The following is a 72,089-nucleotide window of genomic DNA, read 5'->3' as shown; positions in this document are numbered from 1 at the left end:
TTCTGGCATAACTTAATTACATGTTATACACAAGGAGGAAAAAGAGGAAGAAGTAGAGGAAGTGGCGGAGGAAGAGGAAGAAGAGGAGGAAGAGAAAGAGGAGTAGGAGAAGATGGTGAAGGAGAAGAAGGAGGAGGAGTAGGAGAAGAAAAACCTTGAAACAGCACCAGAATAAGCTAGCCCACACCACTGTACTTTATTCGAGGCAATGTCAATTCAACTCAGTAAACACATTAAGCACATATTATGATATACAAGGCACTGTGCCAGGCACTGGGGATGCATGGATGACCCAAGATACAGCGTCTGCCCTCGAGGAGAGTACAATGTAAAGATGGGATGGGGAAACATATTACTACAATACAAGTTAAAATATGTTAAGTACTTAGATAAGGTCAAATAGTTTGGCACAAAAGATCTGAAAAGGGGAAGAATACTTGTACCCAGAGCATTGATTCTTAACCTTTATTGTATCCTGGACCTCTTTGACAATTCTGACAGTCTGGTGAAGACTATGAAGAACCCTTCTCAAAACAACGTTTTAAAAGCATAAAACAAAATATGAAAGATTACAAAGGAAACCAATCATAATGAAATACAGTTATCAAAAAGCATTTTAAAAACAAGTTCACAGATCCCAGGTTAAAAACTCCTGAGACAAATTAAGAAATAAAGAGTTCATAGAGAAATTATCTAAATAGTATCTTGAAGAAGATAATGACAGCCTGAATGAAACTGTTCTCTCCAGGCTCAAGATTGCCGGAGCATCTCCAAAATGACTTGATGTCCTAAGCTCTCTTCTCTGGCAATTATCTACCTAGTCCTGAGCTCCTGGCTTCAAAACTTAACTTAGATCCCAAGGGGTTTCCTGTGTTGACAGGGTTAGATATAATTCAATTCAACAAACATATATTAAGAGTTTGGTATAAGGGTGGGGATCCTGTGGCCTCAAGGCCATATGTGGTCCTCTAGATCCTCAAGTGTGACTGTTTGATTGAAAGAGATCAAATCCCCTTACTAAAAGGATTTGTTCTGAAAAACCTGGACTCAGTCAAAAGGCCTCACCCAAGGACCTAGAAGGCCACATGTGGCCTCGAGGCCGCAGGTTCCCCACCCCTGGACTCTAGGATGTATAAGACACTGTGTTTGGTGCTTGGGATAGGAAGGCATAAAAATGAAATAGTCCCCACCTTAAAGTGTTTAAGTTTTGTTTGTTTTTTGAGGGATGAACTTAAAAGAAAGAGATGATGGATATATTGTTAAGGTAAGTCTCTGCCAAATCTGCATTTATAATGCTTTGTATGCAGAGAAGTAAATACAAAATCTACACCAATTTCAGAAGGGAGATAGCACTAATAACCAGGTAGGGGTGAGGGGGAATCAGGGAAAGTCTCATTTAGGAGGGGCAGCTAGGGGGTGAAGTGGATAGAACACCGGCCCTGGAGTCAGAAGACCTGAGTTCAAATCCAGTCTCAGATCAGACACTTGACACTTACTAGCTGTGTGACCCTGGGCAAGTCACTTAACCCCAATTACCTCAAAAAAAAAAGTCTCATTTAGGAATTACCACTTGAGTTGTGCTGTGAAGGAGACTCAGGTTTTCAAGAGTCAGAGGTGAGGAGGGGTACATTCCAGGCATGGGGGCCTCATCCATTCTGCCTGATATCCCTTTCTGATACATTAAAGATCCCAGACATGCAAAAGTATAAGCTTCAGTGTGATTATACATATACTCAGAAATGCAGTAAGGAAAATGGGGAAAAAAGGAGGAGATACCTCACTTTATCTGCAGGCAAATATATTCAACCTGCAAACAAGGACATATTTAAAATAAATTTCAGCTTTCAAGAGCTGACTCTCAGTGATACCCTCCTGCCTGAGTCATTCTCCGAGAGTCAAGTACTTCATCAGGTTTATTCATGCCCTCAGGCCACTGGGAACCATTCAGTGCACCACAGTCTTCCTACACTAAATGGTGCCCTCATGGCCTGCTGCTTCCATTCTCAATAGGTTAAAAAAAAAAAAACTAATGTCTTCCATCAGCCAATACATTAAGCATATCCATCTTCTTTCCTTCCCTATTCCCAGGGTCCCAGCTACCACCTGCATACACATACACACACACATACACACACACACATACCATGTTAACTGTACATGAACCTCTCTCTATGGATGAAGCAGTGGCAGCCACTATTTGCAGGGCCTTTCACCTCTGCCTCATTGGCTCTGTGCTGCTTTAAAATAAAAGGAGCTACCTCATTTGTGGTTATTTTCCTGTGCTCCTGCTCTGGCTGACAGTGCCCCCAAATCTCACACTTTGCTGTCAATTTGATTCTGTGCCTTACTGTATCTTGAAAGGGTTGTTTTCTGTCTTGCTCATTCCTGTTCCTTTTGATACCATTCATCCTATACCCATGTCCAGCCCCACTGAGACTCATGAATTGTTTCCCTACTCAATCAATAAATGAATTGGACTCCTTGAAGAAAATGAGCCAAGTAACCACAAAATAACTGCCTCTGACCCCTAAGCAGTGGCCTTTCTCTTACATTAGTCAATAGTTCTCATGTTCAAATGATAGCCAATTTCTTGATGAGACAAAGAAAATTCAAGCTTTCTTAATAAATTTTAAAAATTGGTGTTGTGATTTTGATGACCAACAGTAATATGGCAAGCTCAGACAGAATCACTATGCTCAGTCCGAAAAGCTTTAAGACTTTCCAGTCTGCCCAGGTATGTACCCATTATTCATTCCATTTCATCCCATTTCATTTATTACTTATATTTGATCTTCATTTGAAAGAAACTAGAAGATCAAATGAGTCCTTCATTCTTGAAGACACGAATCAGGGCTCATGAATCTTTGCAAGATCCACAGCGTCCTACACATAGTAGGTACTCAATAATTATTTATTGAATTGATTTGGATATGTCTAGTTCAAAGAAAACTGTGGTTGTAATACTTTAAGTTTTTAGAGTAGAATAACTCTGGCACTTATGCCTGTCATTGGAGTAAAGATATATTTCTAAAATGACTTTCAAGGGGGCAGCATAACATAGTGGAGAGAATGCCAGGCTTAAAGACAGGAAGACCTAGGTTGAAATCCAGCCTCTGACACATAAATAGGTGACCCTGGGCAATTCAGACAACTCCACAAGAGTTAAGCTGCATTTAGAGTCAGAGGATCTGGGTTCTAATCCTAGCTCTGCAACTTATTACTTATGTGACCTTAGAAAAGTCACTTTACCTCTTTGGGTCTCAGTTTCCCCATCTGTAAAATAGGAGGTAGGACTAGATAACTTTGAGGTTTCTTCCAAATAAGAACCTAAATAAGAACCTACATTCTCCCAGTCCATGATCCTATGATCTGCTCAGTCATGGAGCAATTGCGATCTGTTGATTTGAGGAATTCCATTTGCTGAACCAAAAACCATACAGATTATTCATGAATATACTGAATCTGTTTAACTATTCTATAAAATGATAATAGCTCAGATATATGCTACTTTATGGTTACAAAATGCTTTACATATTATCTCAATTCTCATGACAACTCTGTGACGTAGGTAGTTTTTATTATCCCCATTTTACATATAAGGAAATTGAGGTTCTGAGAGGTTTCATAGGATTTCAAACTGGAAGGAACCTTAGAGAGCATCTAATCCAACCCCTTCATTTGACAGGAAAAAAAAACTGAGTCCCAAAGAGCTGAAGTGATTTACCCATGGTCACACAGATGGTAATCAGCATAGTCATGATATAAAACCTAGTTTTTCTGAGCTCTATAATGTAAAATACAGCCTTTTTAATAGGATCATAGATTAAAAGCTAAAAAGACTTTGAGACTCTCATAAATGAGAAGAGAGGCCCAGAGAATTTTATTTTTATATTTGTATTACATAAAAATCTATTTTCTCCCCCTTCCACCTCCTCCCCATTAAAAAAGAAAGAAAAAGAAAACCTTTGTTTAAAAAAATATGCAAAATACCCTGAATTGGCTAAAAATATTTATCTCATTCTGTAATTGAGTCCATTATCTCTCTGTCAGGGGATGGGCAACATGCTTTATCATCAGTCCTCTGGCATCATGATTCATGACAGAGCTGATCAGAATCCATAGAAGTATAAATGACAGGTCTATAAAGGCTTAAAGGCCTTGCCCAGAATCACACAGTTCTTAAGTAACTAAAGCAAGATTCAAACCCAGATTCTCCTAAAGTCCAGGTTCTGTCTACCACATCATACTGCTTCTCTATTGCAGAAATTGTTTTAGCTGTAAGAGTTTTCTTGGTTTCTTTATGGTCTATGAATTAATGGTACCTATAGGGGGAAGCCATAAGTGTTGGCTCACAGGCAGCTCAGATGATTTTGTTGCCCAAAACAATCCAATCAATTTGTGAAACCAGCCCAATATCTTCAAATAGCTTTATTGGTTGCCTATCAGAATGTTGGGTTAGAAGTTGGCCACCTGGGAGGAAATGCATCGCAGGCTAATTCTGTCCTCAAAACCCAATAAAACTGCACTGCCCATGCTTTGAGGAGCTCATTTGGTCCGCTTAAGTCTTCATCACATTATAAGAATAATGTTACAAAAAGAAGATAGCAGAGTATTGGGCTAAAGATACAATGACCTAGAATAGAACCCTTCTTCAGATATTTACTAGCTGTGTGACCCTGGACAAGTCACTTAAACTCTCTCAGGTTCAGTTTCCCCATCTATAAAATGAGGTTGATAATAATAGTACCTATCACATAGGGTTAGTATGAAAAGGATTTTGCAAACCTTAAAGCACTATCTAAATGTCAGTATTTTTATTAATATCATTTTGTCCCCCTTCCTAAAAGGTGAAACCAGAGCACAAGTAGCTTAGTGCCACCTTACTGGGAATATAAAGACAAAAGTGAAACAGTCCCTGTTCTCAAGGAGCTTCCTGTAATCAAAAAAACATTTATTGAACTTCCATTTTGTACACGGTATAGAACAATATCAGGGGACCATGCCCATTCCAAAAACATTGAGCTAAAAATGGTTATGTTTCAAACACGAGACCAAAATGAGGCAAGGTTGAAATACCATTCTATTTTTGGTTGTGGTAAGTTTGGATTCTTCACTTTAAAAGCCTCCCTTTTGTTACACAGTTAAAACTGTAGGTTTTGTATCTGGGGAGCTTCAAGAGCCATAAATCTGTAACTAGCTCCATCGTGTGCTTAAAGGTCAGGCATCCTGGGAGAAGGGAAATTGGTAAGTCTTCTCTTTCAGTGTAGGGGGAAAAACTGTCAAAGTGAAGAGGAAAGCTTGAGTAGTTTCTAGGGAATGTGGAGTCAGATAGAGCTGCATGGCCACTTGTAATGGGGAGGGCTTGCCACCAGCTCAGAAGATAGTGGCAGCTGGCAGCTGGCAGCTGGCAGAGGCATTAAGGCAGAGGGAGACTTCCCAGGAAGTCCCACATGGAGCTGGAGACTCAGTTATTATATAAAGCATGACTTTCTAACCTAGGTCTGTGAATGGGACCAGAGATTAGAACAAGCTACTATACCATTAGCTAAATAAGTTATTTGTAGACTAATTTATGGTCTTTTTTCCATTTGGACAAAAAATGTCATTACTTCTTTTCACTTTGGCTGTGCCAAAAAAAATGGCTCCTCACAGACGATATGCCATTTTCCATCTCTTTGCTCTTCTCACTGCTGACTCTGAGAATTCTCAGCTTTCTTCAAAGCTCAGTTCAAACTTGACTTCCTACAAGAGGCCTTTACTGATCTCTTCTTCCCCTTAACTGTTTAGTGTACCTCCCCCCCAAAAAAAATTTGTCTTGACTTCACATGTATTTTGTGTAATTCATCTTTTGGACTCACAGAAATATGGACAGAGAGTGAGAGAGAGTGCCAGGGAAGTTGCCTGAAGGCTGGGAACCTTTTTGCCCACGCTCCTGGGGCTTTGGACTTGACTTGGGACAGCCTACCCCTATTGCCTCACACCTTAAGCGGGAAGAGATGTTTGGAAAGAAGAGCCACTGAAGGCCCTGCTAGTGTGAGCACAGTGATGGTCCAGATGATGTGGTTGATTTCAGCATGAACCATGGACTGTGCAAACTTTCCTTCACTGATCAAGTATCAGCAAGGAAAAAGTGGTAATTCTACCTAAATTAATTTACTTAGCATTCTAATCAAATTCCAAAAATTATTTTATACATTTAGAAAAAATAATAAGTATGAACAAGGAGAAAAGATGGAACTACCCAATTCCCTTCCCCTTCCCTCTCTCCAAGGTGAGGTGACTATTCTGAGTGTTATTTCCTGGCATCAGTAAGATTTGAATTCAAATTCAGCTTCAAGCACTTATTAGCTGTGTGACCCAGGGTAAGTCACTTAACATGCTTGCCTCAGTTTCCTCAACTATAAAATGGGGATAATAATATCACCTACTTCCAGGTTTGTTGTGAGGACCACATGAGATAATAATTGCAAAGCACAGTGCCTGGCACATAGCAAGTGTTATATAAGTGTCAGCATTTATGATTACTAGCTATTGCTAACTTACACAGATACACCTATCGCTTCCACCCATCCCTGCTAGGCTGTGAAAGGCCCTGGATGTTTCTCACATTTAAGCCTAAATTTATTGGCCAATAAATATCCAAGTATCTGATGTATAGGTTTATGATTAGGAGAGAGTGGAGATTCCCCTTTAAGAGACAAAAGACATATTTGTTTGCCTGAGCTGAACTGGTGGCTGAGCCAAGAATAGCAAAATGGGGAGAAGGGAAATGTTTGACATTCACAAGTCTTGCAAAAGTCCCCAACACCCCTAGATTCATTTCATTTTTAAAGCAGGCAGCCAACCGAAAACATCATGGGAAAAAAAGGCTACTACTTTTAATGAAATTGACTTAGAACGTTCCTACCATTTTTTTTTCAAAAAACCTAATCTCCATGGGAGAAGGTAAAAGTGAGAAAACTATACACATATAGCAGCAAAGCAGTGAAAAGTCAAGTACCCATGTGCTACTGGCAAAGCAATGCTATTACTGGCTAACCTCTCACAAACTCCCCCAGGTGGTGAAATTTGTTTATGCTTATATGTATACATTGGGCAAGTAGGTGGCACGATGGATAGAGCGCTGAGGAAAAAGTCAGGAAGGCTCAAGTTCCTGAGTTCAAATCTGTCCTTAAACTCTTACTAGCTGTGTGACCCTGGGCAAGTTACTTAACCCTGTTTGGCTCAGTTTCCTCATCTATAAAATGAGCTAGAGAAGGAAATGGCAAACACTCCAGTGTCTTTGTCAAGAAAACCCCAGATGAGGTCACAAAGAGTTGGACACAACTGAAATGACTGAACCACAACAACAACATGTGTGTATATATTGCTCCATTCATAGAATACAAGCTCTTTGAGGGCAGGAGTAGTTTCATTGCTGGCTTTGTATCCTCACAACCTACCATGACGCTTGACAGACACAGACAATTAAATACTTATTGATTGATTGAGTTCTGGGTGATTTTAATGAAGAAAAGTCTATTTTTTAAAAAATAGAATTTAACTAGCTGTGTGACCCTGGGCAAGTCACTTAACCTCGATTGCCTCACCAAAAAAAAATAGAATTTAGTGTTTTATATTCTTACTATGATCTGTAGCAAACTTACATATTTGGAAGCATAGTATAAAACAACGGGACAGTATTAGCCTATGAATCACAAGTCCTGGCTTTGCCACTAACCCACTGGCATGGTATTAGACAAGTCATTTTAACTCTCTGGGCCTCAATCTGGATCTGCTGAAGAAGTGGAGAATTATCTATCTCTCTACTTCTCTCTGTGTGTGTCTCTCCACCTCTGTCTCTGTCTCCCTCCCTCTCTCTCTCTTCCAATAGAAGAGCAGTTCATAATTTCTTGATGTCCCTTGATGATAATTTCATTCTTCTAAAAGTGGAAAACAAATAAGAGGAAATTCTATTAGAAGCCTGATTCTCACCAGCAAGGAAGAACTATTTGCTAAGGCTGAAATGGTAGAAGTGAGGAAAGGGCTAATGACCACACCATCTTAAAATTCATGATCAAGAAAAAGAGAAAATTCGGATTAGTCTGACATGTATCTAGATTCTGGGAGTACATGTTTCAAAGGGCTGAGAAAAGGAATATCATAGATTTAGAGTTGTAAGGGATCTTTAAATGGTATCATAGAGTCAAAGTTGATCTAACCTTCTCATTTGACAGATAAGGAAACTGAAACCCAGAAAGGTTAAGTGACTTGCCAACGTCATTCAGTTAGGAAGTATTTGAGGTAGAATTTGAACTCAAGTCCTCCTGACTACAAGTCTAACTCTCTATCCACAATACCATGCTGCCTTAAGAATATATAGGATTTCAAGGATTAAAATTCTGAAGGGGAAGTGAGCCCAATTCAAAAGAAACAAAGAGAAACAATTCAGATGAGGAAGGAAAAGAAGGGAGACTCATCTAATGAGAACTGATTGACCAAATCAGAAGATGAAAACTAAAGGAGATGATGGAGGATGACAACCAAAGGATGGCCCTGTTCTGTAAGAATAGTGTTAAGAGGGCAGAGGCTGGTCAAGAAAGCACAGGACAATAGATAGCATTTTCAGCTACATTGGGGAAAAGAACAGGATCAAAGAAAGGCTAGAAACATTGCACAAGTGGATAGGGTGATAACTGAAAACAGAGAGAGAAGGCAAAATGAATCAATTTTGTTTTGATTCCCTTTACTCTGCCAAGGAGAGTGACCTTTGAACTTGAAAAGACAGCAAAAACAGCTGGTTAACAGACAGCTGATTTCCAAAATCAGTAAGTATATAACAAGAGAGTGTCTATGGGTTCAACTTACCAACTCCACACGAACTATAGCCAAATGAATACAAGAAGCGGCAGCTTTGATTGGAATTCAGAGCCAATGACTCTAAAAGACTGTGGACAATTGGAGACATCCTACAGAACAGAAGATAAAAGTTATTACATTTTTTTAAAAGAAAGAAAATTGAGTCTGCCAACTATAAGCCAGTAATCTTGATCAATTCCTGAGGGGGGGGGGCGGGAAATAGCTAGACCGTACAGTAATTATTTTGACTGCTTAACAAATAGCTAATAAAAGGAAATTGTAATCACAAAGGAACAACAGGGCTTCATCAGGAACAGATTATGACAGATTAATCTCATTTCCTTTTATGACAAGAAATTCTATAGACAGAATTTACCTCAATTTTATCAAAGCATTTGGCAAAATCTCTTATGTTATTCTTGTGAACAAGATGGAGAGCCACGGCCTAACCCATAGTAAAATTAGGTAGATTCGGGATTGGATGAATGGACAAGTCCAAGGAGTAGTCATTAATGATTCAGTGTCAATTTGGAAGGATTCTCTAGTGGAGTTTCCCAGATGTCTATGCTCATTTAAACCATTTAATGTTTCTTTCTTTTTTTTTCTTTTTTTTTTTGGTGAGGCAATCAAGGTTAAGTGACTTGCCCAGGGACACACAGCTAGTGAGCATCATGTGTCTGAGGCCAAATTTGAACTCAGGTCCTCCTGACTCCAGGCCCGGTGCTCTATCCACTGTGATACCCAGCTCTCCTTATTTAATCTTTCTATCAGTGACTTAGATAAAGGTATAGATGGCACACTTATCAAATTTGCAGGTGACACAAAGCTGGGAAGAATAAGTAACAGTGAATGGCAGCCAGGATTCAAAAAGATCTCAACAGACCAAAACATTGGACCAACGCTAATGAGAAACAACTCAGTTGTAATAAATGTTAAAGTCTTGCCCTTGAGTTCAAAAAACCAACTTCCTAACAGGATTAAAAAAGCATAGCAGTTTTACTTAAAAAAAACCATCTGGAAGGTTCGGGGCTATTTGCTTTTTAGAACAATAAAGGCACACTAAAGTGTTGCTTAGTTCAATATTAGTCAACATATGATGTGGCAGACAAAAAAAAAAAAAGCTCATGTGGCCTTAACCTGCACTGGCTAAGGATTAAGAAAGTTATAGTCCCCCTGTACTCTGTCCTGGCAAGACTATCTCTGGATCACTCAATTCAACTCTGGGCATGACATTTTGTTGCTGTTCAGTCATTTTCAGTCAAGTCTGACTCTTAGTGATCCCTTTTGGGGTTTTCTTGGCAAAGATACTGGAGTGGTTTGCCATTTCCTTCTCCAGTTCATTTTACAGGTAAGGAAACTGAGGCAAACAGAGTTAAGTGACTCGCCCAGGGTCACACAGCTAGTAGGTATCTGAAGCCAGATTTGAACTCAAGAAGAGGAGTTTTCCCGTCTTCAGGCCCAGCACTCTGCGCACTATGGCACCACCTAGCTGCCCTAGTGACATTTTAGAAAGAACACTAATAAACCGGAGGGCACACAGGAAGGCAGTCAGTGTGGGCACATTTAACTTAGAGAAGACAAAAGGAGAACTTGATAGCATCTTGATACATCGGAAGAACCTCCGTATGGGAGAGAGAATAAGCTGCTCTGTTTAGGCCCCCTTGGTAGTTCTAGGAGTGGTGGAGAGAGGCTGCAAGGAGACAAGATTTAGGCTCCTCTCAGGAAAAACTTCCTAACAATTATCCAAAAGGGCAAGGGTTGCCTCAGGAGACAATCTATCCTCCTCTCCAAAGGTCTTTGAGCTAGATGACCCCTTGTTGGATATGCTATATAAATAACCGTTGTTCTAGTACAAATTGGTCTAGATGGCATCTGAGGTCTCTTCCAGATTCTGGTATGCTGTGAATTTGCTCCTCTGTAACATGAGCAGCTTCAGAGATCTCTAACATTGGTTTAATATCTAAATCCTATGATCCCGTGACATTTCAAGTCAAAAAGCATTTAGTATGTTTAAGGCACCATACAAAGCAGGAAGGGAGAAGACATGGTTCAGCACCTGGGGTCCTCTGTGTAGTCATAAAGGCTCAGAAAGACAACAGTTCAAATTCTAGCTCTGACACTAACTGTGTAGTTATGGGTAAACTACTTGTCTTCTCTGAGCCTCAGTTTCCTCATCTGTAAAAGGAAGAAATTGGACTGGATGATCCCTTAAATCTCTTTCAGCTCTAACTCTCTAATCCTATAGAGACTAACACAAGCTGTGCAAATAAATACCACATTGATAACCAAATCTGAGAAAAGAGGTTATAACCTAAAGGCTCCATCCATAGGGGAGAAAGTTCCCTCCTGCTCCTCTGCCCCTTTAATCCAAACCCTTCCCCACTCCCCACCCCCAAGAGATGACACTTAAATTTTAAGAATTATTATGGATATGCAAACTTAGAAATGATATGAGAACCAGAAAGGCAACAAAATCCGAAGAGCACATGTAAATTGAGAATCTAAGAATGGTTGGGTATGTATGTGGGAAAAAGTATTGATTTGCAGAGCGGGCACTATAGTGTGTCAGTGATTAACAAGGTTTAAAAAAAGTGAGAAAAAGCTCTCTTTCTGTCCCCTTTTCTATATGTCATGAAATTTGACAACCCCACTCCCAACAGAATAGAATAGAAAACCACCATTTGAATACAGCCCATTACTTCACTTTTTCTCCATTGACTTGGCATTGTTCTAGTGTTGCTTTCAGCAAGTACAATATAGCCCAGAGAGATTGTTGGGAAAATAGTCATCCTGGGCCCTGCTGAGCAATTCATGAAAATGTTCCTCCACTGAGTTTTACCAAAGCCCAGCTTTGTTTGGTTGTGTGCCATTATTGAAGAGATGACAGAAATCTGGCATGCTTCCTTTCCTCCTCAAATAGTCCTTCCTCTTGACTATTCATTTGCACAAAGGCCTGCCTCCCTGAGTCTCTGAGGAGGTGTCAGATGTGGCTAGCCTTCATGAAACATCAACCAGGGGCTCTCACTTTATGTTTCTCAGGCATATGAGTGGAGGTCATTTGGGCTATCAAAGAAATATTAGGTGTAGAGTCGTTCCTGTAGCTCTCTTTGGTTCATTAAGCCCCCTCTCTGAGAGCACATCTTCCATAGGGAATCTAATAGCCAGGTTCGGAGTCTCCATGGCTGGCATGGATTCCCATCCAGATTTCTGTATACTCTAAACCTACCCAGTCACCCTGTGTACTGTTATTTCCACCAGTGTAATTTGTACAGAAAATACATGTATCCATCACTAAATGGACAAAATTTGCTCTGAGAAAACTACCCATAAGGTCAAAAGCCATTATTTTTAAAAATCTTATTTCCACTCACTTTAATGATGAAAATTATGGAACATGCCTGGACCACTAACCAATTCATTTCCTTTTCACCCAAATATTCCCAAATCATATATCCTACCCTATATGTGAGAATGCCCTAGCACTTTGTCCTTGGCCCTTCTTACCTCTCTTGATACACGTTTTCTTAGTGATTTCATCAATTCTCATAGGTGTAATGATCATATCTATGCAGATGATTCCCAAACCTATATTTCCAGGCTTCATCTTTCTCCTTAACTTTAGTCCTTCATCACCAACTGTCTGCAGGACATTTCTATTTGGATGTCTTGTAGTCATCTCAAACTCAAAATGTCCAAAATGGAACCATCTTCTTTCAAAAGCCTACCTCTCTTCCTAAGTTCCCAATTTTTCAAAGGCAACACTACCCCTCCAATCCTCCTTGACTCTACAGTTCTCCTCACTCTATACGTCCAATCTATTGCCAAATTTCATTGGCTCTATCTGCCCAAAATCTTTTGCACCTATTTCCTTTTCTTCATCCACATAGCTATCACTTTAGTTGGAGCCCTTGTCATAATGTTTAGCATAATGGCACACATAATTCTCTCACTTGATCTACTGCAGTAGCCCTCTCATTGGCCTCCCTGCTTTTAGTTCTTTCCCCTCTCCAACCCATCTTCCACATAACTGCCAAATTGCTATTCCTAAAACATACATTTTGGACATCCAGGTGGTGCTGGGTTTGGAATCAGGAAGACTCATCATGAGTTCAAATCCAGTGTGACCCTCAGCAAGTTATTTAACCCTAGTTGCCTCAGTTTCCCCATCTATAAAATGCACTGGAGAAGGAAATGGCAAACCACTCTAGTATCTTTGCCAAGAAAACCCTCAGCCTGTCCCCAGTGCCTAGAATGCTTCTCCCTTCTCACTTCTACTTCTTAGAGTATTTAAGTCCCTTAAAAACTCAGTTTAGGTATAACTTCATACCCAAGGCCTTTCCTTAGCAACCTCTCTTTCCCTCTCCCCCCAATATCCCAACCCACCACCCAAATTACTTTGTGATTACTTTGCATATATTTGTTATTTACTTATCCGGGTATAGGCTTTGCTATCCCAATAGAATCGCTCCCTTGAGAGCAGAAATGGTTTTTCTTTTGTCTTTGTATCTCCAGAGATACACAGTACCTAACACATAGTAGATGCTTAATAAATGTTTGTTGAACCAAAAAAAAAAATTAACTTAATGAATAGAGAAGAAAAGATGGTGTGTGGGTGCTAAGGTGGCAGTCAAGTGACCATATTTTAATCTGAACTCCTTCATCATGCCCCAGATAATTACTCACCCAGGAAGATAACCACTTCAGTCCTGGAATCCATACCTACTAAGTACCCTCAGCCCCAGTGGCCCATCACTTTGATTGGATGGCTCTTCTCAGAATCTCTATGTAAGGTAGGCACCCAGTCCCATCTTCATACCCCCAAGGTAAGTACCTTGCTTCACCCACCCCACCCCCTTTTGAGCTTCTTTTTATATGTTATCTTACCCCATTAGAATTCTTGAGGGCAGAGACTGTCTACTCTCTGGTTTGTATTTGTTTTCCCAGAGCCTAGCACAGTGCTTGGCACATAGCAAGCATTTAATAAATGCTTGTTGACTTGACTTGATTTAATTTGATTTGATTTGATTTAGTCTACAGAATAAAGAACACTATGAAGGGGAGCAGTTCTAGAACAGAACTGCTTAATTAATGAATCACTTATAATGTTTTGTACCCCCACCTCCAGTTTCCTCTAAGAATATCAGAATATGTTTGGCTCATGTGTAAATATCTCCCAGAAAAGAAAGGGCCCTCAGCTACCAAGCAGGATAAAATAGTACAGAATAAGGGATAGCTTTTATTTAATCTAACATAAAAATTCAAAGGGCTTGCACACAAATACATGAACAATCAAGACAATGCCCTGTCCCTCTCTAGTGAACACCATCTCCTCCAGTAAAGCTGCTCCATATTTATAGCACCACCCTGGAGTTTGAGAGTTTCCACAAGACCAAACCCAATCTGCGTGAGTCCAGAGCTCTAGTAACGAGTCATGGAATAAATAAATTACCTAGAGAACTAGAGTTAGAGACCTGGAATTGCTGTATTCTAGTCCTTTCTCTACCATTAAGAATGTAACTTTGGATGAGTAATTTCATTTGTGTGGCCCTGGTTTCCCATCTATACAATTTAGATTCTGGATGATTTCTAAGGCTCCTTCCAACACTAATATTCCATGAATCTTTGAAAATTGACCTGAGAGCATGGCATACAGGCAAGAGCACTGAATTTTGAGTTCAGAGAACTTGGGTTAAAATTCTGGGTCTGTTTCAGTTTCCTCATAGAGAAAACAAGAGGAACTCAGATCAACAATATTGTTTCTAACATACAAGACATTTATCTGTCCTTTTAGCAAACAGAAAACTCAGGTGAAAGAATGAACATACTACCAGTTGCACATGCTTTTTTAAGCTGTTTCTATAACTGTTTTTAAAATTGTACATTGTGCTATTGCCATATATTTTGAATCCTCTCTTACATTCTGCTGTAAACATGACATGCTTTTTTTCTTATTTTGTATTTAAGTTCATAATATGTTTCTTTTTCTTTTCTTATTGTGTATTTAAATTTCAGTAATAAAAAATAAACAATTTAAAAAAGATTGTACATTATGTGGAGATTTACTTTAAGTATATTTGAGTGTTGGGATTTTCTATGGTGTGCCCCAAAAAAATTTCCCATGATAAAAAAACTAAGAGACACAAATAGCATAATATGAGAGCATTGGACTAGGTAGAAAAATATTTTAAGGCCCCTTCCAGACCTAGATCCCATGATTATTGTTGTTTAGTCAGGTGTTTTTTTTAAGTCATGTCTGACTCATTGTCACCCTATTTGAGGTTTTCTTAGCGAAGCTACTTGAGTGATTTTTCGTTTCCTTCTCCAGTTCATTTTATAGATAGGGAAACTGAGGCAAGAAGGGTTAAGTGACTTGCCCAGAGTCTCATATCTAGTAAGTGTCCGAGGCCTGATTTGAACTCAGGATTTCCTAACTCCAGGCCTCCACTCTATCCACTGTGCTACCTAGTTGCCCAGATCCCATGATCCTAAATATTAATTTCCATTATTAGAAGATCCTATGCTAGTAGAAGTAACAAGGGTTATACTTGGGTTCCTATAGATTAAATATATGGCAATGTATTTAGGTCCTTCCCTCTGTTCAGAATTGTTTCACAGTTAGTAAGGGGCAGATGGAGGAGAAGGGGCTAATTATAGGAAAACAGTCCATCTCCTAGCCCTAAACATGCCATGAATGCTGAAAAGCAAACTTAGAATCAAGAAGCAATTCTCTTGCCATTTAAATATAAGCAATGGAAAGTTTTACCAGGTCCCTAATGAAATCAACTGGGAGAAAAAGAAAGGAGAAAACAATGCTCTCCTCCAGGTTGGCTACTACAGTAGGGATTAGACTGTGCAAGATAGATAGAGAAATCCAACTTTTTCCAAGCCCTGAAGATGACCAAACTTTAAAAGGAAGCATTTTCCCTTAGGTGTTAATTAGGCCAGAAAAAAACACACATACACACACACAGAGGAGCTAAAATGGTAATCTCTTCCTTTTACAAGTAGGCTCCTTTGTTCCTTATTTTTAGAAGATGCAGAGGTCTGATTTAAAAACAGCAAGGTCTGGGGGTGGGGAAAGACCCCCCCCCCAAAAAAGGATATCTTTGTGGAAGTATAATGGAGGAACAGAGCCAAAGGATAGAATGATTTTAAGAACTATAGCAGGACTACCAGCTACTCATCATTTGTTCTTTCCATCAGAAGTCAGGCCAAATCAAGTTCAAATGATATATTCAATTGTAATATCCAGCTAAAGATATATAATAGGAGTTTTTAATCCTACTACTAGAAGCAAAGAAAAAAAACTAAGGAGGTAGCATGGTGAAATGGAAGGTGTATTCATTTGGAGTCATAGCATATGGATTTATATTCTGCCTCTGGTTGTTATTAACTGCAAGCTCAGGCAAGTCACTTTGCCTCAATGGGGCTTAGTTTCATCATTTGTAAAATAAAAGGATTGAGGCAGAACCAAGATGGTGCCATAACTGGAAGAAGTATAGCCAAACTCCCCAATACAATGTCTCCACAAAGATCTAGAAAATCAGGCCAAGACCTGATTGTGAAATCCAAAGGGAAAAAATCACATTGAGTCATATTTCCAATCCAAGTCAGGATAGGAAAAAAGAGAGGTCTATGGATGTTGGAAACTAGGTCTAACTAGTAGCATTCAGATAGAACATTTCAGTAGGTAGGAACTGAGATAGAACTGAAGATGTGCAAGAAGCCAGAGTATGAAGAGGTTCCTTACCCATATAGGAGGGTCCTGACTTTATGTGGGGTATAGGAACAGGTACCAACTGGAAGGTCTGTAATCCATTACCCACTTCTGGGTCACAGATACAAGATAGACTGAAGAAGGGATCTGCACTGCACCTAGGCACAGCACTCCAGAGTGAAGAGTAGCCTCATCCCGAGGCTTTGTACTGAGCAAGAAGTAAGTTCGGAATCAATCAGCAGCTCTGTGGCTCTGACCTCAGAAGTGGAACAGGGTCTCAGTTCCAGTATCCAGCCCAATATGAAACCTGCGGAAGTATAAGCAAGACAGGAACCTCAGACCAGTAGGAAGTTCTGTCTCTCTGAACCAGTGGAGCATTTGAGCTGTCTGATTGTGGCTGAGTCCAGCAGAAGTATACTGGAAATCCAAACAGGGGCAGGTTCACAGATGTGCTGTTTAGACCAGAGGTATCAAGCACACAGCAGGCAACAGTCATGATTATAGCCCAAAGCAGATTAAAATGTAATTGGGAAATGTTTAACAAAATAAATAAAAATACAATAAAGTACAAATAATGTTATATTTTAAAACTAAGTCAACATGCAGTACACAGGGATCCTTATATAGGTTGAGTGGCCCTGTTTCTATTTGAGTTTCACACTGGCTTAGACCCAAATCCAAGTCAGAAACTTACAGAGCTCAAATGGGAGCGAGGGGAGGGAGTAGAGGCACAACAATTAGATTTTGCCCTACAACAGACCACTTTGCAGGCACTTAAAGCTTACAGGTCCCCAGCCTGACAAGTCCTAAAGATCCTGGAATAAATACAACACTCGATACTCCAAGAAAGTAACAAGAGAATCCCAAGGGCCACAAATTCAGCCCAGATACTCACCCCAGAAGCGTGTAGAGCATGACTAACACAAAGTTTGAAGTCAGAAAGTAGACTGGAAGAATGAGCAAACACAAAAAGGATCCTACTACAAAGAGATTCAATGGTGAAAGGGATGCTCAAGACATAAACACAGAAGAAGAGAATAATTCCAAAAATCTATAAGCAGAGACTCAAAGAAAAATCCAATGTGGGCATAAATTTAACTCAAATTTTGGGAAGAGATCAAGCAAATTTTAAAAGATATAAAAGTTATTTTAAAAATCAAATGAGATCATGAAAGGAAAAAAATATGAAAAGAAATGAGTTTAAAAAGAATTGGAAAGAAGATCAATAGCTTGACGCTAACTTGGTACAAATACTTACCCAAGAAATTAATTCCCTAGAAATTAGAACAGACTAAACAGAAAATAACTCCATGAGACAATAAATATTAAAAAACAAATTCAAAAGACAAAGAAGAAAATGTAAGATATCTCATAACAAAAACAACTGACCTGGAAAACATACCAAAGAGAGATAATTTAAAAATCACTGTATTACTTGAAAGCCATTATCCCTCCCCCCCCCAAAAAAAGCTTAGGCATCACAATTCAAGAAATCATATAAGAAAACAGCATAGATCTTTTAGAACCAGAGGGCAAAGTGAAAATAGAAAGAATTGGCCAGTCACCTCCTGAAAGAAACCTCAAATAAAAACTCTCAGGAACATTATAGCCAAAATCCAAAACTTCTAAATCAAAGAAAAAATAATGTAAACACCAAGAAAGAAAGAATTCAAATACCAAAGTGACAGTCAGGCTCACATAAGATTTATATGAAAGAGCAGAGAGCATGAAATATGATATTCCAGAAAGCAAAAAATATAGGGTTACAACAAAGAATAATTTATCCAGCAAAACTAAGTATAATCTAATAGGAAGAAGTGGGCCTTTAATGAAATAGAGGACTTCCAGAATTCCAAAAGTGCAGAAATCTTGGAAACTTTAGAAATTTGGAGAACTGGAGATTGTGGAGATACGGATACAGAAATGGGGAAATGTTGGACAGACTAGAAAACAGAATTTGACCTCCCTGGTTTAAGAACAGAGACCACAAAGTGGCAGTTAAGGCATGATCCTGTATTGAAGAGACCCCCAAAAGACATTTTCACAGGGAAAGCACAAATCAGGAGTAAAGACACTCTTTAACTCAGAATTGAATCTATTTGTCCTAGTTGAGAGCAATGTCAATGGGTGTCACTGGCAGAGGACAAATGAGTAGAGGAAAAGGGAAAAAAGAAAACCAGAGCAAGAAGGGAGGGAGGACAGAGGAAAACAGAATAAACAGAATAATATAGTGGGTAGACAGTGAGAAGGGCTGTACTTTACATTAGCCACACCCTATTCGTGGAATGTATACCTTTCTGACCTCTACCTCAAAGAATCTCTCACTTCTCTCTCTCTCTCTCTCTCTCTCTCTCTCTCTCTCTCTCTCTCTCTCTCTCTCTCTCTCTCTCTCTGCCTCTTTAAAGCAGCTCTGTGATTTCATTGGGATAGCTAATTCCTAGAAAGGAATTTCCTCTATCAATGCTTATGGGTACCTTTTCTGCAACTTACTGTCTTAGCAAACTCCCTTCAGTGCTGATAGGTCAGTGACTTGCCCAGGGGTTTACATAGCCAGTATTTGTCAGAGGTGAAAAAACCCCACCTGGCTTCAAGACTCAGGTCAAATCCTATCTTTTAGAGGAAGACTTTCCCCATTCTCTCATCTTCTAGTTTCCTCCTTCCCTAACTACTTTATATTTAACTCCCTTATGTTTGTTTTATACTATTCAGTATCTGCTTACATATGTACATATTGTCTCCATTGATAAAAGTGTATGCTCTTTGAGGGCTCAGATGGCTAAGTACCCTACCTCCCCCCCAGAACTGCGCCTGTCAACTTACAGTTTTCCTGAGTGTTTATTTATATTTAATTAAAAGTTGAGCAAAGGTTGTTGAGTTGTTTTGTTGTTGTCTCATTAATTTAATCTTTCCAGATACCAAATTTACATTTGGCACAAACATACACCTGCTCTAAGATACTTGGCCATTCAATTCCAAGGTATCCCCATTTACTGCACTCACAAAGGACTGGCCATTTGGACATTTTGATTTTTGTTTTGTTCTAATTTTGCCTTAAAGCTTTCGGTAATTAACAAAAAAAGTTTCATGAAGAAAAACATGAAGAAGTATTACCTTTATTGTTGGAATTTCTTATTTCAGTCTCCTCAATGCTAGAAAAGACACCAAACAAGGCTGCTACAATTAGTATTCTAGCAGATTGCTCTTATGTCCAGGACTGAGCCTGTTGGAAAAGAGCTCTCAGCAACTAGAAGGAAAAACATAGGCCCCTTGCTAGAACCTTGCTTGTACACCAGCATTGATTGTAAGGTTTACCTAATCCAAATATTTACTCTTCTCTAACCAGGTGTTAAGTGGAATTTTTGGTACACAGGTGGCTGGCAGGCTTACTCTACCTCATCTCTATCCTCCCACACAGATCCCTATTGCTAACATTATTTCTTTTTTTAACGTATTTCCTCACCCTCCCTCTGAGGTACAAGACTGTGGTCTCTAGGTGCTTTGGGTGAAAATGGGTGTTTAATACAGGAGTATGTATATCCTCCATCCTTTGAGTCTCTACCTTTGAACTAAGAATAGGGGAACTCGTGCTGAATAGACATAACCAAAAGAGGATCAAAGAGATTTGGTTCCTGATAGATGTGCATAATAAACCCAGGAAGGTGGACCTGGATTTAAGGCAATGATTTTGGCTTCTTCACCTGGCATTTGTTATTTCTCCCTCTTTAACTGAATGTCAATAAAAGAGGATCTTGGGCTCCAAGGTCAACCCAGCACCTTAGCCTTCACGCAGTTCCTATGGGATTGTATATTTTGAGCAGAGTTATAAAAATAGCTTTTGGGAACACAGGATATCAATCAAAGATTTGACAGGAATGATAAGCAATTTCCTAGCCTTAAGTCACATAGTTGCCTAGAACCAGGGACTTTCAATTAGAACCAGGCACAGGAAGTGAAAAGAATAGATTCAATCTTAGTAAAGAGCATTCTGCCACCTTTTTGCAAACTGCTGTCTGTCTGGGTGTACTGGCTCAAAACCCTGGATCAGAAATGATGCCTAGCAAAAAGCAACCTGATGACATCACCAGAGGACCTCAGTAGCTCTGCAACATTGTCCCAGTTCTGCAGGTATGAATTGGCCCAGTCACAAGTATACTCTGGCCACATCAATCCCTGACATGTGAACCCTCCACACACTAGTTCTTGACGTGTTTACCTTCCATGAATGTCTTCTGGACACATGTTTTCTATGAGTACCTTCCACTTATGTTGTCCAGTAATACGTTCTCTGCATGTGTGCTCTCCCCCATTTAACAGAGAGCTTATCTCATGTGCATGAGATTATCTTTTGTTACTTTATTTGCAATGATGTTTGATTAAGTATCTAATGATTTTGATAAAGTATCTCTTCTTGTGGAAAAGATAAAGAAGTATGGGCTATATGATCCTTCAATTAAATGGATTCAGAACTGACTGAATGATCAGAATCAATTTGTAATGATTCAATATCACCTTGGAAGGAGGTCTCCAGGACAGTGCTCCAGGGATCTATGTGTTCTGGGCTATTTAACATTTTTATCAAAGATTTGGATTAAAGGCATTGATGGCAGGCTTATCAAATTTGAAGATTACAAAGCTGGGAGAGAGAACTCACTGGGTGACAGTCAGGTTTCTGATGAGCTTGAGTACTGGGCTGAATCAAATAAGATGAAATTTACCAGTGAAAACTGTTGTCTTAAACTCAGGTTCAAACAATCAACTACATAAGGACCAGATATAGAGTTAGACAGAAGTTTAAAAAGTACTGAGGGAGTTTACTCGTTGCAAGCTCAATATGAGTTGACAGCTAAAAAAGCTAATGTGAACTTACATTGCCTTAAGAGAGAAATAGTGTTCAAGACCAAGTAAGTGACAAATGCACTCTACTCTGCCCTGGTCAGACCCCTTCTGGAATACTGTGGGCAGTTCTGGGTCCTTATCAATAATAATCTTCCTAAACTATGGCATCCAGAGGAGGAGGATGAGAGGCCTTCAGCCCACTCCAGAGAAGAATTGGTTGCAAGAACTAAGAATGTATGGCACGGAGAAGAGATCATAGGATCTGATAGCTGTGTTCAAGTACTTGAAGAGCTATCATGTGGAAGAGTGACTGTAGACTTGTTCTGAATATTAGCACCTTCTCCATTACTTACAATCTAGGATCTCTTATAGCTGATATTCTTCCAACAATCAGAAGAATATAGTAAAATTCTGATATATAATTATGATTATATACTATACAATTACTATTATAATTAAATATATAATTCTAATCATATCATAATAGTATGCCATATTATATATTAAATATATTCCATATCATAATTAATACTTATTGACAGATAATATTATAATAAAATAATAAGAAGCTGACTGTCCTTGCTATTGTTTCAGTAATACTGGAGATGTATAAGTTTTAGGCAGAATATCTGTACTACCAGGTGAATTGGAAACAGAATAATGGGTGATTTTATTTAATGTGTCATCAAATTTAAACACTGGATACAATGAAGGGCACCAAAGAGTGTTTATTGAAGGTCCAGGATAGTCCATCTTACAAGCAAATGCATATAGTCCATCCAGACCTGGTCTCTTGGCTCCAGCAAGGGAGAATCCATTCTGTACCACTTCTTCTGCCATCATCTTTTCCGAAGATTAGTTCAAGGTTGGTTGTATTGCCAAAGTTCTACATGCAGGTTGTCAGGATATTCAGATGTTGCTAAGTTGAGAAGGGAAAACAGAGGTGCTACCTATGTTACACAGGAAGATTTTCCCCTTCCACCTCCTGTCATTACAAGGACAACTGCAGAAAGGATTGAGGTGCTTCATTATAAATCTATGGGAGTGTATCAAAGGTACAAAGCTGTTGTGTGTGTCTGGGGTGATTGGAACCTGGCCTGGGTCTTGTTAGTTCAGCAGGATGAAAGGAAAGGCCGGTGCTAAAGCTGGTTCCTGTAAATATGCATTTGGGCACAAGAGCTATGAGAGCTAATGAATGAATATGGCAGCTAAGAGGCCTCATCATCATAGCAACGCATGAGAGTAGAGAGTGAATGGTGGGAGCCAGGGCTCAGTGGTGGAGCTTGCTATATATCTCTTTCTCCTCTATATTGTTCCAATGCCAAACATACACTTGCCTAAAAGACTTTTATGGAGAACTCACATAGGGCAAGCACTTACACAATGGTCAGAAAAAAAATAGTATAAGGACACTCCCAAGGTCTTTCTTAGGAACTCTGGAATTGACTGCATGACATAGGAGACCCTGGCACGGACTGCCCCAGCATGGCATGCCCTCATCAGAGAAGGTGCTGTGCTCTATGAGTAAAGCAGAATTGACATAGTTCAAAAGAAACACGAGATGAGCAAATTTAGAGAATCCACCCCAAACGTTCACATGGATTATTTGTACCCAACCTGTGGTAGAGTATTCTGAGCTCCTATTGGTCTGATCAGCCAGACAGAGGCACTGTAACTTGACTCTAACATAATGATTTCATTTTGGTCCTGTCGGAGAACAAAGGACAATCAACCAACATAGTAATTATGTTGTCTGAAGCAGTGTGCCTATTGAGAGGGTTTATAGTCTGGTTCATTTCAATAAGTATTTATTAAGCACCTATTATGTTCCAGGCACTGTGCCCTCTAGGAAGACAAAGACAAAAACTCAATAATCTCTTCCCTCAAGAAGATGATAGTTAGGGTGAACAACAGTAAGATGTATGAGATCAGGTCCTGAGCATAATAACTGAATTAGGGGCACCGCACAGTTTACTTTTGGGTCTCAATTTCTAAAAGGGAGGAGGAAAGCAGGGACGAGAAGTAGGACCCCTGTGCAACCCAACGGTCACCTCAGAAATAGACAACAATATGGTGAGGTGGAAAGAATGTTGGACCCAGAGAGAGGAAGATGGATTTAAATGCTGCTTCTGACCTTAACAGCTGTGTGACCTTGGCCAACTTAAATAGAAATCTCTTTGTGCCTCCATTTACTCCTACGTAAAATGTTGAGAATAGCTTTAATATCAACTTCAAAGTTGATATTATTGCCATGATCAAATGGGGTACTGGATTTTAAACCCTTTGCAAGTGTCATTGTTATTATTGCCCTTCTCCTTGTCAGCTTGGATAGACTTACCCACCTTGTGTCGGCCTCTTAGCTTCCCTGGATCTTCCTCTAAGACTCTGCTCATATCTCAGCATCTGCAAAAGGCCTTTCCTGGTCCTCTCAGTTGCTAGTGCCTCTCCCCACTTATCCCATCCCTATCTCTCCCTATCCCATCCAGAGTCACTGACAATTAGTAGGCCAGATAACTTAGGACCTTCCATACCTGAAGCATGAGCCATTCTAGACCTTGTACTTCCATTTCTAAGATATGGTAAGCCCCCCCACACACCAAGATTACCTTCTATTTGCCCTGTGTGTATCTTTATGTGCCTATTCATATTATATGTTGTCTCCTCCATTAGACTCCAAGTCCCAAGAGGGCAGGAACAGTTTTTGTCTTTATATCCCCAGCATTAGCCCAGGGTCTGGTGTATAATAAGTGCTTATGCTTGTTGGCTGACTGTCCTAGAACAGCTGCGCAGTCCCAGGCATTTACAGGTATACATTTGGTTCAACAGAATAGCACCCTGCTTTCCCCCACTCCCTATGCCAGGTGCTCAGTCATACTGAGACCTGGTGCTTAAAAAGGCCAAGGTCTCTCACTGCATCCAGGGCCATCTCCAGTTGTCCTGATCTATATCTGGCCACTGGAACCAGGTAGCTCTAGAAGAGAAAGTGAGGCTGGTGACTTTGCACAGCCTTCCCTCACTTAAATCCGATTCACTTGCAAGTCATGACATCACCTCCCTGATGTCATGGTCCTCTTTGAGAATGAAGAACAAACAACAACAACAACAACAACAGAGATGCCAGGCGCTGCACAAGAGTCACTCATCTAATCCCTTCCCCTATTTTTCAGGGGAAAGAAGAGAAGACCCTATATTTTCTAGGGTCATTGAGTTCAGTCATATTTAGAACACAAGCCTGAATATTTTCATTTAAGCAGGGGTGGGCAGTTTTTGTGATTAGGGAGCTGAGAGGGGATGCATTTTACTGGGTGGTGCCTTTGATGGAGGTGAGCCTGTTGCTAGGGAAGTACCAGAACTTTGAAGTAGAATTTCAGTTGATGATGGGATACAAGATGCTACAGCATCTATGATGAGTATCGAGCATGGAGCAGCAAGAAGCTTGATTAATGGCGCTGTGGATAGAGTACAGGGCCTGGAGTCAAGAAGAAAGATCTGAGTTCAAATACGGCTTCAGACACTTACTAGCTATGTGACTGTGAGCAAGTCAATTAACCTCTATTTGACTCAGTTTCCTCATCTGTAAAATGGGGCTAATAAAAGCACCTACCTCCCAAGGTTGTTATGAGGATCAAATGAGATAATACTTGTAAAGCACTTATCACAATGCCTGGCACGTAGTAGGCATGATGTAATGTTATTTATTATTGTTATTAAAAACTAGGTCTGTCATTTCATGGATATAAGGAACACACAGTGAGGAAACTCCCTCCTCAGAAGTAGATAGGACCTCCTCTGCAATTTATAGTCTTAGAGAGCTGCCTGGAACACTCAGAAGGTAAGAGACTTGCTCAGATCTATTTATTCAGCCCGTCCTGACTTCACTTCACATCTCACATTTCCAACTGTCTATCGGACACCTTGCATCGTATGTCCCATAGACATCTTAGACTGCACTCATTCTTCCTCCCTCCTTAAGCCCTTCCTCTTCCAACTTCCATATTGTTTTAGGGGCCACAGCCATCTTCCTAGTCACATTGGCTCACTTTTTCACCACCCATATCTAATCTGTTGTCAGGTCTTGTCAATTCCACCCTCACGTAATCTCTAATATATGGCCTCTCCACCCAGTGCTGGTTCTATTGCCTCATACTTGGACTATTATAATAGGGTACTGGTATATATATTATATTATAACGGGGTGCCTCAAATCTCTGCTTGAACCTATGTAACTGGGAAACATTAGAAATGGAAGTACAAGGTCTAGTATGACTCATGCTTCAGGTGTGGAAGGTCCCAAGTTATCTGGCCTACTAATTATCAGTGACCCTGGATGGGATAGGGAAATCAGTGGCTCAGAAGAAGAGAATGGAGAAACAGAAACTTGAGGTCAGTCAGAAACTTCCATTCTCCAGGCTACAGGGCCCTCTTAGGCCCATGTTTCTGATGTGAGGGCCCAGCTCACCTGTCTCTATGATGTAGGAAGTACACATCAATGGAAAATCTGACCAACCACTGTATCCAACAACACTACCAGGATTACTAGGGTAAGTCTGAGCCTTCTGATTTAGCCACAATAGCAGAAACCCAAGTCTAGAATCACTTATGGTACAGAAAATGGCCAGGATGAGATCCATAAATGGGAAACAGTTGACCACAATCCTCCCTGCCCTGATGAGACTGTCTGGAACCAGCCTTATTTGGAGGATTAAAGAATAAACCCTTGTGGACAAACTCTTTAAAATCAAACCTCCATGTCAGATGGACAGACTTAAAGCTAAAAAGAATAATGGAGGAAATGACTGGAATGACTCTTGACACAACTCAACCACCTGGGAGAAAGGTAGAAGGGAGGCCCCTTTACAAAGAAGGGTGTAAAGCTGCTGCAGACTGGGATTTCTAATGGTTCCCAGGTATATTGGTTCAAGGGTTCTCTCCCATATTTACTGTTGGGATATGGGAATTAACTTTCTGCCCCTATTCCTTGTTTTCTGTCCATTGTTAGATGGGAACTCAGGCCTATTAATCTTGATAATTTTCCACACGTCCTCTTAACTGATCTGTGAGTTCATCACTTAAGATTTGAAAATCTGAATTAGCATTATCTCTTCCCAACCCCAAACAGCTTGAAGCTGACATAACTCATTAATATATTCCATGAATAGATTATTACTTTACCTTAATGGATAGAAAATTGGCCTTCCTTAGAGTCAGGAGATTCAAGTCTCCTCTCTGACACACACTGACTGTGTGACTCTGGGCAAACAGGTCTTTTAACTTCTCAATGCCCTAAGCCAATTATCTAATACTATAAGATAGATAAGATAAAGCATTTAATAAATTCTTGTTATATACCAAGTATTTAAGTTTCTAGGAAAGTGCCCTCATATGGGTAGAGGAAGTTTTTCACTAGGCATTCCCTACACAAATAAAACACAAGTCTAGGAAAACAACAACAACAATATGTAAATATTTTAGTGCCCCTTCTTACTCTACATGTATCCCAAAATCAAATGTCAATAGTTCCCAAAAAGAGACTTCCCTTTTCTATTAGTGGTACTGACCAATCAAACATAATCCAACCCACCATCTTACTCCCAGTTTCCCATTAATAAAGGCCACTTGCACCTGATTATTTGCAAGGGTAGGGGTTGGGGTTTAAAAGCTAATTCACGGGATGGATCCAAGATGGTAGAGGGAAAGCAGTGACTGTCTTGAGCTTTCTCCCAAAGCCCTCCAAATACCTAAAAAAATGGCTCTAAACAAATTCTAAAGCAGCAGAACCCACAAAAAGACAGAGTGAAACAAATTTCCAGCCAAAGACAGCCTGGATGGTTGATTGGAAAGGTATAGCGTGCCAGGCAGGGAGAGGAGCACAGTGTGGTGTGGGCACGCAGGCCACAGCGAACCTGGAGCAGGCCTCAGAGGACTGAATCACGGGCAGCTGTAGTGGTTTCCAGACTTCTCAACCCCGGAATGCCAAAGACAACTTAGAAGGTCAGTGGGAAAAGTCTGTGACTGCAGTGAGAGAGGAGCTAGGTCTCAGCCACAAGTGCCCAGCGCGACCTGGGGCCGCGGCTTTTTCCTAAGCTTCTGGCCCACAGACTGAGGGGGAATCCTGAGGCTGATCAGAGGGGAATTGCAGGTATCTCTTTACCAGTGCTGAGGCAGGAATCTCTTGCTTTACCCGTGCTTGGATCTGGCTCAGAGTTCTGAGGGGCAGTCCTGGGGAGAAGGGAATGCTGGTGCGGTGGAACTTGTTGGGGTGGTGGAGAGAAAACACTTTGCCCCTTATCATAGCACCTTGGAAGAACTGAAAATTTGCAGGTCCCTAGAAGTATCTCTGAAAACAGCTGTACAAACCCCCAAAGCTTGGGACAGTACACTCTTCACATTGGAAGCAGACTCTTACCTTAACAAAGAGTTTAAAACTCAAATAATTGACCGGGTTCATGAGTAAGCAGCGCAAAAAGAGTCAGATTATATTATCTTACTTTGGTGACAAAGAAGATCAAAACATACAACCAGAAGAAGACAACAAAGCCAAAGCTCCTACATCCAAAGCCTCCAAGAAAAATATGAATCAGTCCCAGGCCTTGGAAGAGCTCAAAAGGGATTTTGAGAAGCAAGTAAGAGAAGTAGAGGAAAAACTGAGAGTAATGCAAGAAAATCATGAAAAACAACTCAACAGCTTACTAAAGGAGACCCAAAAAAATACTGAAGAAAATAACACCTTAAAAAATAGCCTAACCCAAATGGCAAAAGAGGTCCAAAAAGCTAATGAGGTGAAGAATGCCCTAAAAAGCAAACTTGGCCAAATGGAAAAGGAAGTTCAAAAGATTACTGAAGAAAATACTTCCTTAAAAATTAGAATAGAGCAATTGGAAGCTAGTGACTTTATGAGAAATCAAGACACTGTAAAACAAATCCAAAAGAATGAAAAATTAGAAAACAATGTGAAATATCTCATTGGAAAAACAACTGACCTGGAAAATAGATCCAGGAGAGAGAATTTAGAAATTATTGGACTATCTGAAAGCCATGATCAAAAAAAGAGCCTGGAAATCATCTTTCAAGAAATGATCAAGGAAAACTGCCCTGATATTTTAGAACCAGAGGGCAAAATAGAAATTGAAAGAATCCACCGATCTCCTCCTGAAAGAGATCCCTAAAGGAAAACTCCTAGGAATATTGTAGCCAAATTCCACAGTTCCCAGGTCAAGGAGAAAATATTACAAGCAGCCAGAAAGAAACAATTCAAGTATTGTGGAAACACAATCAGGATAACACAAGATTTAGCTGCTTCTACATTAAGGGACTGCAGGGCATGGAATATAACATTCTGGAGAGCAAAGGAGATAGGATTACAACCAAGAATCACCTACCCAGCAAAACTGGGTATAATCCTGCAGGGGAAAAAATGGTAATTCAGTGAAATAGAGGACTTTCGAACATTATTGATGAAAAGACCAGGGCTGAATAGAAAATTTGATTTTCAAATACAAGACTCGAGTGGAACATGAAGAGGTAAACAGGAAAGAGAAAATCATAAGAGACTTATTAAGGTTGAACTATTTACATTCCTGCATGGAAAGATGATATTTGTAACTCATGAGACCTTTGTCAGTATTAGGGTAGTTAGAGGGGAAAAAATTATATGTATGTATATATAGATATAGATAGATAGAGGGCACAGGGTGAGTTGAAAATGAAGGGGTCATATCTGGGGAATAAAATTAAGGGGTAAGAGAGGAATATACTAAAAGAAGGAGAAAGGGAGAGGTAGAATGAGGTAAATTATCCCACACAAAAAAAAAAAACAAAAGAAAAGGCTCTTGTAGTGGAGGGGAAAAGGGGGAAGGTGAGAGGGAATGAGTGAATCTTATTCTCATAGGATTTGACTTAAGAAGGGAATAACATACATGCTCAATTGGGTGTGGAAATCTGTCTTACCCTACAGCAAAATAGGGAGGGAAAGGGACAAGAGAGTAGGAGAATGACAGAGAGGAGGGCAGATTGGGAAAGGGAGTAATCAGAAGCAAATACTTCTGAGGAGGGACAGGGTCAAAAGAAAGAATAGAATAAATGGGTGGACGGGATAGGATTAAGGGAAATAGAGTTAGTTTTTCACAACATGTCTACTATGGAAGTGTTTTGCATAACTGCACATATATAACCTATATTTAGTTGCTTGCCTTATCAATGAGGGTAGGTGGGGAGGGAGGAAAGGAGAAAATTTGGAACCCAAAGTTTTAAAAACACATGTTTAAAAAAAAGTTTCCACATGCAACTGGGAAATAAGAAATACAGGAAATGGGATACAGAAATCCATCATGCCCTACAGGAAAATTGAAGGGGAAGGGGATAAGAGAAGGGGGGGAGAGATAGAAAGGAAGGCAGACTAGGGGAAGGGGTATTTAGAATGCATGCCATCTTGGGGTGGGGGGAGGGGTGAGACGGGGTGAAAATTTGGAACTCAAAATCTTGTGGAAGTGAATGTTGAAAACAAAAAAATAAATAAAAATTACCATTAAAAAAAATCCAATTCACAGTCTCAAGAAAAGTTAATGCTGGTTCTTTCCATCCCTGAAAAATGGCCATGTTGAAAAGGATGCTGATCTATGGATGGGCAGCGAGTGGCCATCATGAAGATCCAGCAAAGTCCACTACTGCTAAGCTACTGTGAAGGAGAACATTGCCTACAACTTCTAAAAACTGTTTTCCCTACTATTTCCTCCAAAGTAAACAAGAAAGGGGAAGAAGGCTCCAGCTAAAGGGAAGATGTCTTAGTATTTGCTACATTCCAATACCTAGCACCTATAGGGTCAGAGATCATAGAATTTAGAGCTAGAAGGCACCTCAAAAGATCATTTAATCAACCCCCTTTTTACAGAGGAGGAAGTTTATATACAGAGAGCTTAACAGACATGCCCAGCTGAGTCACAGAGGACTAAGCATGTGACTACAGTACAAATCTTTAGGATTCCTTTTGATCTCCCAGATCCTCTCATTGTTGCATCTGGATCCAGAGAGGCCCAGGACTTGACTTTCAGACACCTAAAAGAACACAGGCACGACACCTGACTAGTTGACTGCCTCTCCAAGAGGGTCAGGAGCCAATGATACATGGAATACCAAGGCATGCCAGGCCAGTGAAAGCTCATGGGCACTTCAAGGGGCTATTCACTTCCATCCTCTCACTCATACACAGTAAATCTTACCAAGAACTGGCCCACTTGACATTCATATACTAGCCCTAATTGCATCACTGATCTTACCTAAATTCTGTCTCAACTCTAACCCAGGTGTAGGTGGAGTTTCTAGAAATAAAGAGATCCAGCTGTTCTCCATTCAAGCACCTATTACTAATAACAGGTTACCTACCACTGGTATCCACATAGCCGATAAATTAATAAAGAATGTTTACTGTGTTTATTTTAACACACATACCTCCCCTGAGTACAGTCAAGACTTTATATTTGCTATATTACAAAGAAACATTTAGAACTATACATCTCAATTATACATGTATGGATATGTACGTCAAGTCAACTAACATTTATACAAGTTGATTTGCATGTACATATTTTATATTTACATGTGAGATATGTATGTTAGATATTAAATTTCTTGGAGGCAAGCACCAGCTCTTATCCATCTTATCTTTTTCTCCCTTTACCTAGTTGCTGAATCTAACTAAAAGTTATTACACCTGCATGTGGTCCAGTGGAAAGAGAATGGGACTTGAAGTCAGGAGAGACTTAGGTTTGAATCCCTTCCCCCCTACCCCTGCCTCTGACATTTACAAGCTGTGTGACCTAGGACAAGTCACTTAATTTTTGCTTCCCTCAGTTTCTTCATCTGAAAGAGGAAGGTGTCAGACTAAAGGGCCTCTTAAGTCCTTTGCAGATTTAAATTCTATACATGCATATGTGGTCTTATGGAAAGAGTCTGGGCCTTGTAGACAAGAGAAACCTGTCTGTTACATTGAGCAAATCACTTAATCTCGAGGAGACTCAATTTCTTCCTCTATAAAATGAGGTCAATAATAACTGAACTACTGCCTTCAAAGGGTTGTTGTGAAACTCAAGATAATTTTCATAAAGTGCTTTGCCAACAAAATACTATATAAATGCTAGATGTTATTATTTCACCTGCTACTACTATTACTGCCAAATATAGGTACATAAAGTTAACCTGCTCACCATCCTCTATGGAGAGACACTGGTGTGTACATGCCATAAAGTACATGAACATGCATGGGAATACAATACCTTGGAACTGCATAACACTTTTTAATGTATAACGTGCTTTCACATACATGGTCTCATTTGAGCCTCACAACAACCCTGAGTGATATTTGGACCAAATATTATCTCCTATAATTGTGGGAACTGTAGTCCTTAGAGGTTAAGTGACTTACAGAAATCACATAGCTAGTAAATGGGACTCAGTTCTAGGTCTTTTGACTTTATGATTTGTGCTATTTCCACTATCCTCTGGTGTGGGGGGGGTGTGTGTGTGTGTGTGTGTGTGTGTGTGTGTGTGTGTGTGTGTGTGTATCATTGACAGAGAAGGTCCTTTAGAATCATACCCTTAATCTCAATATCCCAATTGCTCTTAGACAATTTCCTTCCCAAATGACCTACAAACCCCTTGAGATTGCTGATGAGTTCTGATTATACAGGGTATTCCAAGAGACTTTAAGCTTTAAGAATATAAAACTGTAATAAGACTTTTGGAACACTATTTACTTTAGAAAAAATTACTATAGTGTCTATAGCCTATGGGTATAAGGACCTTGGTTTATATATATATATATATGTATGTATGTATATGTATATGTATATACTTAACTTCTTACAAAGCTTTCAGTCACTTGCAGATTTCCTCTGAATCAATATGCTTTGCTGATGTGCAGTAACAGCTGCCAAAAAAACATTTCCAGAAAATGGAAAAAGTAGTTTCACTGAATAGGAGAGAAAACTTCATTGCCAAAATGTGAGATAAAGGGTACCAAGAATATATGAAATGGATTTTATAATTTGTGAAGAGTTAATTCCTAAGGGGAAAAAAATCTATTGTGTTGTAAGTAGAAACCAAGCAGAAAATAAAATGTTAGCCATTAATTTTGCACTATCATTGTGTGGAACACTATAGTCTTTGATGGATCAAATTGAGGCTCTTCCAGAGGGTAATGGAGAGATGCATGGTAGGCATGAGCCTGTAACACATAAACAAGGAGAAGCAGAGTAAAGGAAGTCATCAAAGAACTACATGATTAAAAAAGAGAAAATGGGCTTGTCACATGGCAAATGTGAAGGATAACCACTGGATAGCCCATTGCTTGATTGGTATGCTAACAATGTCAAGAGAAAGTGACAAAGGCACATTGGATGGACTGTCCTCCCAACCCAGAGCAAACTCTTGGGAGGCCATGGACAAAAGTCACACAAGACAGCAGGCATCTATCTTTAATCTATAGCATTTAAATAATCTAAAACTTTAATCTATAGATCACCCACCTGGATGAGAGCACAAATTGATTGGAATATTTGAGTATTGTTTCTGCTCACATTTAACTACTCACACATTCAACAAAGTTCATTATGTGCCTATTATGAACAAAGTTCTTAGCATATTCCTCATATGATCCCAACAAATTATACTGCCTAACTCTTTATAAATCAACATATCATTACCAACTGTATGAATCAAGCAAACTGCAGTTTATATAACCAGTCATGTGACCAAATGGCAACTTCCAATTATGGTATAAAGAGTACTGAGTTGGGAGTCAAGAGGGCTTTGCCACTAATTAGTTTTGTGACATTGAACAAGTCATTTTTATCTTCCCAGATTTCAATTTTTTTCATTTATGAAATGGGGCTGAGTTCTATCAGCTATCTAACATTCTGTGGTTCTATACTAGGATGTAAATATCCAAATATGAGGTCAATTCAATAAACATTTCAATTCTAAAACATTTATTAAGCATATACTATGTGCCAGGCACTGTATTTAGTTCTGGGGATACAAAAAGAGGCAAAAGGTAGTCCCTGCCCTCAAGGAGCTTACAAAATCTAATGACAGAGTCAGAAACATGAGTATGTTACTTCTTCAAAGTAGTATCCTGGGAAAGCTGTGTACTTATTCCAATGACGTTCCTATTATTAAAAAAAAAATTTTGGAGGGGTGGTGGAGGGCAAGGAATAGGGAACATTCCTATCAGAAATTTTCTTTAAGACCTACTGCACATTATTTTGAAAAATCTCATTAATAGTTAATCATATGAGAGTGATTTTGATTTTGGAAGTAGCTGGTTTTTCAGAGATGTCTACTGAATAAAATATATGATCAAGCTGAGGAAGTTCCACTAGTCAAAACTAAGGTATGACTATTATTGCAACAAAACTATTGTTCTTATGTATCTGGCTCTGAAGATAATTACCATAGAGTAGTTTGAGCAATGACAGTATACTAATAGCTAACATTTACTTAGCATTTTAAAGTTCTCAAAAAAAACTTTTAATGTACATTATTTTATCTGAGCCACACAATGACCCAGTGAAATAAATGTTAAGAGTATTATTGTCCCCATTTTAGAGTTCAGGAAGCTAGGGTTCAGAGAAGTTAAGAGCCTTGGCTATGGTGTTATACAACTAGAAAACATCAGAGATGAATTTGACCTCAGATCTTACTGACTCAAAGGTCAGCACTCCACCTCTTATACTATATTGCCCCTATATACACAATGAAATAAGGAAAAGAGATAATCATTTATAAAGCAGCTACTATGTACAAGGCACTGTGCCAAGGACAGTGCCAAGGACATATTATTTCATTTGGTTCTCGTGATAAACCTATAAGGTGCTATTATTATCCCCATTTTACAGATGAGGAAACTAACGTAGCATTTAGGTGACTTGCCTAGAGTCACACAGCTAGTGTCTGAGGATGAATTTGAATTCAGGTCTTCTTGACTTCAGGCCTAGTGATCTATCTACTGTACTGCCCTGCTGCCTACACATGATCTGAACATGCACAGTCTCCCCAAGATGACCGCTTGGAGTATGGAAGGATGCAGCACTCAGTTGGCTATGTACGTTCTCATAACCTCATAAAGAAACAAAAATATCATTTGATTCAAGAAGCTATCTAACTTCAAACTCTCTAGAAGCCCAGGACCATAATGACTCCTAACATTACATTCAGTCGACTTAATTTCTTCTAGAATGTTAATTTTTAACTCTCTGTGTTAGAAAGTCTATGCATATTCAATAAAATTTGACGCTCAACTTTCATAAAGCCCGTTTGAAGACTGAACTCATAATTCTATAATGATTTCTAGATTAAAATGTTCTTTGTGAAATTGTTTCAATATTCATTCTTTTTACAAATTGCACAATTTAATGTTCAATTCTGTGGGATTAGTTCACTGAGAGAACAGTAATAAATTACTTGGGTATGGAGTAATTCCAGTTATACCCTTTGTTTTACTTTAAAAGCTCGATGATCCACCAAGTTGCTGGTAGAAAAGTTTTGTTCTGCTGTGTCCTCTCTGTTTACGAAATGAACAATCAATAGGAAACAAACCTAAGCTCCCTGACTCCCAATTCAATGCACCATCTTCAAGATGGCAAACTCAAATTCACTTTTATGTATGGGGAGGGGGAGGAGGTGGAGTACTCATTTGTGTTGTAGGGGCTGAATATGGACTTGGGAGAAAGCCTACATCATTCAGTGACAGGCATCTGCTATAACAGGATGACTTCTTGTGGCATTATTCTGCCTTTTGATACTGGAAAGTTTTTCCAAGACAACCAAAAGCCAAATTTTCATGTATTTACATCAAGCCAAACATAAGTATGAATAAATAATAGCCCATTAGTTCTGTATAACTTAAATATCAGGTTGTATTTTTTTAAATCATCTTTAGCTTCTAAGAAGCCTGTCTTTCCTTCCCACCCCCCAGCACTGTATAATTAGCTAGAGTGCCATACTTGGAATGCAAATCCTACCTCAGACATTACTAATTGTATGATACTGGGCAAATCCCTTACCCTCTCTCATCTCATTTTCTTCATCCATAAAAAGAAGATAATAATAGCACCTACTTTGCAAGGTTGTTGCAAAGATTAAATGAATTAACATTTGAAAAGCACTTTGTAAACCTTAAAATACTTTATAAATGCTAGCTACTATTATTATTAGAAGTTGGTAAAAATGTGCTTTCCTTGTAGTTCATAGTCTCTGGGATAGTTTGGGTGGTGGAAGACAGGGAAATGAAGATGAAACTCTTTTGAGGTGCCTTCCAACATAGGGTTTCCAAGACAAAACATGAGTAATGATGTTACTAGCCCACACTTACTTATGCTTTTTATTACATCATTGGAAAATGTTTTATTTGTTCAGTGTCTCTTAGATAGATAGGTGAAGAGGAGTAAATTTCTCTAGAGGTTTAACTGTATTTTTTCCAAGTAATGCATCACAAAATTAACAAAATTATCCTCTAACCTCAGCATAGAATTTATACAGAATTAAACAACACATGTTTGAATAATCGCCAGTAGACCAGATCAGCTCTAGTCAGTTCATAGACACAGACTAACTTGGGGACAAGTCTACATTGACTAGAGAAGAGGATGATTTTGAGCATTCCTCGTCCAACTGCAACCGACTGCCTCTCAAGCTGAATTTTTCTATCACCCAAGTGGCATATTATTTGTCTAGTTGGTTCATTTCCCCCCCCAGGTTATCTGTCCACTTACCCCCTCTTATTAGAAAGTTGTCCTCTTTCCTCTTCCCTTCAGGCTATGTAGAACTGATAAAGCGTCTGTATAGTAAATAATCAGACTGAGGCATAGCTAATTTTAGGATCACAGATTTAAAACTGAAATGGACATTAGTAGTCATCTAGTCCAGCTCCCTCATTTTACAAATGAGGAAACTGAAGCCCAGAGAGGTTGAGCGATTTGCCTAAAATGGAACAGGTAAATGCATAGTGGAACTGGGATTTGAACCACCAAGTGCCCTGACTTCAAATCCAATATTATTCGTACTCTTTCCATGGCACCACACTATCCTCTCTTAATGTCGCAGCCCTAAGAATCATTATTGGGTATGAAGATGGCCCAAAGAACCAGATAGACTTTGTTATGATATAGTCTAGAGGTTGTATGTACCTTTTTATAGTAATGATACAATGTGATCTAGTTTAGAGGTTGTGTATACCTTTTTGTAGTGATGATACCATGTGATCTAGTTTAGAGGTTGTGTATACCTTTTTGTAGTGATGATACAATGTGATCTAGTTTAGAGGTTGTATGTACCTTTTTGTAGTGATGTTACAATGTACTATAGGGGTAAGGAATAGACCACTTCCATGGGCATTTGCCAGGTGCCTTGATGGGAACTGGGGACTGGCCTGTACCTTTACGTAGCATAGTCCATAGGAGTAGTTGAAGATGAAAAACTGTTAGCCCCATTCTTAAGCACCACATAACCAAAAAAATAAAAATTAAAAAAACCAGCATGCGTTTGGTTTTGGGGGGAAAGGAGGGGGAGTTAGCAAGGTAGGAAATGTGTTTATCAATAAGACCCAGCCTTAGAATTAAAGAAATGGCTGGAATGAGAAGATGGTAGGCAGGAAACAGCAAGGCCCTACCACTGTAAACCCTACCTAGCAGCATGACATCATGGAAATTTGCCCAGTGTGTTTTGTGAAGGTCAGCCAATCCTATCTAGCGTCCTCCAAAAGTACTCCTAACAGGATCAGGCTTATGGTAGTTATTTTAAGAGCAATGAAGGGGCTCAAGTTTCGCTTCTCCACACACATCTTCTCCTGATGGGTTTGGGAGAGAATTGTGTAGATGAAAATTGCTTCTGATTTTATTTGAGAACCCATAAATATTCAAAAGTCTTTGTGGAAGTTTGGTTCAAAATAAAATGTCTGGCAATATCCAGTTGATTGTCCACTGTCCAATATCTGCCAAAATATTAGAAAGATAATTTTCATCCACCCTGAGAGGAAAAAGGGGGAAAACACGTACAGTAAAAAACAAAATAGCAACCTCCATGATTCTCCTGTGTGTTAATAAAATAAATAGTGAATTTGATCTTGGGGAGGTATCTGTTTTAAATCCATACTCTGACTTGCTAACTTAAAAAAACAAACAAGTAAAATTTAATTTGCTCATAAAGCTCATTCGTGTTTAGGTTTCTACATGTAATAAAAATAATGGGTATGAGTCGAGGCAGTAAAACCATCTCAGTTTCCTAGTATATTAAATCTTTTCCAGCTTCATGCTCAGCATTTGACACTATGAATCAATTTGTAAAATGGTCACATTAATTAGTATGGAGAAATCTAAAACTCTGTATGTATGAAACTGTTGGCATTCACTTTGTGCTGATTCCAACATCCAAATGTCATAGAATTATATATATTTTTCCAGATCCCTTTCTTTCCTAAACTAAATGCCTTCAGGGCAAAATGCAGCATTCAGAAGCTCGATGTTGAATTCCCTGCGCATGATGGGGCATATTTCCTCTGTATCTCATTTCCCTAATATTTTATTTTAGTGTCAGCTAGGTAGTACAGTAGATAGAGCACTAGGCCTGGAGTCAGGAAGTCCTGAATTCAAATCTGTCCTCAGACACTTACTAGCTGTTTGACCATAGGCAAGTCACTTAACTTCTGTTTGCCGCAGTTTTCTCAACTGTAAAATGGAAGGATAATAATAGCATCTACCTCACAGGGTTGTTGTGAGGATGAAATGAGATAATATTTGTAAAGCACGTGACTGGCATGTAGTAGACACCTAATAAATGCTTGTTCCCTTTCCCTCTCTTAGTAGACAATGGCCAGTCTTCAACAGCTAGCCACTTATTAAGCCTTTGTGTCTGTATTCTTTTTAAATTTTTAATTAATTTTTTAAAATTAACTAGCATTTATTTTTTAACTCACACTTCATGGAGGGAAAGAGGAGACAAAGAAAAACAAAACTCTCCTAACAACTATGCAGAGACAAGAAAAGAAAATTTCCATGCTAACCACATCCAAAAGTATTTGTCTCATTCTGTATATCTAATCCATCACCTCTATACAAGGAAGTGGGTAACAGTGGGAGACCCTTCACTAAAGACCTAAATTATGCTGATCAGAAACCCAGTCAGATCCCAAGATTGATGCAAGGAGCTTTCTCACAATTCCCACAATTGAATAAAGTTTTCTTACAAGGCAGAAGCTGGAAAAGATCCATAAGTGAATAGAAAGGGAAGTGAGCTAGCTCCAGAATTGAGTCACAAGATGGAGTCAGTGTGGTTCACTCAATTTCCACTACCACTTGCTATTCCAGTCCTCCCAATTCCCTCACATCCTTCGTCATTAGTCCTCTGGAGTCATAATTGGTCATTGTGTTGATCAGAGTTTTCATGTTTTTCAAAGTTTTTGGTTTTTGCAGTATTATTACAGTATAAACTGTCCCTTTGGCTCTGTTCACTTCACTCTGTATCAATGCATACAAGTCTTTCCAGGTTTCTCTGAAACCATTCCCTCCATCATTTCCTATGGCACAACAGTATTTCGCTGGATTTGCATGCCATTTTGACCAAATGACTGTTTTGATGGAGCTACTGGTCAGTAGCCAACCTTTCCCATTTGCCCACACCTTCTCACTCTCCCCTTTCCCTCCCCCAATATCTTACATTTTTAAATTGTATGTTTTGTATATACGTTTTTATATGAATCCTTTGTCTGCCATGATTTGAAGCTCCTTGAAAGCCAGTATTGTTTCATTTTTTAAATTTTTTATCCCTAGCTCCTAGCACAGTGCCTGACCTAGAGTAGGCATTTAATAAATACTTGATCGATTAGCTCACTGTAGACACAAAGTCTAGTCTTTGCTCATTTACTACAGAAAAAAATATATATATTTATATAGAGAGAGAGATATATATGCTGGAATGCAAGCAGAGGTAGAACCACAGTGAATAGGGGAATTCAGAATTAAGATGAAGGTTTTTCAAATACCTTACATGTAAGTATCATGCCCTGTGGTCATGAAGAGTACTAATTCAACATTATCTCAGTCTTCACAACAATCTTGTGTGATATGTACTAACAGCTGACACTCCTGCAGCAGTTTATGGCTAACAAAGCACTGATCTCATTTGTGCTTTATGAAAATCCAGTTGGTCAGTTAGACAAAGAGCATTGTCCTAATTTTGTTGCTGTCGTTCAGTCATGTCTGACTCTTTGTGACCCCATTTGGAGTTTTCTTGGCAAAGATATAGCGTTGTTTGCCATTTCCTTCTCCTGTTCATTTTATAGATGAGAAAACTAAGGCAAACAGGGTGAAGTGACTTACCCAGGATCACAGCTAGTACGCGTCTGAAGCCAGACTTGAACTCAGGAAGATAAGTCTTCCTGACTCCAGGCCCAGCAATGTATCTACTGCACCACCTAGTGGCTGAGGTCAACATGACAAAGGCAAAAAACAAATCCTAGTCATTACTAAAGGGTCTCCAACTGTCTTAAAATAATGGTGTCTAATAATAATGAGGGCTTATGGAAAACCCTTTAAGGTCTGTAAAGTTATTCATATACATATATATGCATATATATGTAATCTCATTTAATACAACAACATCATGAGTGCTATTATTATCCCCATAAAAAGAAGACATCATGCTACTCTTTAAATTATTCCATCACTTTAAAAAATTTGTTTTAAATAGAAAGACATTGTGGGGTAGTGGAAACAAAATAGATTAGACATTAGAAAACCAGGCTTCTAGTTCCCAGTCAATGACTAACTTCATTTGTGATCCCTAAGTTTTCTCACACATAACAATAATAATAAATAATTATTTCCTCATTATCTCAGTTTCACAGATGAGGAAACTGAAGCTCAGAAATGTGTGCCCATAGGCACACATACTGAATAAGAAGTATTCAAGCCAGGACTCAAACATCCTGACTTCAAGCCCACTGCTATTTCTGCTACATCACACTGTCTCCCTATGTAAAATTAAGGAGTTGAACTAGAACATCTTAAAATTCCCTTCTAGCTCTAAGGTCCTGTTTGAATGGGTATAGATTTATTTACCAAATCCTGGCACACAAATGTGAAGAAATAATTGTTATGATTGTTTGACTTAGCTTCTCTGGTATCTGGTGATTTTGTTTTGTTTAACATATATTTGGCAATAGTCTGTTTTAAAAAGTTGGGTTGTAAAATGTTATGTCATCTAGGCAGAAATCTCCTGAGTGAGTTAATTAGGCTGAACTGGGTGAAGAGACAGTCATGTCCGGTGCTCCAGGAATAACAAGCTGGTGAGAATCTCAGATCTGAGACAGAACAGAAGCAGAGGGAGGTTGGTTGCCTCAGATGGCACAGTATAGATAAGAACTGGGAAGAACTTTGTTCCTATTCTCCAAGACTAGAAATAAGCAGGTTGCATGAACTATATGACACATTTACTGTCAAACAAACTAATATTACTATCACTTTAACTAATTAGCAGCTGAAAACAGGCTGAGGCCAATAGATACCAGACATGAAAAAATCTAAGGCAACCAGGGTAGCAATAGAAAATTTTAAATACATCAAATTAAAGGGCTTTTGAACAAAATCAATACTTCAAGAATAACAAAGGAAGCTATCTTTAACCAAAAAAAAAAACCCTTTACATCAAATATTGCTGATAAAAAGTCCGATATTTAAGCTATGTCAAGAAGTAATGCGAATAGATAAGACCAAGAACCAAATAAAAGGGCAGGTAGGTGGCATAGCGAATAGAGCACCGGCCCTGAAGTCAGGAGGACCTGAGTTCAAATCTGGCCTCAGACATATAACACTCACTAGCTGTGTGACTCTGGGCAAGTCACTTAACCCCAATTGCCTCACTGAAAAAAAAAAAGGCTACAACAGTATAGTACAAGTTTTGGGGCAGCTAGGAAGTGCAGTGGATAGAGCACGGGACCTGAAGTCAGGAGGACCTGAGTTCAAATCCGGCCTCAGACCAAACACTTGACACTTACTAGCTGTGTGACCCTGGGCAAGTCACTTAACCCCAATTGCCTTTAAAAAAAATTTTTTTTTTAAATTAAAAAAAAAAGAACCAAACAAAGTGGTCAAAGGATAAGAACAAAGTTTTCAAAAGGAAAAAAAATGCTATCAACTATTGTATAAAAGATTAGTCCACATCACTAATTATAAAAGAAACATAAATTTAAAATAACACACATATTACATTGGCAAAGATGGCAAAAGATGTAAATGCTTGAAGCCAACAGTCATAGTAAATGCTTGAAGAGCTAAGAGAATACAGTATGCTAATATAATATGAATGAAACTTTATGAATTGGTCTAAATATTTTCCAGAAAAGAACTTGAAATTATGTTGAAAAGGTAACTAAAATGTCTATACTCTTTGACCCAGAGAGTCCACTGGAAATACTTAGTAATACCTCAAGGAGAACAAAGACAGAAAGGCTAGATAGATGTTTCTCTCTCTCTCTCTCTCTCTCTCTCTCTCTCTCTTTCTCTCTCTCTCATATGTACATATATTTATATATGTATACACACATGAATATGTGTACATACATACAGAGATTGTAGATGTTGATGTCGATGTAGATGTTGTAGAGATAGATATAAGTGATGTAAGTGACATGGATGTAAGTGATATCTATATCAAAGGACGTAGACATAGATATGGGTATTGATCTTGATATCAATCTATCTCAAAACTGGTCTTAAAACTGATCTTGATCTCAAAATCAATGTATCTATATCTTGATTTTCTCAATCTTGATGATCTCAGGGATATTGATGATACCATATATTGATCTTGATATTCTGTGTATATATGAAAAAAAATTTTTTTTTGTTCTGGCCAAGCAATGCTTTGTGATCTTTATTTGATCATTTTTAAAAATGTTTTGCACTTAATTTATAAATAGTAGGAAAAAAAACCCAACAACTCATGAACTACATCCTAAAGACACATATGACAGTAAGTGTGGGCTATCACCAAGCTCTCTAGAACCTCAGAAAGAACATGATTTCCAAAGGGAAGCAAACAGCTGGTACAGAGATTATAGATAAATAGAAAAGAAAAAAATAAGACCTCCAGAAACATATGAATGAGGTTATTAATAGCTTGACCATTATTAATTCAGGTTAGTTTTAATAAATTAATTAATTAATCTGATAGGGCAATAGGGCCATTTAGGGTCAGTTTCTAGATAAAAATCTTTAATCATCAAAGTGATTACAAATTAAAAAAAAATGCTACTAGAGTCACTACTGTTGTCTAGGCTTCCAGTCACGATAGTGTGGCAGGAAGAATACTTCATTCTATAACATAGCCCCAAAGCCTATGATAACCATGACAATGGCTTCAATGAGTCTCTCAAAAATAAGGAAAATGAATCATGAAAACACCATGGAGGCCCTATTACTGGCTATATGTCTGGCTCAGTTAGACTGTCTTTGGACAGAGCACATCACTACCTCATCCTTCCCAGGAAACACTGGAAGAAAATTGGATCCATAGGCCATCTGAGAAAATGCCTGTACAGGGATATAGATCTCAGTCACCATCATGATCATTGGTGGAACCACGAAGGGGACCATTTAGTCAAAAGTGTGTACAGGGCTGACTTTGGGTTGTCTAGCAGGTATGTGTGTATGCTTGGTAGCCTTGCTGGGACCACAGTGAGCTTCTTAAAACAGCATGAAGATGTGTGATATCTAATCCCCATTCTCAGATCCTTGACCAAACATGAGAAGCAAAGATCTCAGAAGGGAAGAGGGGTTGTTCTGAAGAGGAGTCCTCAGGACACAAGAGATGTCTGCCTTCTATATAACCAAAATTTTCACAACAATATATTTTGTGATGATAATATAAACCTCAAAGCTTCTTAAGAGTAAAACTATTTTTTTGCTTGAATTTGTATTTCCAGTGCTTAGCATAATGACTAGACATACTCTGCACTTAATAAATTTTTTATCAGCCATGATCTATCTATCTAGCCATCTAAAACATGGAGGCAATGTAATGTGAGGGGGAAAGGACACATGCTGCCTTCTTTGGAAATGCCCTTAAATTGTATTAAAAATACAACTAGACCACAAATAGGTACTTAACCCCAATAAAGGAGAGGTCTAAATTACTAACTTACCTCAATACTTTAAGTTTTTCCAGAGTGAGTCTTCTTCCACTAACGCAGATTGTACCCATGCTGGATTTAATAGGCAGTCAACAAAAGTTGTTATACCCTGCAGTCAACCTAATGATGAGCCTGTTTAAATTTAACTAAGTGCACTTCAGATGACTGACATAATAGACCACCACTATGGCTAGTCACCATATTAGAAGCTCTTTCAGTTTGGTAAGACCTGTTAAAGTTCGCATTCAATCTGTCGGCATAACTTTCAAGAGCCCAAATCACTTGCATATCATGATAAGTCATTGAAGTAGGACTTTAATCTTTATATAACAATGTTAAACTCACCAACACACCTTAAAGCCATTCAACATCCTAAGCTCTGCTGTTTGTCAGAAACTCCAAGGGTCTTTCCCTTCCAGATTGATTCTTTTGTGAGGGCAAACTAGGTCATCGTTTGCCTCAATTCTTGCCTAGCCTTTAATTACTGGGCATTGCCTCAGACAAACTGAGATCTAGGAAGGACCTTAAAAAGGTCAAGGTCTCCTACTGCATACTGAGCCATCACCAATCATCTTGACCTGTGGCTTGCCACTGGACTCTGATGACTCTGGAGGACAGAGTGAGGCTGATGACTCCACACAGCTCTGCCTCATTTAAATCCAATTCACTTGCAAGTCAAGACAACACTCACCTGATGGAGAATGAAGTACAAAAAACAACAAGCTCTGTTGTTAGCCTTGCTGCTTTGTCCTGGAGAGCGCACAAAGTGACAATTTAGGCAGATGTAAGAATTTGCCCTTCTTAACAGAAGATCCCCAGCCCTTATTCCTTCTGGGTTACAGTGACTGGATTTCATTCACTTTTTCCCTGTCTCCAGATGGAGTTAGTGTGTATATCACCCTATGTTCTACAACAAGGTTGATGACTTCTGAAGAGTCTTTTCTGAGACTGTGAAGAAACACTGGTACCTCTTTTCATGAGCCCTTCCAATTCCCATCATACCCAATATCTAGTGCCCAACCAGGCAAATTGTCTTTAAAATTCGACAATACTAAAGAAAAATAATATCTAGGGGGCAGCTCAGTGGCGCAGTGGATAGAGCACCAGCCCTGAAGTCTGGAGGACCTGAGTTCAAATACGGCCTCAGACCAAACACTTGACACTTACTAGCTGTGTGACCCTGGGCAAGTCACTTAACCCCAATTGCCTTAAAAAAATAAGCTAAGAAGAATAATAATATCCAAAAATAACAGCTAACATTTATATAGTGCTTACTATGTTCCAGGCACTGTGCTAAGCACTTTACAATTATTATCTCATTTGATTCTCACAACAACCCTGGGAGATAGGTGATATTCTTTAGATGAGGAAACTGAGGGAAATAGAGGTTAAGTCAGGACAACATTGTACATAGTAACAGCAATACTGTATAGTTACCAACAGTGAATGACTTAGCTATTCTCAGCAATACAATGATTCAAGACAATTCCAAAGGACTTGTGATGAAAAATGCCGTCCACCTCCAGAGAAAGAATTGATGGAGTTTGAATGCAGATCGAAGCATACTATTTTTTACTTTTTTTACTTTTCCTTTCTTTTTTCTTTTTCTTTTTGGTCTGTGTGTTCTTTCACAAAATAGCTAACATGGAAATGTTTTGCATGACTGTACATGTATAATCTATATCAAATTGCTTACCTTCTCAAGGAGAGTGGTAGGGAGGGAGAGAGAATTTGGAACTCAAAATTTTTAAAAAGCATGTTAAAAAGTGTTGAATATAATTGGGAAAATTAAATATAAATTCAAAAATAAAAAAATAGAGGCTAAGTGACTTTCCAAGGAGGCACACAGCTAGTAAATGTCTGAGGTTGGATTTGAACTTACATCAGCTTTGTGATTCCCGGTTTGGTACTCTATTCACTGAGCTACCTAGCTGCCTCAGACACTAAAAACACAAGAGGAGAGGGACAAAACCTTGCAGCTTTCAGCAGAAGTCCATTTAGTATAGCAAAGCCTATGTCCTCTTTATATAGTAGTAAACATATGGACCTTAAGAACTGGTATAGACTGAAATATATAAAGTTTAAGTAGGTGATATTCACAAACAAATCTGTGAATGATGGATAACATGTACTACATAAGCTTTTAAGTTAATATCATGGAAATCAACCCATTCTTCCTCCCACCACACAAACACACAGTTGTTCTACAATATTCTTGTAGAGAACTCAGATCAATGGTTTGAAAGCAGGGGGATATGGAGCTAGTTCCTACAGACTGGAGAGAGTTGATTGTTAAATTTTCTGGGTGAGCATTTACACCTCAGAAATCAGAAAACACTTTCTAAAGTGATGGGGGAAATGTTAATAATGCAGATTAAATTTAAAAGTGTGTCGTGTACATTTTTAAGGGGAGAACTAGTAGTTAACCATTTACTAGCACATTGAGGGTTGGAAAGCATCATTGTTCCGACAGAAGATAGCATTCTTATATTCTTAAACAATCAAATAAGCAATTTGTTGATATGTCATTTTTAAGTGGTCCTTTTGATATCCTACAGTTACAGCTTGCCATCTCCAAGCCCCCAGAGCTAATTACCACAGACGCTTTCTCATGTTTTAAATTCATTTGATCAAATGGGATGGAGCATAGTGCTCGCATTGGGATATTGCATTATCAAAGCTCCACAAAGGAAATTGTTGGTGTTAAGCCCCAAGTTTAGTGCTCCAGCTTTTATCACTATTTTGAAACCACCACCAATGATATTGCCTTCATGGCTACATCTTCATAAGGAGGGGATTCCAAAAGAGTCATTTTCTACCTTTCATCTATTTGAAATCTCTGCATTCTGTCTCTCTCTCTTTTTCTATTCAAGGATGTAATTAAAGTTAAAAAAAAAAAGTCCAGAAAATCCCTTTCCAATCAATGATTCAAAAAGTTGGTCCCCTGTGACATTTTTTCATTATAACTCTTCAGGTCAGGAGTTAATGAATTCTCTAGGATGGAGCTCCCTGCTGGGATGCTAAAGTATAATTAATGTACTCCTTGGATAATTATGTATTTTTTAATTATCTCTTTTTTTCTAAGCAGACTGGAGGACTTGTTTATAAATAAAAGAAAGCATTACAGGACTGTGAAGCATGCTTTGCAAAAAGGATATTCAAATGAAGGAACAAAGTACAGTGCCAAGAGACTGTTGGGATATTTGCTGAGTCAAGAAAGATTAATTTAGGAAGGGGTGATAATAGTTCAATCACTTATTAAAAATTCCTGACACGATGTTTCAGTGCCATAATGAACACTACTGAGAAATCAGTCAATTCAGAGGGGTTTTCTCACTCTCTTTCTTTTTTGTCAATGTTGGCAGCATGCTTTTCTCCCTGGGCACCGGAGAACACTAGGAACACATTCAATCATCCCACCCTGTGTAAATTTCTTTCAGTTATAGGTACCTATTATTTTGTCACAGCTACAGTATAACCACAGGGTTCAGCCAAATTCAGAATGACTCCTATGAAAGGCCATTGGTTAATTTGACTCCAAGGTAGCCAAGGAGTGAAAAGAATATTGAACTTTCAAAGCTCCTTCACTTCCTAGAAAATATGACCTTGTGGGTCAAGTGACTTCTTTTCTCTCAGTCTTCATTTCCATAATATAGATACGATAATATATGTACTACCTACATCAAGGCAGCTTGGAATACAGGATCAGCCTTGTAATCGGAAGGACCCAGATTCAAATCCCACCTCTAACACACACTGTGTGACCATGAGTAACTCACTGAGCTTCTCCATGACCCAGGAATCTAAGACTCTGAGTTATACATGAGTTGCACTGTTGAAGGGATTGCCACACTGGGAAACAGCAAATTTAGATTTAAAAAAAAATCCATTCAGTACCTACCCCCTGGGATGTTATGAAGGTGAAATGAGATAACATATGTGAATGTGCAGTATAAACTGAAGCTATTGTTATTACTGTGATTATCTAGGTGACAGGTAGGTGGCTGAGCTTGTAGTCAGGAATATCTGAGTTACAGTACTAGCTGTGTGACCCTGGGCAAGTCACTTCACTTCTGTCTGCCTCAGTTTTCTCAACTGTAAAATGATAATAAAAGCACCTACCTCCCAGATTGCTGTGAGGATCAAATAAAATAATATTAGTAAAGCACTTAGCGCAATGTCTGGCACATAGTAGGCTCTAGATAAATGTTTATTCCCTTTCCCTACAGCATCTCCAGTCAAACTAGACAACTCTCAGGTCCTTATTCTAATCTTGCCTCCTTTCTCTTGTCATCAAGCCATTGTTCAAACTATTCCCCATGCTTGGAATAGATTTACCTCCTTCCCTGTCTCTCTATTCCTTTAAACCCCACTTAAAATACTACTTTCTCCATAAAGGCATAACTGCTCTCCCCTCCTAACCCACCCCGCCCCCAAACCTTGCCCTAACAAAAGTGATTTTCTTTTCTCAAATTTCCCATAGCACCTTGCCTGGCTCTCCTTCGCCACTCTCATATTTTGTGTTTTACCATACTTATTTGGGTATGTGTTGTATTCCACCACCTAGGGCTATATAATTGACTTTTTTTTTTACCTGAGGAAGAATCAGTTGAAGGTAGGGAGAAGTAGGGGCAGTGCAAAGGACAGACCACCTGTAGTTGTAGTCAAACTAGGAAAGGGAACAGTCTAGTCTCACTCCTAAGGGTGCTAAGGGGGATTGAAAGCTTCTTGGGGGCAAGGACTCTCTTTTGCTTCTTTTTGTATCTGACATGTAGGAGGTATTTGATTGATTGACTGAAAGGCAGGGTTAGGAGAAGGATACAAGAGTATGGTACTGTGCCACATTAGCATGGGTCAGTAGAGGACTACAAGGCAAGGTGTATGGGCAGATATATATTACAGAAAATAGGGAGTGTGCCCTCCCAGAGAGGAAGCACACGCCATATCTCAGGGGGGGAAGTATGTTCCACTGGATGTTGATGCGCTGATCAAAGCTTTGTCCTACACTAGTTGTAGCTCTGCTGCCACAACATTCCTGAGTCTCCCTACCCCATAGACCATAAGCTCCTTGAGGGAAGGATATTTGTATTCCCAGCATCCAGCACAGTGCCCTGATTACAGCAGGCACTTAAGAAATATTTATTGAATTTAATTGAATAACTGTTTGACGATTGGATAAATGGACAAAAGAAAAAAAAAACACTAAAATCGCCTTACTTCCTTCCTGACATAGCCAATGACTAAGGGAACATGTAGTCTATTGTCTCCAGTTCTCTGACCCTATTATTGAGAAGACAGCCCTTTAATTAATAAAAGTTATGAACCAGAAAAAATTGGAATTTTGCCCAATTTTTCTGTAAAGTAGAATTTGGCATAAGGAAGTTCTGCCTTGAGTATTGAAAGTAAGGGAACCAAGCAGTGCTACAAAGCAGAAGGAAGGTGCAGTGTGTTCTGAGTGACTTTGTCATCATTCCCTTTCTGTGTGCTATCCCTGGAAGGGAGAGGGCTTTGTGGGGGAAGGGGTGAGGGTAGGAAGAGACAACCATGGTATTTGTTTGACCCACTCCTTAACCCCTCCACCACCACACTCTGATGTATTTTGTGCTGTGTTTGCACAGGATCAATTCACTAGAAGGGATAAGTCTAGGATGGCACAGTAAGCCAGATACAATCCAATAGCTTCGTATCTATAAAGACATTTGATCTGAGACTCCTCCCCACCCCTTTAAAGGCACACATTATTCTATATCCAAATCTGGTTCAGCCCATGACTCCTCTGATTCCTTCTGGAAGACTACCCCAGCAACCATCTTCAAGACGGCAGTTTCTCCACCTCTACAATCTTCTCTAATTGGTGAATCCATCCTCATTTGAGAAAGCACGCACAGTGGCCATGTTTACTGGAAACCTTGCTTAACCCATGAATCTCTGGACTCCTCCTAGACTTTGTCCCATCCTCCACAATTACTTTCCAATATTTTCTCCTCAAGCTCTTGACTTCCCTTTTCTGTGCTTTCTTCCCATTAGAATGAAAGCACCTTGAGGACAAATACTGTCTTGGTATTTGCTTGTATTTGCATTCCCAGAGCTCAGCACAGTGCGTGGCACAGAGTAAGAACTTGATAAATATTTTGTGTTATGGAGTTATTTAGCTCTCTAGCTATCTCTATATCATCTGTCAAGGATTTGTTACTGAAGGACAGAATTTACCTCATTATTAAGGAGTTCTACCCATCGGGGGCACTAGAAATGAACTCCCAGGACTGTCTTAGAGTAAGGTACCAATGTAGCATAGCATTTGTTCAGCTCGGTAGAGATGACCTCTCATCAAACATCTTTAACATGCACCACTCCATTTTGTCCTCATTTTGTCTCTATAAACAAATAAGATATTTGCTAAATAATGCATTATTTAGTCCAAAAAGGAACAGTCAGTAACCTAAATATCAGCCTCAGAACAGCACCTGCAAGAAGTTTTGCTAGTTGACTCACCCTTCCCTCCTTCAAAGGAAGATGAATTAAGTAGGGAGTCTAGCATTATGTAGCAGATGGTGTCATAGGATCATAGAAATGGAGAGAATTTTATCTAGTCTAATCTTTTCACTTTACAAATGAAGAAAATGTGTCCCAGAAAGGTTGTGACTTGCTGAAGGTCATATTGCTAATTAATTAGTGGCAAAGCTAGGAATAGAATTTATATCTCCAGACATCTAATGCTAGGTGGTGTTGTAGATTTGCAGAGCATTGGACTTAAAGTAAGGAGGAAAATCTGAATTCAAATCCAGCCTCAGATACTAGCTAAGTGACCCTGGGCAAGTCACTTAGCTTCTGTCTACCTGTTTCTTCATCTGTAAAATGGAGAAAAGAATAGCACTTATCTCACACAACTGTTGTGAAGATCAAATGAGTTATTGAGGTTAAATAATTAATTAATATTTGTAAACTTTAAAGTACTACACAAATGCCAGCTTATATACACACACACAAACATAATTTTCTCCCAATTACATGTTAAAAACAATTTTTAACTTTTTAAAAAAAGTTTTGAGTTCCAAATATTTTCTCTCCCTCTCTCCCTTCCCCCCACAACAGTAAACCATCAGACATAGGTTATACATGTACAATCACATAAAACATTTCTATATTAGTCATTTTGTATAAGAAGACTTGAATAAAAGAAAAAAGAATGAAAGAAAGAAAATGAAAACAGCATGCTTCAATCTGTATTCAAACAATATCAGTTCTTTCTCTGGACAAGGATAGTATGCTTCATCATTAGTACTTTGGGATTGTCTTAGATCATTGTATTGCTGAGAATAGCTAAGTCATTCACAGTTCTTCATTGCACAATATTGCTATTAGTGTGTACAATGTTCTCCTGGTTCTGCTCACTTTACTTTGCATCAGTTCATGTAAGTCTTTCCAGGTTTTTTCCAAAATCATCCTGCTTGTCATTTCTTATAGCACAATAATATTCCTTCAAAATTATATACCACAACTTGTTTAGCCATTCCCCAACTGATGGGGAGATTTCCAAATTCCTCAATTTCCAATTCTTAGTCACTCCAAAAAGAGCTGCTATAAATATTTTTGTACAAATAGTCCTTTCCCTTTATTTTTTAAAATGTCTTTGGGATATAGACCTAGTAGTGGTATTGCTGGGTCAAAGGGTATGCACAGTTTTATAGCCCTTTGAGCATAGTTCTAAATGCTAGCTATTATGTATTTCTTCTTCTTATTATTCAATGTTCTTTTTATTGTACCATCTTAAAGTTGGAGGTTCTATGTGACTAGGCAAATCACTTAACCTCAATAAGTCTAAATATCTTCACATAGAAAATGAGGGGTTTGCAAAGAGGATCTCAAAAACCTCTTTGATTTCTAATTCATATTAATTTATTTTTTAAATTCAGTGGTCTTCAGCATAGTATGGCAGTTCTTTTTGTTGTTCTTTGCCAAATATCTTTGTTTGAAAGCCTAAGTTAGTTCTAAGGTGTTAATCATAATGTGAAATATTAAATTTACTTATACTTTTTTTTGGTCATTAGTCTTATTGTTGAGGCAGATTAGTGTGTCCCTATGTCAATGATTTGAAGGTTCCTAGAAAGGCCTCCCCCGAACAAAAGTATCTTCTTCCCCATTACTCTTTTGCTGATGCTTGAAATTCTACCATTATAAATAATTCCTTCAGTTCTCTATGGAATTGTTCCCTTTTACACCACAAATTCACTTGAGAGGGATAACACATTCAATTAAATTCAACAAATATTAACTTTGTGCCAACTATATGCAAGATGCTATGCTAGGCACTGGAACAACTCAACACCTCCATTTAAATAATGATATTAATAAAAATAGCCAGCATTTATGTAGCACTTTAAGGTTTACAAAGCACCTTACATATATTATCTCATTTTATATATGTATACATATGTGTGTGTATATATATATATACCAGGGGTGCCCCAAAGAGTGACTTTTTTGTTCATTTTTGCTAACTTTTGTCACTTACACCCAAGAATTATAAGCAAACTTCATCTTTGGGCTGCAAGCATGGGTCCTTATTGTCTCCACTCCCCCCCCCTTAGTTACGAATCATTAGTAAAATCATAGCCAGCCCAGCTGTGTCAAGTATAAACAACTTGTCTACCTTGGGAGGATCCTCAGGATACAAACTATATGCAAGTGGGCTAACTACACAAATGGAGTATGCTTACAAAGTCTTGTCCAGCTTCACAAATATCCTCTTTAAGAATTTTCTCATTTCCAGATCTATCTAATGCTTCAATTTTAGCCTTTCCAAGTCTGGGGGCTTCTTCTATGTGGCTTCCTTCAAAGTCTGGCTTATCTTCTTAGTTGACCTTACTTCTGCTGCCCAAGTCTAACTACAGCCAGGAATCTAGTTGATCACTGAAGAAGCAGTTGGTTTGGCTTCTATCTCTAATTTCCTGCCCCAGCTCAGGTAGACCTTGTGACCTTCATTTTCCTGAATCTTTTTGCACCATAATGCTAGTGGTACACAGATTCCCACCACCTAACCAATGCACATACTGGTCTCTAGCTCATTCTTGCTCCTGGCCTTCTCAAAATCAGTCCTAGTTTTTCACCCAAAAAGCTGAGTCACATGTTCCCCCACAAATAGGAGAACATAACCTTTGTTGGATATTAAGTTTCTTAATAAACAATTTCCTAAATGATCTGTCCAATTATATGAGATTTATATTTTCAAATGTATAAATTTATATTAAACATACAAGACAGCAGGAAGTTATACTAGAAAGGATCTAATAAATTTCATGTAATAGACATCACTCTTCCCCTGTGTAGAAATTAGCTGACAGAATTAGGGCTTGGTGAGCTATGAAGAAGGGCCAGATTTAGAATGACTGTAACCTACATACTGAGTAGACTAATTCACATGGCACATATGTAGCAGGTATCATTCCCTCCTTTGGGGTCAGTCAATATTTTTGTTGACCACGTGAAAGCTTGGGGTCAGCCTATTTCTAGATATGTGTGACTGAGAAATTTACAATGTGAGATGATGAAAAGTATCCACATTGGATACCGTGCCAGAACTAAACAGATATACCAAAGGAGCAACCTGCCTCCCTCTGCTTGTTTCTCTTCCATTTGGCTTTGAAATACAAAGGCTACTTTGAGCTACTTCCTAAGAGTAGGGTAGAGAAGGAGCAGTGGCCCCAGTCCTCCTCACGTGCTTCATGATGGCAGGAGCCCATGTCCTGACTAGGTGAGTCTAAGCCTAGCTTTAGACTGCCTCTTTGAGGAGGTGATCAGGCAGACACCTCAAGTTGGAAATATCCAGATGACCTTGTGAGTTTCTTTTTTAAATTTAATTTTTTTGGTTATATTTTAAGTTTAGAACTACCTCCCTCCCTCACTCCCTCCTCCCCACCCACCAGAGAAGGTCATTTCACACACACACACACACACACACACACACGCACACGCACACGTACACACACACATAAATATGTAAAACCATACTATGCATAATTTTATTTATCAGTTCTTTTCTTCATAGGTCCTTTGTAGTTGATTTGAGTGTTTAAAACATTGAAAATAACTTAGTCATTCACAGTTATTCTTCGAACAATACTGTTGTTACTGCATACAATGTTCTCTTGGTTCTGCTTATTTCACTCTTCATTATTTCATGGAGGTCTTTCCATGTTTTTCTAAAATCAACCAATTTTTCTTATATTTCTTACAGCACAATCTTATACCACAACTTGTTTAGCCATTTTCCAACTGATGGGCATTCCCTCAATTTCCAGCTCTTTGCCATCACAAAGAGAGCTGCTATAAATATTTTAGAATAGGTTATTTTCATTTTCCCCTAATTGCCTTGGGAAACAGACTAAATAGTGGTATTGCTGGGTCAAAGGGGATACACAGTTTTATAACTCTTTGGGCATAATTCCAGATTGCTCTTTAAAATGGTTACATCAGTTCACAATTCCACCAACAGTATATTAGTGTCCCAATTTTTCCACATCCCCTACAATTTTCCTCATTTTCCCCTTCTATTGTTTTAGCCAATCTGATAGGTGTGAGATGATATCTCAAAGTTTTTTTTTAATTTGCATTTCTCTAATTAATAATGATTTGGAGAATTTTTAAATAGACTATATATAGCTTTGATTTCTTCATTGAAAAACTGCCTGTTCATGTCCTTTGGCCATTTATTAATTGTGGAATGACTCATATTCTTATAAATTTGACAAAGTTCTCTATATATTTGAGATATGAGACCTTTATCTGAGAAATTGTGCAGAAAAATTTCTTCCCAATTTTCTACTTTTCTTTTAATCTTGGCTATATTGCTCTTATTTGTACAAAAAATTTTGATGTAATAAAAATAATCCATTTTACATCTCACAATGCCCTTTATCTTTTGTTTATTCATAAATTCTTCTCCTATCCATAAGTCTGATAGGTAATATGTTCCATGTTCTTCTAATTCTCTTATGATACCTCCCTTTATATCCAGGTCATGTATCCATTTTGACCTTATCTTGATAAATGATGTAAGGTATTGATCTATACCCAATTTTTGCCAGATTGTTTTCCAGTTTTCCCAACAATTTTTACCAAATAGTGAATTCTTATCCCAAAAGCTTAAATCTTTACATTTGTCAAACACAAGGTTACTATAATCATTTACTACTATGTATTGTATGTCTACTCTGTTCCATTGATCTTTCTATTTCTTAGCCAATACTAGATAGTTTTGATAATTAATATCTTATAATATAGTTTAAGAGCTGGTACTGCTAAACCCCCTTCATTTAAATTTTTTCAACAATTCCTTTGATATTCTTGACCTTTTGTTTTTTCAAATGAATTTTGTTATTATTTCTCTAGCTCAATAAAACATTTTTTGGTAATTTAATTGGGATGGCACTATATAAGTAAATTAATTTAGGTAGAATTGTTGTTTTTATTATATTGGTTCTGCCCACCCATAAACAATTAATATTTCTCCAATTATTTAAATATGACTTTATGTGTGTAAAAAGTGTTTATAATTAAGTTCCTGGGTTTGTATTGGCAGACATACTCCCAGGTATTTTGTGCTGTCTATGGTTTTTTTAAATGGGATATCTCTTACTATCTCTTCTTGCAGGTTTTTGTTGGTGATATATAGAAATGCTAATTATTTATGTGGGTTTATTTTGTATCCTCCCACTTTGCTAAAATTATTAAATGTTTCAACTAGTTTTTCAGTTTCATCTCTAGGATTTTCCAAGTATTCTCATCCTATCACCTGCAAAAGTTACCACCTCATTGCTACTGCTAGCATTTCTAATATAATATTGAATAATATTGGTGATATTGGGCATCTTTGTTTCACTCCTGATCTTTTTGGGAAGGCTGTTAGCTTATCTCTATTACAAATAATGCTTGCTATTGGTTTTAGGTGGATGCTTATCATTTTAAGGAAAGATCCATTTATATCTATGCTTTCAAGTGTTTTTGATAGGAATGTGTGTTGTATTTTGTCAAAAGCCTTTTCTGCATCTATTGATATAATCATATGATTTTTGCTACTTTTGTTATTGATATAATCAATTATGTTAATAATTTTCCTGTTAAACTATTCCAGCATTCCTGGTATAAATCTCACTTGGTCACAATGGATAATCTTTGCGATATATTGCTATAATCTCCTCTATCTAGTATTTTATTTAGAATTTTTGCATCCATATTCATTAATGAAAATGCTCTTTAATTTTCTTTCTGTTTTTGCTTTTCTTGGTTTAGGTATCAGCACCATATTTATTTCACAGAAGGAATTTGGCAGAACTCCTTCTTTGCATATTATTCCATAACATATTTAATATTGGATTCAGTTTATCTTCAAATGTTTGGTAGACTTGTAAATCCTTCTGGGTCTTGAGCTTTTTGTTTTCTTAGGAAGTTCATTTGTGACTTATTCAATTTCTTTTTCTAAAATAGTTTTATTTAGATATTCTATTTTGTCTTCTGTTTTTGGTAAGTATTCTTCCATTTCACTTAAATTGCTGAATTTATTGGCATATAATCGGGTAAAACAACTCCTAAAAATGGCTTTGATTTCATCTTCCTTAGTGGCATGTTCACCCTTCTCATTTTTGATGCCAATGATTTGGTTTTCTTCTTTTTTTAAATCATATTAACCAATAGTTTATCTATTTTATTGATATTTTTCATAAAACCATCTACTAGTTTTATTTATTAATTCAATGGTTTTCTTACATTCAGTTTCATTAATCTCACCTTTAATTTTTAGAATTTCCAATTTGGTGTTTAATTGGGAAATTTTTTCTTTTTTTTTAAGAAACCAAAGTTTATTTTTCATCAGCATTTTTCCAACACTTTTAGAGCACGTGGGGTAAAGCTTAAGACACTCTGTGGTAGTTTCTCCCCACTCAGTGGCCTGAGCAGTAGGAGCCGCAGACCAGTCCTCCGTAGCCGGCTGAGCGCTCCAATCTCTGGTAGGGAACTGCTGAATGGGCACAAATAGCTCCTGTACTCCCTCAGACCAGTCAGCCACCTCCGGTTGAGCAGTAGTGAATTCTGGGGCAGGTTCAGTCCATTCACCCTGAAACTCCTCCTTTGTCACTGCCTTCTCAGCTGTGGCCCGCTCTTCCTTTTCAATCTCCTCTGGATCCCTGTAGAAGTAAAGATCGGGCATCACCTCCCAAGGGTGGTCACGGGAGATGGTAGCACGCATGCGTAGGACTTCACGGGCCAGCATCCACCACATCAGACCCACTGAGTGAGCTCCCTTGTTGTTACGTGGAATGGGAAGGTCCACATAGCGAAGTGGAGAGTCTGTGCTGCACAATGCAATGGTCGGAAGGCTAACACACGATGCTTCAGTCAGAGGCTGGTGATCTGCCCGAGGATCAGTGACCAGCAGGAGGCGATGCTCCCTGAAAGCTGCCTAGTGTGGAATGTCCAGCAATAGGTGTGGCGCCAGTGGCAGCAGCAAATCTCCGAACAGCTCGCTGACCAGTGTTCCTGGATGAGATGACGCTAACATCAGCTGGATTTTCAATGGCAGCAATGGCACGAGCTGCCAGCAGAAGCTTTTCCCAAGTGCTCTTCAAATTGATGATGTAGATGCCATCACTCTTTCTTTTGTAGATATACTGCTCCATCTGGAAGTCTAAATCGGTGCCACCCAAATGGGTTCCTGCAGCAAGGAATTTGAAGACATCCTCCTCTTTCATTTGCAAGACATCCAGGCTCCGGCCATTGTGAAAGTTTCTCTTTAAAGTTACTATGGGGGGGCAGGTAGGTGGCGAAGTGGATAGAGCACTGACCCTGGAGTCAGGAGGACCTGAGTTCAAATGTGACCTCAGACACGTAACACTCACTAGCTGTGTGACTCTGGGCAAGTCACTTAACCCCAATTGTCTCACCTCCCCCCAAAAAAAGTTACTACGGAAACAGAGAACAATGACGTCTTGAACCCTCTACTCAGCAGCTTGGAAAGGCCAATTGGGGAATTTTTAATTGTTCTTTTTCTATTTTTTTAAATTGTATACCCAATTCATTGCTCTGCTCTTTCTCTGCTTTATTCATGTAAGCATTTGGAGATAATAAATTTTCCTGGTTTTTGCTTTTGCTGCATCCCATAGGTTTTAGTATGTTGTCTCATTATTGTCATTCTACTTAATAAAATTATTTATTGTTTCTATGACTTCTTCTTTAACCCACTCATTCTTTAAGATTGAGCTATTTAGTCTCCAATTAATTTTTAATCTGTGTTTCTACAGCCCCTATATTTAATCATATAATTTTTATTATATTATGATCTGAAACACCTTGTGAGTTTCAAATCATCTGGAAGAAGGCTCACTCCAAGCTTCTAAGTAGTCATCAGGAAAAACAACTGGACATACCCTAAAGAGAGTAGAAATAACAAATATGTATGATAAATATACATATATATTATATATATGTTTCATATGTCTATATATGCATGTGTATATACCTATATATGTGCATATGTGCATATATACATGCATATATGTATATCTAAATATACATACATACAGAGAGAGAGAGAGTGTTAAATACATAAAGTGAAGCAATTCCCTACAACAAGGAACAGGAGAAAGTCCAAATAAGTGAGTGGAATAGAGCAATAATAGATAGAAGTCAAAGCAAGAAATCCGCATCAGGAGAGTTTGGCAGTAGATACTCACTATAGGCACTATGTTCAGGAGCACTATTCCAGTTTCTAAAAGGACTGGGAATTACAAAGCAAAGATCAATCCTGAAGGTCCAAGTACTAGGCAAGGAACCAAGGGAGATCATTGCTGTTGTTGTTCATCCTTCATTTTCATTTATTAATTAATTAATTTATTTTAGAGAGGCAATTGGGGTTAAGTGACTTGCCTAGAGTCACACAGCTAGGAAGTATTATGTGTCTGAGGCCGAATTTGAATTCAGGTCCTCCCAAATTTGGGGCCTGTGCTCTATCCACTGTGCCACCTAGCTGCCCCCATCCTTCATTTTCAAAGAGGACCAATGACTTCATGATGTTGGGCTGAAATAGCGGATGATGGGTAATGTCTTGACTTGCACATGAATTGGATTTAATTGAGGCAGAGTTGCACAAAATCATAAGCCTCACTCTCCCAGAGTCATCAAAGTCCAGTGGCAGGACAAAACTCAAGACAACTGGGAATGGTCAACGATGCAATAGATGACCTTGGCATCTTTGATGTCTGACCAAACTCTAAGCACTCCACAGAGCCTGCTTCAGCCGTCTTCACGGTCATTGGAACAAATTGTTCTTATCCACCCATTCTACCAGGGAAGTCTTCACATGCTTGAGGTAGACATCTCCCTAATAGGGAGACAAGCCAAGATCCTAGTTACTGGAATGAATGCAAGTTATAAATATGATCCCATTATAAGATATTGATGTGGTCCTCTGGGACAAGACTCTAGGAATAGGAATCTCAATTAACAGTCAAAATCAGATCAGAAGCAAGACTGATGATACAAACAGTACAAACCTCTTCTGATGAGGGCTCACGCTGAGGCCTGAGACTAAGTCAGGGATAGACCATCAGGAAGTTTTCAGGGCAGGGAGCCAGACAAGCTATCATACTTGCTGAGAGCATCGCCCTGAAGAATGAGACACATAAAAACCAAATTTGCTGATAGTCATGAGGACAGGTCCAGAATCCAGGCAATTGCCCAGAGTTTGGCAAACCTGGGTAGGCACTGCGATGATGGCTACTAGCAGCAGTGAGGTTAATAGTCTTAATGAGCTAGGTAGAATGAGACCACTAAGAGGTAAACACAAGGGTGCTCAAAAAAGGTTTGAAAAGATAGGGGTAAAATGAGCTAAAGATATTATTTGTGGCAGACAGATACCCCCAAGATGTAATCCATGACCCCTGTACCCCAAGCTCTGGACTTTAAAGATTGAGTTCAATCTTGATGATGCTTTGGTTCATTTTGCCCTAATTCAGATTTTCTGTGGGGAAATTTCAGGATACACTCATGTCTAGCACTCCACAGATGTGAGTCAAAGAAGGGTCCCTAGCTCCCATCTAAGCATTAGTGGTAACAAGGTATATCATTTACAGGACAGTCTTTATTTCACCCCACAAAAAATGCAGAAAATACCTAAAGGACTCACAATAGCCTGTAAATAACAAATACAATTTTCCTCCCTCTTCCCTGAGCCCTAGATTCTTCAGGGACCTATAGAGTTCCCCAGATACATAACTTCATCCTGTATAGACTCCACAGAGCAGGCAATAAACATTTGTTAAGCTGTTATTATGTGCTAGCCACTGTACTAAGTAGTCCCTGTGGAGGGACTTCCCTCAGAATTCCTATAAATTTGAAGTGTCAAATTTTTATCAGAGAGATTTACCACAAAGGTTTTGCCCCCAAATCTGTATCTGTCCTTCAGATTCTAGCTTCATTCATTCATTTATTACCTTGATTTACTTATCTTATAATATTGTATACTGTAGGAATTTGTGTTTGTATCTTATTTTCCTATCAGTTCCTTGAAGGCAGAAACTGTCTTATATAGACTTTGTATTTTTCCCAAACACAGAACTTTGTGAATAGTAAGGAGCCAATAAATGTTTGATGAATTTATTATAGTTTTTTAATATTATATCATGCTTTAGAACTTACAGAATGTTTTTATAAGTTATGTAACAATTCTCATAACCTTCCTAGATTATTATAATAGTGCTGTAATGAATCTTTCGTATTTATGTCATCCCCATTTGGTCTATTCAATTCTTTCCCTCATAGTCCAGATTCTACATAGATTATAGTCAAGTTTCCAGATGAATCCTCCTAAAACAATGCTTTCAAAATGTCACTCCTCTACTCAAAAAGCCAAGAACTAAAAAAGAGTAAGTCCTTAAGATTTCCATTCTTACCTCCTCTATTATTCAATTCAATTCCACAAACATTAAGTGCCTCCTATATATGTAAGATCTTGTACAAGTTACTGAAAATACAAAGACAAAAACAGCAGTTGATGTCTTCATTAGGTAGATGCAACACATGCGCCAAAAATGCAGAGGCATAACGAACATAAGAAGTTAGAATCGCTGGCAAAGGGGAAAGCTGGGCTAGCATAATTGAAGAACTGGTACCAGAGTTGAGCTTTGGAGGAAGATAAGGTGTTTGAAAGGCAAAGGTGAGGAACTGCATACAGACATGTGGAAATCCTATGCAATACACAAAGGCAGGAGACAAAATACAAAGACAAAAGAATTGAGGAACTGCTAAATAATTCAGCTTAGCTGGAAGGTCAAGTGTGTAATAAGGAGTAACAAGGAATAATATGGGAATGGTAAGCCACAGTCAAATTGTGGAGGACCTAGATTCCAAGTTGAGAAATTTGTATTTTATTCTAGAGTCAAAAGGGACTGATTCAACACTTCTGAGTAGGGAAGTGACATGGGCTGACCTATATTCCTTTAATCCCTATATCAAGAAAGTCACTACATTTTGCTGCATTTTTTCACTTGGAAATATCTCTCAATTGCATCCCTTCTACATCATTTTCATAGCTATTATCTTAGCTCCCCGCCCCCATTAGATTGTGAGGTCCCTGAGAAGCACTGCTTTTGCCTCTCTTTATATCCTGGGCTCTTAGCATAGTGCCTGGAACATAGTCGGTGCTTAAGAAATGCTTATTGAGTAGTTGACTTGACTCCCAATCCCTCTTTTTGTCAGAGGAGAAAACTACAGACTAACTGGACAGAAAAAGAAAACAGACAAGGATTTGGGGAAACAGATCATAAACCTGGCAGAGGGGCAGGATAAGAAACTTCACTTATCCAGATATATACTGGAGCTCCCTCTCTGCCAAAAGCAGAGCACCACATAACTCCTAAATTTCTTTGATTATTTTTTCACCCTTCAAAAGGTGGAAGAAAGAATAGAATTCTATTTTGGACCTGATTTTCACCAACAGGAAGGATTCGGTAGCAGAGGTAGAAACAATGGGAATCTTGACCAAAAATGACTTAAACCCTCCTAGAGTTTGTGATAGACACAGAAAGGAAAGTTAGGCTGGACCAATCTTTATCCTAAATTTGGGGACAGCAGATTTCAAGGAAAGGTAAGTAGAAGTCACAAATATAAATGCTATAATGGAAGTCAGTTGATGAGGCATGAGAAGGCTCTCAAGAATGAAATTTTTAGACACCAAGGAAAACAGTTCTTGTGAAGAGAGAAAATGAGAGTCATCTGAAGTGACTGGTATAGATTCACAGAGAACTCACCCAGCAACTTAAGTTTTCAAAAGCTATGTATAGAAGATGGAAACAAAAAAAGCTAGCAAAGGAAGAATACAAAGTCATGACAAGATACTGCAAAAATGGTGTTAGGAGTACTAAAACTCACACTGATTGGAAGCTGATAAGGAAAGATCAAGACAAAGTTGCTTTGTTTGGTTTTTATATTGTGGGAAAGGAGGATTAATTAAGTGATAAGCTCACTGCTCAGAATGGATACTGAGACCAATAACAGTGATAGAGAGAAGGCACAACTGTTAGTCTCTACCTCTTTTCTTGTGCATGTCATTTTCATTCCTATATCCAGACAAAGACAAAACTAGGTTGGGGTGACCAGGACTTTTTTTTTTTAATAAGACTCTAAATATAGAGGACACAAAAATTCATCACATGTACTCCATCATTGTTGTTGTTCAGTAATTTCAGTTGTGTTTGACTCTTCACGACCCCATTTGGGGTTTTCTTGGCAGAGATACTGGAGTGGCTTGCCATTTCCTTCTCCAGCTCATTTCACAGACGAAGAAACTAAGGCAAGCAGGGTGAAGTGCCTTGCCCTAGGTCACACAGCTGAATGTCTGAAGCTGGATTTGAACTCATGAAGATGAGTCTTCCTGATTTCAGACCTGGCACTCTATTCACTGTGCCACCTAGCTGTCCACTAGCCAGAAACAATTGAACCTAATAATGCGGTACAGTGGAAAGGACATTGGCTCTGGAGTCAAAGAAACTTCAGAACAAATCCTACCTTTGATACTTAACTAACGATGTAACTTTGAGCAAGTCACTTAACTCTCCCCTAGGCTTCAAATTTCTCATCTCTAAAATAAGGGGGTTGGCCTAGATGGTCTGTGAAGTCCCTTCTAGACTTAGACCTATGATTCTATTATTCTAATTAGGTAAAATAATTAGTTAAAATAGGAAGAGACAAGCATTATTAATGACAGCAAACTGCGAGCCACTATAAAAACTAATGCCTACTTAACTGATTTTTCCTTAATTACTCCTTATTTTTGAATCATAAATTACAAAATTGATTTGAAAGTCCATTTTGCGCAGCTTATCCTGAATGGCAAAATTGCTAGTTACAGTCCTGTCTCCGGATGTTTGCTCACATTCTTCCTTCATCTGGAATTTTTCCAATTTTCTCCTCCATCTGTTCACCTATATTTATCATCCTCCTCCTCACCATCATCTCTGTACAATCAAGTTCCAGATCATGGCATTTAGATGGACTGTTGTGCGGATCAAATGAGATAATGGATATAAATCTCATAGCACTATATGAATGTCAATTGTTGTTGTTATTCTACAGTCACCAGACCTCCTTTCTGGTGATGACTTCATTCTCTGAGCGATCTACTGCCCTCCCACTGAGCTCAAGCAATATTTATAGAGCAATATAGGGGTGTGCTGGTAAATATTTAACTGGGCTTCCTAGGGAAAAAAGTACATGCTTTTAAGTTGGATCTGCATTATTAACACTTTCTTAAGTCTAGACATCCAACAAAACAATAAAGCAAGCCCTGATTTTAGTGTTTGCTGATTTCTGAGGTTTAAATGCTTGAACATAAAATTTCACAATGCCTCTCCAAACTTGTTCAGCTGGCTTCAGCAAACCCCTGGATTTACTGTTACAAGGGACAGTAGAGCTCATCTAGTTCAAACTCCTCCTTTTATAGATGAGGAAATTAATGTTTTATTAGATTGTGATCTCCCTGAGGGCAGGGACTCTATTTTGCCTCTGCTTGTATCCCCAGTGCTTAACATAGTGCCTGGAATATATTAGGCACTGGATAAATGCTTATTAGCTGACTGACTGTCCAGTGAGATAAAGTAATTCATCCAAGGTAACATAGGTCTTTTGCAACCAAATATAATGCTTAGTTCTCTACACTATACTGATAAGATTCTTGAGGGTAGGGACTGTATAGTATTTTACCTCTGTAAAGCCAATGCTTATCACAGGCTCTTGTACATAATAGGTGCTTAATAAATGTATGTTGAATTGAGTATAAGCCCTACCTTCCAATCCCACCCTATCTCCCCAAACTTTAGCCTATGCTGATCTTTCCTTTCTCTGAACCATAATCACACCTATGTTAGAACAGTTTATCAATTAATTATTCCTTAATTATCTTAAATGTTAGTTTAGTTAGTAGTAATAGTTAATTAGTTCATCTCTTCTCCTCAATTATAAATTCATTGAGGGCATGGACAATGTCTTACTCTTACACTGCATCTCCTACATGTATAATGCAGTGCTGGGCATATGAGAGGCACTCAGTAAGTCAAGTGGATAGTTGGGATAGCTATCTAATTGATTCAAGCCAACAAATATTATTTTCAAGGGAAAAATTATTTTTGCTTAAAATTGAGCTATTTATTTTAAGTATACTTCCCCTAGGAACCACACAGGTAAAATCAGAATGATTTTCTTAAAGAACAAAAACAAAAACCAAACTTTGCCTGGTATAGTGTCATCAGGGCACCTTCACCGTAACTTAAAAGTCTTAGAAAGTTACCTGGGGGCACAGAGAGTTTAAATGATTTGCCTGGAGTCACACAACAAAAATGTGAAAGAAGCGAGACTTGAACTCAGGTCTTCTTGAAACTAAAGCCATACATTACATTATACTACCTTCACATACTCTACATACAGTCAAGCCAAACTAGCTATTCCATACTCAACATTCTATCTTGCACCTCCATATATTCTCCCTGGCTGTTCTCCATAACTGTAATGCACTCCTCATCTGCACATCTCAGAGTCCTTGCCTTTCTTCAATGCTCAGCTTAGGTTCTGCTCTTTTAACCCTTAAGCCTTTCCTAAGCCCCTCAGTCAGCAATGCTTTCACTTCCCTCAAATCAATCACTTTGTATTTACCTTCCTAAGTACCCACTGTATCTTTCCACTCCTCCCCAAGCTCTTTGATGAGAACTGTTGTTTTTGTCTTTGTACCTCTATCAAGCCCAGTATCTATACACAGTAAATATTTGTTGAATTGAAGAGTTCCATTTTCTTTTATGTATAAGTATGTATGTATGTATATCTTTTCCCTTTTGTTTGTATCTCCAACTCAGTGGCTGTACATATCTGTATCTTTTGCTGTTTGTATCCTGATGTGGTCCTGTATCTCACTGTGTTTGTGTGAATTTCTGTTTCTCTACTATGTGTCTCTGGTCAAGAGAATAGGGGAAGGCACTAGTTTTTAACCTTTCCATGCAAGAAATGCATCAAACTTCACTGTGCCATTCCTATAGGGTATGGGAAAATCAGCAAAATACATTTAGAAAATTGATTTCACTTAAAAACAGTGACTTTTTCACCCCTAGTATATTTGTTCTTTGGTTATTAGGTTGAATTAGAATTTCAGAGGTACAAATGTATTTTGCTGGGAAGTGAGATGTGAAGTCAAAAAAGCTGTAGGGGCACCCGAGCTCCCAGATGACTGGCTTCCCATCCTATGTCCACATAGCCTTGGCAATGTCTAATTGAAGAATCTGTTCACTGCTATTCAAACAGTTCGTTTGGAGTTGTCCAAAGCTGAAACTTATTCCAAGAAACAGGGAGAGATGGCTAAGAACCATCACACAAGAGGCTTAAAAATATAGGTATGCACACTACATTTAGCCTGACAAATTGTGTGTGAAGTTTCTGTTTAAGCACAGACATTACTGCATCACGTCTACCTTGGGCTCCTACTTGCCTTGTATTTTGTTCACAATTCTGGTCATTTCCCCTCTTCATCATCTGACCTACCTCTTGCTTGATGAACCGAGACTTTGCAGCCATGGACTTTCCGCTTCTCGACAGCCCAGGCCCCCAGGATCTTAGTTAAAGATATGGAAGAGCTAGGGGGAGAACACAGGATCGTGGCCCCCCTCGATAACAGGACAGGTATCAATGGCCCAGAGGGGTCTATCATTTCTTCCAAAATAGGAGGGGGCATTGCTACATAAAGAGGAAATTTAAAACTGCCCAAATTATCCACATTGGCCTAAATCTGGGCCCTGAAAAAAAGATACAGAAAAAAAAATAGGCAATTATCCAGGTAATTCAGACAAAGAAAGAAACTTCTCCATGATTATCTGGGTATTATAAGGGGAAACACAGCATTGCTTTGGTGTGTACAATGGCCACAGATAGCTACTCTAATTCCTGTAGATGTGGTCTGGAAAGTACTGGCCATTCACGTGATTAGTGTTGTCAGGTTCCCCCTGACCCAAGAGGTTAAATGAAATCACACAGCATTTTGAATTTTTTATTTCTTATTTCTAATAGCTAGACTTTAAAGATCATCTGATCTTTGTCTCTCATTTTATAGATGATAAAAATGAAACACAAGAGGCTGAGTTTGATTAAGGGCAAACATCTTCTTCACAGGGAAAAGAAAAGCTGTTAACAGAGCTATCCCAGTCCAATATTCTTGGAGGTAGCTCGGTGGTACAGTGGGGTAGAGCACTGGGCCTGAAGTAAGAAAGACCTGAGTTCAAATCCAGTCATGTGATCCTGGGAAAGTCACTTAACTTCTTCCTGCCTCAGTTTCTTCAACTGTAAAATGAAGATTAGAGCTCCTTCCTTGAAGGGTTTTTGCAATGACGTGTTCTCTGCTTTCAGTCCTCATTCTCCTTGACCTCTATAGTCTTTGACACTGCTGATCATTCTCCTTCTTGATACTTGCTTCTTGCTAGTTTTCAGGATATCACCCTCTCCTAGTTTTCCTCCTGCCTATGTGACTATTTCTCTTCTGTCTCCTTCACTGGATCCTCCTTCAGGTCATGCCCTCTAATCATAGGTGACCCTCAGGGTTCTGTCCTGGGCCTTTTTCTCCCTATTATTTCACTTGGTGATCTCATCAGCTCCCATGGATTTAATTACCATCCCTACCTGATGATTCACAAATCTACCTATCCTGTCCCAATCTCTTCAAAGCAACTCTTTTCAGACATGTCAAAATGGATGTCCAGTAAACATCTTAAAACTATATGTCCAAAACAGAACTCACTACCTTTCCTCCTAATCCCATCCCCCGTTTTCTCCTCACCCAACCTCCTACCTTCCCTATTACTGTAGAGAACACCACATTCCCAGTTCCTCAGACTCATGACCTGGGGTCATCCTGGATTCCTCATTATTTCTCACCCCCCCAATCTAATCTGTTGCCAAGGCCTATTGATTTCACCTTTGCAGCATCTCCCAAATACCCTCCCTTCTCTCTTCTGACAATGCCACCACTCTGGTGCAGGCTCTCCTCACCTTACACCTGGACTGTTGTAATAACCTGTTGGTGGGTCTGCCTACCTCAGCTCTTCCCCTCCCTCCAATCCATCCTCCATTCAGCCGTGAAAGTGATTTTCCTAAAGCAGGCCCAATCATGTAACCTCCCCCTCCCCCAATAAAAACTCTAGTGGCTCCCTATTACCTCCAAAATGTTCTGTTTGGTATTCAAAGCCCTTCAGAACCCAGCCCCCTCCTACCTTTCCAATCTTCCTACAACTTCCTCCCCAAAACATACATCTTGTTCTGGTGACACTGGCATTCTGGCTGTTCAATGAACAAGACATTCCACCTCTCAGCACTGAGCATTCTGACTATCCCCCATGCCTTGAATGTTCTCCTTCCTCTGCTTTGCCTACTGACAGTCCTGGCCTCCTTTAAGTCCCAACTAAAATCTCACTTCCTACAGGAAGCCTTCCCTAACCCCTCTTAATTCTAATTCCCTCCATAAATTATTTCCTAGCTTGCTTTGTGTATATGTTTGCTCACTGTCTCCCCTTGTAAGCTCCTTGAGGTCAGGAACTGTCTTTTGCTTCTTTCTGTATCCCAAGCACTTGGCATAGTGCCTGGCATATAGTAGGTGCTATGTAATTGTTAGTATTATTATTATTATTATTATTACCACCAGCAGACCATGAAGGCTTGTTCAGTCTCCCAGCTTGTTGCTGACAATTGGTTCCTCCTCTCCTTAAAGAGATTCCCAATGGAGGAGAATGTGGACAATAGCATTGTCTCTTCCCTCCCTCTACCAAGTGACTATCAACAGTTCCCAACACCCCTCCAATCTCTTGAGGAATCATCAAAATCACTCAGACACAATTGGGTAATCAATAGGGGACTGCAGTAGAGTGTGGAGAGAGAGGGAAGTGAGGAGTTCTCTGAGAGCATAATTGGGTAAGACATGGGGACCCAGGGATATCACAGTAGAGGTAATGAATGAAACAAATGTCACAGAACACATCTGTTGGCAAGAGGACAAAACAGAAAACTGTGGGTGCTACATTGTATTATCTGACAATGGCTACTTGCCCTGCAGAGGAGAGGTAAGTGGTCCTGTAAATGGCCTACTTCATTTGTCTTAACAACGTCAAATCAAGAAAGAGGTGATATGCGCAATGAAAAAAAAATCCTAGATTGATATTTAGGAGACCTAGGTTCCAATCCCATTTCTACCACAAATTAGTTATTTGATCCTCCTTCTGGTCCTTCCAGATGATGATTCCTCATCAATAAAAAGATAGCACTGGATTAGATAATCCCACAGGTCCCACGCAGTTTTGTCATTCAATGGTTCTACTTGGTTTGGATAAATATATCCAGGGCATGTTTCTCATATACACTGGAATCCAACTGGGTAGACAGTTTGGTTGTATTTGATATATTCAGATATATGGCTGGCTGTGCCATCTATTACCTCTCCCAAACATTTGCTTCCCATTCTAGTGCTGCTTGAATTTTAACTATCCTTTTCTGTAATGGGTCCAAGTCCTGGGGCAGACATTCTGATCGGAAATTAAAAACTACTGGCCTCTTGCTAGTGTTGTGGAACAGGAAGCTGTTTGTTGGCACCTATATGCATGTGGATAGGGGGAAATGTTGATTCTGGGGACAGAACAACAACTTTAACTACTTTAGGCAGGTTAGCATAGAGGCAGCCTGCATCTTGGGGGGATTTGGGAGTAAGCCAAGGACAGATCTGGGGCTGAGACCAAAGAAATGAGGCACGGCAAAACTATGCCAGGACCACAGAAAAATAGTCACATTTGTTTAGTCCAGACTGGCAATGGGATTGAATGGGTTGGTGGAAAGGGTTCAGGCAAACCAAAAGGACAGCACTGTGATTTGGGGTATCTGCTAGGTTAAACCTGGAGAGGTAGGATCTAGGAGAGCCACGTAGTGTGCACTGGCACCTGGGGCTCTGAGGGAGGAGGAAAACTGGAGTAATGGGGTTGGAGTAACCAAAGTGGAGCAGGGGAGAACTGGGATCTATGAAGACTGGCTACGGTAGTGATAAGCATTACTGGAGAGGCCAAAAGGTAGAGATTGGACTAACATTCTCTCTAGGCTCCACTAGGTTATTTGTGAAAAATGTGCAGAAATGTTTGTGTGAAAAAGGCAGCAACAGACTATTTCCTTGGGAGCCTAGCAAACATCTCCAAAAGCAAGTCCTTTTATTCTTCTTTGATAGTTGGCTTAGTTAGGCATAGTCTTTAAAATTTGTCCTGATTCCAGGGACATCACTGATACTGAATCTCATTTCATAAGCACTACTACCTTTTTTTTTTAAGTGTCACAAGTACGTGACCTGAGCCGAACTTAACAATTTTCAGAAATGGCTATATATGAAACTGCAGATTGTGTCTTTTATCACAATACTTTTAATTACTGTACATACTCAGTTTTATTATCCAATTATGGGTAAGATTAAAGTTCATCAAGCAACTTGCTTTACGTGAATTTCCTGCATTTCCAAAAGATCAGTATAACATTAAAAAGCAAATGAAACTGTCAACTACAGATTATAAAGGTTGATTTATCATCTATCTTCCATAGGCAGCAAAACTGGATACAATATTTTCCTCTGATGTATTCATTCTGCATATACAGTATATTGTATATCTTTTCATTTCAGCATTGAAAAAATACCACTAATCCCCAGTGGGAGTCATAATTTCACTGAGGATACAGTACCTAGAGTTCTGTACCACTAATCCTGTTTGTTACACCAGACAAATGAGGAAGGACCCACAATTTCATGAAATTACTTTTAAATATTGGCTGTTACCTTGCCCCACCAAGACACCTAACTCTTCCTATAAAAGAAAGCATCAATATAATGAACATTGTCATTCATAAGACGATAGGATCACAAGTTGAGGGACCATAAAGATCATTTAGTCCTCTCCTTCCCTACCTGCATTCATTTTACACGTAAGGAAACTGAGATTAAGGTAAAGTAACTTGCCCAAAGTCACATAAGTAGTGACAAGGACAGATTTTGAACCCAGGTCTTTTGGTCAATGCACTCCTTCCACTGGTGAACCACATGAGATTTGATGATACCAGAGGTCAAATGACGTTTCTCATCTACTTCAACCATTCAAGCATTATTTATTGAATACCTACTGTGTGTATTATGCACATCACTCTACCTATCAGTGAGATGCACAGGATGTATGCAGCTTAGTGAATCTAAGTTTTAACCAGTTATTTAACCTACTATGTACAAGGCATTGTACTGAGTGCTTCAACATTGAATTACAGTGTTAGACCTGGAAGATCATCTACCTTAACCCCTTATTTTACAGAATAAGAAAGCGAAGGCCAGGGAGGTATGTCCCACCACATGACAGTGACAAGTAACAAAGTACCATTAGTACATGGCTGTGATAATCTCTTGCAGTTGTATAGAATCCAAGAGATTATCACATTATCATTGCTGCCTTATACATTATTTCATTTGAGCCTCCTAGCAAGAAGTAGGCAGGACAGATGCTAATAAACCCACAGCGTACTGTGTTTTTGTTTATTTTTTAAAGATTTGTCAACTACATTTTAAGCTAATTCAGGCCACATCTCCAGCCATTAAGTTCGATACCTGTGGTATAGTGGATAGATTGCTGGCTTTGGAAACAGGAAGATCTGAGTTCATATCCTGTCTTGGCCATTTACTGGCTGATTCTGGGAGAACCAGGTTTGCATTGTAAACCTTAAAGTATTACATAAACACTAGCCATTATTATCATTATTATTATTATTATCATTGTTATTATAATAATCATAATCACCATCATCAAATGCTTTGTTAAAATCTGTATAATCTATTGACAACATTCTCTGACCTGCCAGTTTATAAATCCTGTCCAAAAAAAGTAAATAGCTAGTCTGTTATGATCTGCTCTTGATGATACCATGCTAATTTCCTTGTAATTACCATTTTGTTTTCTAGTTGTACATTAACTGTCTCTATAATGATCCATTCTAGAATTCCTACCAGAAACCCCAAATTTCTGACACTAGTGCCCTAAAAGTCCATTGATATTTGTACTACACAGATGAGCCCCAACTGTGCAGACAGGTCATGTACATAAAAACATAAACAAAGAGGTCATAATTAGTATCACCTACTACATTAAAGATAACAACTTTTAAGTGGGTTATAACAGAAGAAAAACTATGCACATCTATAATCATGGGGAGTTTGGTTCATATAAGAAAAATACTGTTAAATTATATTGATTTCTCAAAATCAAGGTAACATGAGTCATTTCCCAATAGATAATGGTAAAAGTATACAAATAAGAAGTTCTCAAAGGAAGAAATCTAAGCTATCAATATTCATATAAAAAATTCTCCAAATAATAATAAAAATACAAATTAAAATGACCGTAAGATTCTACCTCAAACATATCAGATTAGCAATAATGACAAAAATAAAAAATAACAATTGCTGGAGGGGCTGGGAAAGGCGCACTAATGCACTATTGGTGAAGCTGTGAATTGGTCCAGCCATTTTGGAAAGCAATTTGGAACTCTACTTCAAAAAGACACCAAACTGTACATTCCTTTGATCTAGTAATTCCATTTCTAGGTATGTAAAGCTCAAAGAGATCATAGAGAAATGTCTCATATGTACAAAAAATAATTATAGCAGCATTATCTCGTAGAAAAGAATGGTAAACTAAGGGGGTAGCCATCAACTAAATAATGGCTGAATAAATTATGGTGTATGAATGTAATAAAATATTATTATAGAATGAAAATTATGAAAAGAATTGATTCATATAAACCTGAAAAATATATGAATTGATGCAGAGTGAAGTAAGTACAACTATGAGAACAATTTATATAACTTTTTTTTTAAAAATCAACTTTGAAAGACTTAAGAACTCAACCAATACAATGACTCATCATTATATCAGAACATTGATGAAT

General features: G+C 38.7%; 1 pseudogene; it reads right to left on the bottom strand.

Moving 5' to 3' along the window:
• Positions 1-27,427: 27,427 nt before the first annotated feature.
• Positions 27,428-65,826, bottom strand: LOC114035659 (annotated as a pseudogene).
• Between the last annotated feature and the right edge of the window lie 6,263 nt (positions 65,827-72,089).

This window comes from Vombatus ursinus, unplaced genomic scaffold (assembly GCF_900497805.2).
Source record: "Vombatus ursinus unplaced genomic scaffold, bare-nosed wombat genome assembly UNPS02009205.1, whole genome shotgun sequence".
NCBI classification, from domain to species: Eukaryota; Metazoa; Chordata; class Mammalia; order Diprotodontia; family Vombatidae; genus Vombatus; species Vombatus ursinus.
This window is presented reverse-complemented; position numbering and strand designations above follow the sequence as displayed.